The sequence below is a fragment of the Dioscorea cayenensis genome, chromosome 15 (assembly GCF_009730915.1).
Source record: "Dioscorea cayenensis subsp. rotundata cultivar TDr96_F1 chromosome 15, TDr96_F1_v2_PseudoChromosome.rev07_lg8_w22 25.fasta, whole genome shotgun sequence".
NCBI classification, from domain to species: Eukaryota; Viridiplantae; Streptophyta; class Magnoliopsida; order Dioscoreales; family Dioscoreaceae; genus Dioscorea; species Dioscorea cayenensis.
In genome coordinates this window covers 581,838-653,240 of record NC_052485.1, presented here as the reverse complement: position 1 = coordinate 653,240, position 71,403 = coordinate 581,838, and the positions used below count along the sequence as shown (strand labels likewise).

The 71,403-nt window shown below is 37.5% G+C and overlaps 5 protein-coding genes, 1 long non-coding RNA gene and 3 pseudogenes across 10 annotated transcripts in view; 4 read left to right on the top strand and 5 right to left on the bottom strand.

Annotated features, from left to right (window-relative positions):
• The window catches only part of LOC120277175 (tRNA (guanine(37)-N1)-methyltransferase 1-like), a 9,060-nt gene extending 5,843 nt beyond the window's left edge, over positions 1-3,217 (top strand). Inside the window, 7 exon segments of the mRNA XM_039283924.1 lie at positions 1-54; positions 547-617; positions 889-1,031; positions 1,422-1,472; positions 1,474-1,534; positions 2,181-2,293; positions 3,080-3,217. The exon segment at positions 1-54 is cut by the window's left edge and continues 113 nt beyond it. Coding sequence (XP_039139858.1) covers positions 1-54; positions 547-617; positions 889-1,031; positions 1,422-1,472; positions 1,474-1,534; positions 2,181-2,293; positions 3,080-3,217 — 631 coding nt within the window.
• LOC120278177 lies at positions 1,511-2,935 on the top strand. Of its 2 annotated transcripts, none has more exons than XR_005541567.1 (4): positions 1,511-1,534; positions 1,968-2,293; positions 2,588-2,719; positions 2,794-2,935. It is a non-coding gene; the product is annotated as an uncharacterized LOC120278177 (long non-coding RNA). The 2 variants fall into 2 exon arrangements; XR_005541568.1 differs by having other exon boundaries at positions 2,784-2,935.
• Positions 3,218-3,794: 577 nt separating the features above from the next.
• LOC120277917 lies at positions 3,795-5,466 on the top strand. Of its 3 annotated transcripts, none has more exons than XM_039284786.1 (3): positions 3,795-4,846; positions 4,955-5,020; positions 5,118-5,466. In XM_039284786.1, exons 1-3 carry the CDS (start codon positions 4,157-4,159, stop codon positions 5,262-5,264), a joined length of 903 nt encoding a protein of 300 aa, XP_039140720.1. In that variant the 5' UTR covers positions 3,795-4,156; the 3' UTR covers positions 5,265-5,466. The 3 variants fall into 3 exon arrangements, with proteins under 3 accessions (XP_039140720.1, XP_039140719.1, XP_039140718.1); XM_039284785.1 differs by having other exon boundaries at positions 4,952-5,020; positions 5,118-5,465; XM_039284784.1 differs by having other exon boundaries at positions 3,796-4,846; positions 4,943-5,020; positions 5,118-5,465.
• A 7,351-nt stretch (positions 5,467-12,817) lies between these two features.
• LOC120278059 lies at positions 12,818-14,103 on the top strand. 2 transcript variants are annotated; one of them, XM_039284960.1, is made up of 4 exons: positions 12,819-12,909; positions 12,994-13,037; positions 13,106-13,177; positions 13,615-14,103. In XM_039284960.1, exons 1-4 carry the CDS (start codon positions 12,828-12,830, stop codon positions 13,825-13,827), a joined length of 411 nt encoding a protein of 136 aa, XP_039140894.1. In that variant the 5' UTR covers positions 12,819-12,827; the 3' UTR covers positions 13,828-14,103. The 2 variants fall into 2 exon arrangements, with proteins under 2 accessions (XP_039140893.1, XP_039140894.1); XM_039284959.1 differs by having other exon boundaries at positions 12,818-12,909; positions 12,994-13,177.
• Positions 14,104-14,392: 289 nt separating this feature from the next.
• On the bottom strand, positions 14,393-16,051 carry LOC120276837 (E3 ubiquitin-protein ligase CSU1-like). Its single transcript, XM_039283554.1, is given in 4 exon segments — positions 14,393-14,830; positions 14,833-15,003; positions 15,005-15,095; positions 15,686-16,051. Coding segments are annotated over 4 exon segments (918 nt in total). The 5' UTR covers positions 15,925-16,051; the 3' UTR covers positions 14,393-14,413.
• A 2,442-nt stretch (positions 16,052-18,493) lies between these two features.
• Positions 18,494-21,649, bottom strand: LOC120277451 (annotated as a pseudogene).
• Positions 21,650-31,882: 10,233 nt separating this feature from the next.
• LOC120277174 (G-type lectin S-receptor-like serine/threonine-protein kinase At2g19130) lies at positions 31,883-34,228 on the bottom strand. Its single transcript, XM_039283923.1, has 2 exons — positions 33,089-34,228; positions 31,883-32,770 (listed from the first exon to the last, which is right to left on the bottom strand). The coding sequence occupies exons 1-2, from the start codon at positions 34,226-34,228 to the stop codon at positions 31,883-31,885; spliced, it is 2,028 nt and encodes a 675-aa protein (XP_039139857.1).
• Positions 34,229-38,460: 4,232 nt separating this feature from the next.
• On the bottom strand, positions 38,461-43,742 carry LOC120277173 (annotated as a pseudogene).
• A 13,174-nt stretch (positions 43,743-56,916) lies between these two features.
• Positions 56,917-59,308, bottom strand: LOC120277170 (annotated as a pseudogene).
• Between the last annotated feature and the right edge of the window lie 12,095 nt (positions 59,309-71,403).

Sequence of the window (71,403 nt, the reverse complement as noted above, 5' to 3'; positions counted from 1 at the left end):
TGTTACAACAGTTATTGAGAATGGGTATCGTTTTCAAGTTGATTTAGCTACTGTGTAAGTTTTCTACATTTTAAATTTGGTGAGGCTTGGAAAATTTACAGATCCATGATTTATTCATGGACTAATATAAGCTGATTTCCTGATGTTCATGTTGTTCTTATCTACTAATGGATATAAAGTCATGAATTTTTGGTTGTTAGATGTTAGGAGGCATTTTCTTCAATGTGGTTTGAAAGGTCTTGGAAGAGTGTCATTTTGTAATTTCTAAAGCTTGAAGAGCTCTTTGCTCGCTGGATGACTTCCAGTAAAATACCTAAATTGTCAAAGTAGTGCTTTATACTGTGAATATTTAGTAGATTCTCTTTCACTGAGACATTTTGTCTGATATGCTGTCTGAAAATGTATTCAATCTTGCAAGCTGGTGTTTTGGTCACTTATATCCCTTTCACTCACTTAGTAGATCCTATGGTCTCTAAGAGATGATCCATTTGACATATGCAGCTGAATAAACTCGTTTCTCTCTCTCTCTCTTTTCCCCCCTTTCAGTTACTGGAACTCTAGGTTGGGATCTGAGAGAATAAGGCTTGTTGATTGCTTCATGGGCTCTGACATAGTTTGTGAGTACCATCGATCTCCTGGTTGATTATAGTTTGTCTTCAGCAAGAGAAAGATTACCTTAGGTCATGAAACTACTTGCTGCTTTTTAATTCACTGGCAATAATTTTTTTTTCCTCAATGAATTCATGAAGGTTGAGCATTATTTTAAGGCAACATGACATTAATCTGGAACCTTTGTTTTTTAACAAAAAATTCCTTAAGTTTCCCAAGAAAGATAGTCAGCTAATACTTAGGGCTCTTACAAACTAAATAGAATTATGTAATGAACAGGTGATGTATTTTCTGGTGTTGGTCCTATAGCTATTTCTGCAGCAAAGAAAGTGAAGCATGTCTATGCCAATGATCTAAACCCTATTGCAGTAGACTATCTTGAAAGAAATGTGGTTCTCAACAAGCTTGACAGAAAAGTTCAGGTATGAAGGATTTTGTTAAATGTATAAATTGTACGTGGCTCATGGGTTTTCCCCCTTTTTAAGTTCAAGGATCATATCTGTCTGTTTAAGTTTACCTAATCATTCATGTGCAGCAGTGGTATGCTTAATTTAACATAATAGGGTCAATTAATGCCTATGTACCCATGCAACACACTTGTTTGGCCTTCCTGATCCTTAAGCTGTTTTTGGTCCTTAATTCTTATCTCAATGGTTTATATAGTTTGGGATGATATTCTACTCGATTAGTGTAAATTTTTATAAGATCAAAATTTTAGAAACTATGGCTGGATGTGTTATAGATTTCCATTTTGTCGTGGAACATTTCCTTGAGGGATGACCTGTTAATACATCTGTGTTCTGCGTTTGTAGGTTTTCAACATGGATGGCAGGAGGTTTATTAGCACTGTTTTTGCCGGACAAAATCGCTCATCCTATCACACAAGTCGTCATGAATTTTGCGAATGATGCTGTGGAGTTTCTTGGTTTTGTTTGGGACTGCTTATGAACTCTAAATATTTATTTATTATATATAATTTGACCTGACCTCTTGGTTTTAAATTTCTCTTTTATATTGCTAAAGAAATTTTTAGGCTTTAGAACATACCAGGTTATCTTTGACAATCGTTATCCAGCAGCTTTTACATTTTGAATATTTCTCATCTGGATAAATATAGCTGTTTACTGTTGATGATATATAGTATTTTTCTCAAGTCTTATTAATTTTCACATTTCAACATCTGAGAATTATGCACCATGTGCATTGAAAACTATACTTTTTGTCATTTTATATGTTTTATCTTGAGTTTATTTTTGTTGTCACATGGTAACCTTGCTATTTGATTATTTATTCTGTTGTTTTATTGATGCATAAAATGCTCACAATGGCTTCTAATTTTTGTTCTTCTGTTTCTGAAGGCATTTCTTTTGCCTTGGGGGAAAAAAATCATATCTGGTTTTCTGTGTTAATGCGGATGACACCTATTGATTGACATATTCTTGCACCAGAAAAAGGGTTGTAATTATCAAAAGATGCCTGATCTATTGTGTTCCTTTTAAATAACATATGGTTTGCGAGGTATAAAGTTGATGCATTTGTGAATTCTAAATTATTAATGCTTTTGGTTTCAGATGTTTTCCAAGGTATCTTGGGAAGTAAACTCAAGAAGGATAATTGCCATCTACCAAAGATTCATATCTATGGCTTTTCCAAAGCAGAAAATCCAGAGTTTGACTTCCATGAGGTTAGGATCTAAATTTTCATTGATTAATCACCAGAACAGGTGACTTGCGTATTGTTAGAACCAAGGCTTTTTGAAAGCATGAAGAAGTAGAATCAAGGCGTTATGCTTAGACGCATAAACAAGCCCACCTTGTACTTGCTAGGCAAACTACTTGTTAGTCTTCTGCATATTTAGTATGTTGCTTTGATTCCCTTTTTCCAGTATTTAGTTTGAGTGTTCTATCTTTAGCCAAGAGTATTGTAGTGTATGTTTGACATGGATTTTTAAAAGAACTCACCCATGTTGCACTTGCAGAGGATCAACAAGGTCTTGTGTGACAAGGTGATAGAGATTGATATGCACAGAGTCCGACTTGTTGCGCCTGGAAAATGGATGCTGTGCGGATCATTTATTTTGCCACCAAGTATTGCTTTTGCGGATTAACTGGTGAGCCTTTGCCATTCTTTTGCGAATATATCAATTAAGTCATCATTTTGACATGCCATAACAGTACTCTCCAGGTCCTTTTCAATCTATAATTTTGCATGGATATGTGGATTCATCATGATCTTAATTGGCTACATTGGCAATCTTATGCTATGTTGGTGACAACTAGATTTCATACATTATTAAAGCCAATGCCACATCCCGCATGGAAGGCTTCATAAAAGCATTTTTCATTTTGGTTGTAACTTTTACCCCCTTGGCACCTACCCGGCCTGTACTAGAATTCTTTCCACTCTCTCTGTTAAAGTTTTTGTTCTTGTTTGTAAAATTAGCATGCTTCTATCCTTTTATGATGTAAAGGTTATGCACTGTGTGCCTGACCTCACCCAGGAACCTGTGAGCTTGTCAAAGCCTTATATGTTAATAATTGTTACTATCTTGGGGTTGCTATTGCTATTCATCCTCAAACTCTGCAATGTTGGCACGCCTGCAAAGTAGAAATAAACTCACCAACTCCCTCTCTAGCATTATGCGCGTGTATCTGCTTTCTTTACAGCTAAGCTTTCTCTACCTGGAAAATCCCCAGCCCTCCATTTTGCCTGGGCTTAATATAATGCAAGAAAAAGCCTCATATTCACAATTCCTTTTCTGGAATCCTCAGCAGTGGAGGCAGTTTCAATGGGATCAGTTCTTCTGTCCCCTTCTTTTGTGCTTTCCTTCTTGTCCTTTTTCATTACCTTCCTTCATTATCCCTTTCCAGTTTGCCGTTACACTGGGCCTTTGAAGGAAGGGGAACATGCTTCAGAATACCAACCAGAGTGCTTTTATTATTATTATTGCAGGATTTTTTTTTTTTCTTTATGAATATAAAATATATATAATATATTACAAGTGAATTAATGCTCTCAGGTTTCCATGTACATCACACATCACATCAGCTAGTCTATTTCAAAAGTCCATCATATAAATTTCTTTACTGACTGATTTAAAAAAATTGCCTACAACTACAATGATTGATAAATTGCACGTCGACCTAGGCTCACACCATGTGCACCATTCCTTGAAATAGAATCCAACTCTAGACTAGACCCAAAATCCTCAACAACGAGTCCCACCTAATCATTTCATCTCCTTCTCACCCGTTACATCGAACATGATATATTGATCCCCTTCCAATCTATCAATTCTCATGTGATCCTCCTACTCGCAATCTCAGCCGTCCGATCGATCTAGCCTCAGATATTACCGACGGTTGTGGCCCCTCATGCAAGGTGCCACACGACGATTCAGACCGTACGTACAACCTTTTCCTCTTAATCATCGACACGTGTCAACACTCTTATGTGGGGACCACCACTGTGCCTCAGCATCTCCAATGCAGTTATATAAACGAAGACCACTCTTCCCTCCTCGGCAAGCTCTCCCTCTCAGAGCTCCATGTCCACCGCCTTCCTTTACTTGTTCACTTCTCCTTCTTCCTCGCAGGATCGATCTCACATAGCTCAAGACCATGGCGATCCGGATCGTGATCATTTCCCGGCGTCGATATCAAAGCCGACGGCGAGAAAGGCTGGCGGCAAGCCGCCCGCCCCCAAGCGCCCCCCTCAACGTGGCCTTGGCATAGCCCAGCTCGAGCGCCTCCGCGTCCAAGAAAGCCGGATGAAGCTCAATGATGACGAGTTCCAACTTCCGACCTATACTGCTTCTCCTAAAGTCTACGTCGACGGCGATCGGTGGAATGATCTAAAGGCTCCTAGACATGGCCTTGGCGTCGCCCCGTTCAACTACTCCCGTCTCCAAGAGAGCTTCAACCAGATCACGGATCGCGAGTTCCTGCTTCAGAGCTACGCCGTTCCATCATACACCAACGTCGGCGGCGGCGGAGGGTGGCATGATCTACCACCTGGATCGCTGTCACACGGCTACCAGCGATGGCGTACACTAAGACATGCGATGACTCCATACGTGCCAGCACCAGGTATCCGATCGGAGTTCCTCGACTATTACGCTGTGGATCGTAGCCTGATGACTGGCGGGCACACAAGGTTCTGCGCCGTCTGCCCTCCGATGGTAGAGCCCCCTTCAAACCAAATGCCTCACCTCGGCAACTGCGAGTTCCTCGCCCTCGTAAGCCCCATCCCGAAACTCCCCAGATCCATAGATTCACATTCCTATATATTCCCCTTCTCTCGTCATTTCCTCTCATTTTTCTATTGTGATTAGCATTCTCAGAAGAAGCGGCGTCTCTCCGGTGATCAAGAGTTCGACACTCCCAATGCCGGCCACGTCGCCGCTCGAGAGGTGATACTGGATTACTTAGACCACTAAACTCTCCATTATTCATTGAAGTGAGTTATTGAACTCCATCGTTTAATTTGTTTTGTAAAATTTATTTTAGGAAAGCGTAGCACCGTACTACATGTTCTTCCCGCCCATCGACCAATCAGCTGGAGATTCGGAGATCGCTGATCAGACGGTTGATGTTGCATCGCCATCCACATCCTCTCCAAATCTTGTGGACTTATCACTCAAACTCGGCCATTAATGAGAAGTATAAATCTGAAAACTAGTACATGCATGGTTCCTTTCATTTTAGCCTTAATTTCTTCTTTTTAATTTCCGGCGAAACAGAATCAAAGATTGTGTTGTTGTTGCTGCTGCTGCTGCTGTTGTTACTTGTTTCTTGCTTTAGTCTCTATGCTTTAATTTGTTTAGACTCCAACACCATCAATTTGCTTTAGATTTGAAGATATTTATGTGAATTTTAATATTTTATTCTTTGGACGAACCAAGGGAAGGGATTAGATTATAGATAATGAAAACACCTAGGATTAGGATTAGGATTAGTCTCAGTTGATTAATTAGACTGGTGATTATGTTAATCCCATGATCAGTTCAGTTTCTCACTCTAGTCAAATCCCAAGGCATGATTGGCCGTTAACGTTTAGCTAAATGATGCACATGGAGTGTCACTAGTTGTACTTAAAGGAGGAAAGTAACTGAATGGGGCCGCAAGCAGGAAAAAGGATTGTGAGAACAAGCCCTTTATGGTAGTGAACGATTGTGAGGATCATGCATCTATTGGTATTTATTGTGGATTTCCAAAATCTTTGATATTCCTGTGCTTTAGTTCAACTGGGAGCTTGGTCTGGATTCTTTGTGCTTGCCTTAATAAAATGCTCCATCGTACAAAGAAAGTTGATGGCACTACTTATTAACAGCAAAGGATAAAGTGACTGGGAACCGAAAGAGATCAATTGGAAGTGTCAAACAGGTAGATTGTTAGGTGGCAAAATATAGTAGCTTTCACATAATGTACGTTCTATGGAGAGAGATGGAATGCATTGATGAAATTGGTTACTTATCAAATCAAAATCAAAAGCTCCTGGTTCATAGAAAAAGGAGTTCTTGTGTAGGGTTTAATTTCCATTATGTTGCTTGTTTTTTATTAGTTCATTTTTCCATTAAAAGATTATATAGTTTAGTGTTGTAGGTATGTTGTTATTATTAATTACATACACCTACCAAAAAGAAATAATGTCAACATGACAATGGTTAACTAAGTGTTTACGGTAATCAAATGCATGCATTTGGTTCAAGTGGTTAGAGAGACATATTAATATGGGCCTCTCGGATGGTGCCTTTAGTGATAAGGGTTTAAATTTTTATTAGCGAAATTAACTCATAAGTGATATTACAACCTTCACTTATGTGTGCTAATGAAGTCGCTCTTGACAAGTGTGATACAGATATTACAGTAAATTTTAAAAATAAATAAATTAAAATTTTTAAGGAAAAAAATATAAAAAATGAAAGTGAATGTCAGGCTAAATGTTATCTCATGGTAAGCTGTACCCTAATCCTCCCTGTCACTCAAAATCAATCCCATCGAATAAATTATAATTCTTCCAAAGCAATATGATTAACCTTCAGAACTCTATTATTTTTGTTATTATTTTAATACAAGATCATGTTTAACACAAAGACTTGGATTTGACTTAAGTCTATGCTCTGAGACAAGTTTCTTCTCAGAGAATAAAGAAAGACCATTTCTATCAAGGGACCCATTTAGATATCAGGGGCCGGGTATTCCAATGTCTTCTAATAATGAGGCATTAAATATGGCAGCATGACACATTCTGGCTTTTTTATATTAATGTATGAAACAAGGAGATAAACATAAAACATACCCCTCTTGGCATAGCATTGACGTTGATTAAGACTAAGCATTGTGTTTTTTCTTTAGAAAAACTCACTGATCAATGACAAACTTATATATATATATATATATATTAAAACTGAAAATTATCCACAAGCTAAAGACACCTAGCTTGACGCATTGTAAATCTAATTAAATTAATAATAATACAGACAAGAAGCCTGCTGAAAAGTTTGCTTAGATAATCAATAATATAATTATCATCTATTCACTAATTAACTATATTATACGATGATGTTTTCTTGATCAAATGAGAAAAAGGACTTCTTATTCCTCTCCAAGCTTCCGAAGAACTTGCAAGGTGGGTTCTCTAACAAATTAAAATTATGTTTCCCTTTTCACCATCCACCCAAACAAACACACCACCTATTTATATGGGGCATCAACCTTGCTTTCAGTTGGCAAACTTAACATTATTATATTATATTTCACATGAACCACCTATCCAAAATTTTGATAATCCCAGCTGCCAGTGGCCCCCTTTATATATATATATATATATATATATATACTAAAACAGAAGCAGAAGAACAACCAGAGTTCATACTTCACTGTCAATAAATTCCTTGTTTCACTAATCAACAATTATCTCAAGAAAAATGATTTAAAGCATATTGTTCACTCTTTGGAAAGTGAGTTACCAGCCAAAAGCAGGCCCTTTTTTTTTTCCAATGAAAAGCAGACCAGATGACTCGTTGTGAACGTGATGTTGTAAATGTCACTTCCTCCAACAACTGATTAAATTCATCCTCTGAAGCCAAATGGTTCTTATTATATATATTTTTTAAAAATATATAAATCATAAATGTATGGTTAAAAAAGAAACAAAGAACAAAATCACAACAATAATAGAAGAGAACTATACTTTCCTTCATATTTGTCGTCAATAACCGAATCTCACATACCAAAAATCGATTATTTCACATAATTTAATAGAGATTAGTTATTTTTCAAAATTACCCCTAATTTATATCTTCACATTTCTTTCTCATATTAAATTATATAAAAATCAAAATTAAAATATTAGTAGTAATTTTTTGAAATAATAAACGCTTTTTAACGCTTTAAAAATAACATATACACTGAATTTATCGATCGATAAAGCGAATCAAGAGAGAGATCATTAAAAGCTGGAATGTCTCAAAAACAAATTATAAAAATATAGAATAGTGAAGAGAAGGCGGCAGTGGATTAAAGGGGTTTTACCATCGTGAAATGTAGAGCTGAAAGATTATAAATTCAGTCTAACATGAATGGCAAATAAGTAAATTTTTTTTAAAATAAAATAAAATAAAATAAAATTAGAAAACCTTATCATATAATTAATCGGACGGTCAGGATCAATAAGATCTTTTTTGTTCCACGTGTATGATGTGGGAGATTGCCAGCTATAAGCCACCTCACATGTGTGCCACGTGGGCCCACTGTTTTCTAATATTGTTCAAAAGGAATGCAAGAAAACCGTTCCCAAACAGGAAAAAAAAATATATATAAAAAAAAAAGAAAACGGCCCAAATTAAATATGAATAATGTAATAAAATATATTAAAATTTAAATAAAAAATCTCAGAAATTTTACTTTAAAAATCTCAATAAACCCATCGGACCCCTGCCCTTTTCTTTTCCCCTCGTGCTTTTCGCTGTGTGTGTGTGTGTCTCTCTCTCTTCGAAACAACGAGCATTTTCAGTGGATTCAGGGACGAAAAAGGGCCCGCTTTGGCTCTTTTCAGGTTTATCTCTTCACCTTATCCGGTTCTATCGATTTCTTTTTGCAAGAACTCGGCGCAATGCTTTCTTCAATCATCGAAACTATGTCATGGTTGTTCCTGCTTCTGATTCTGCTCTGATTTTCGGTATAATTTTCAATAAATTCATTGAAAATTCATTGTGTTTCTTATCCATCGTTTATCGGTGTGTTGTTCTGTGCTTTGGTCCGGTCTCTTGAAATGCTCCTTATCAATGCCCTTTTTTGTTATTGTTTTCTCGATGTTGCAATAATGAGGGAAGTTCGTGGTTGTTTTCATTGATTGCTCTGCGTGCTCTGGGATTTCAATATGTGGCAGTGTTTTGACTTTTTGAAGTTCATGTCGATTAAAGAGAGTTGTAAACTAGGTATCAGAGAATTATGATACGATTGGCAGTATGAAGTCATGGTATTTGTGTTTCTCAAAAGAGCACAGGTTTTATGGACGCATTAAACTTGGAGAAGTTAAAGTCTTGTGCTGTTAATGGTGGTGTGTTTGAATTTTTAAGTTAGAAATGTTTCAGTTGAGTTTGGGTGGGGTTGGTATCTGTCCTCAAAGAAAGTGATATGTAGAACACGATACAAGAAGAATGAGATGGTTTATGGTTGAAAAAATTCAATTCTTGTTGTGTGGGCCTATTTGTCACACTGTTCTTGTGTTAATAATATGATTGCTGTTTTCCTTTCTATTGATTTCAATTATATGAATGGAACTACTTGGAACTTCAGTACCATTTGAATGGAAATGAAACTTTTTTTTTTTTTTTGAATTGTTTAGTAGTCAATAAGAAGGTTTCCATTCAAGAGGGATTTGGTTTCTCCTAGGCTGTTATTTTACCTATTAAACAGGAAAGCATACCATTTTTCTTCTTTTTGTTTGTCATTGTTTGGTTCAGTGAATGAAATAGTTTTATGTTTCTTTATTTTCTTCTATCTGCAACACTAATCACTAGATAAAAAAAGATGGTGTACCTTTGTTTACTATCTTAGTTGTGCACAGAAAACTTCCCATTTGATGCAATTTATTTTTCTGATTTTTTTCTTGTGATTAGTCCATGGGGCATTTCTTAAAAAGGGATAGTATACATGAAGTCGAAGAAATTATGTGTTTTTAGTAGAAATTCAGATAAAAGAAAATTGATATCTTACTTCAATTCAGATGTTTGTGAAACCGTTGGATAGGAAAGGAGCTTTTCATATGTTTAGCAATCTAAGCAGTTTATGACTTCCCTCGGACACGACTTATGTAGAATTAACTGTAACTTTTATGTCTCGTAGTGCTGTAGGAAAAATTTGTTCTTGTAACGTATATGAATGCTAGACTAGTAAATTTCTTTTTTTGGAAAATTTCGTGCTTGAAAGGAAATATTCCTTATCATGGTTTAGTTGACTTAATTGTCGCCATATGACCGTTAATTGTCGCTTTTTGTTGTTCTTGAGCTGGATGTTCTGTCTTTGCATTGTTTCCAATTTGTTTTATCCTACAGTAACTTTTAAAACTTCATGCCTTTTTGTCTTCCTTTTTCAGGATTTGATGTTCTGTCTCACCTGCTTTGGGAATCATCTGCCCAATGAAATTCCTACGATTGGTTTTTCCCAGCTCATTCTTCGGAAAGAATCAGTTGAAGAAATTATTGAAAGCAATGTGTCCGTGGATAAACAGAATGAAGAAAAATAAATCTTCTGAAAGCAATGTCTGTATACCTAAACAGGATGAACCAACGCAGTCTTTGGGAGACAATGTCTCATTGTGCGAGCAGAATGAATTGGATCAATCTTTGGATAGCAATTTATCCATGCCTAAACTGGATGAAATGGAGCAGTCTTTGGGAAACAATGTCTCTGTGGCTGAACGGAATGAAATGGGGCAGCTTTTGGGAAACAATGCCTCCGAGGCTGAACTGAATGAAATGGTGCAGTCTTTGGAAAGTGATGCCTCCATCCTTAAACAGAATGAACTGAAATTGTTCGTGAAAGCATGCCTAAAGACCCTGGTGCTGCTGTAACATCCAAAAGCATGGAAGCTATGACAGATGAAACTTTTGTAGAGAATCCAACATTCCTTGGGTCCATCCAGAATTCTTCCAGTGATTTGGATGAGTCATTTAAAATTTCATCTGGTTTCAATGAAACAACTGGTCCAATAGTAAATACCACACCAGCTGGGACAGGGAGAAAAACAAAGAAAAAGAAGAAAAAGAACCAGAAGTCACGGAAAAAGCAAAAAGATACTCCCCCTGGGACTGTTAATGTACCTGATTGTACTGTGATGGCAGATTATCAAACACCCAGAGATGGAATGCAGAATCCAAGTTATGATCTACTTGCACCCAAATATGATACAGGATGCTCAGCAGTTATTCCTAAGTCTGAAGGGTCATCGATACAGTTTTCAAAAATTGGTGATCATGGATTTGTTCATAATGACCCAAAAGAGAGTTCAGATGTAGTTGTTATGAAGGATAAATGCCTAGCTTGTAAGACAGTTGATGATACTGGCAATCCCAAGTTGAGTGGGAAGCGCAAAAGTGCTATAAAAACCATTCCAACTTCTGCAGCTGATACAGCATCCACAGGCTGCAAAAACTACATTAGTATGTTCTGGGAAGCAATAAAGTCTGAAACTAAATCCTTGGATGAATTATCTTACTACCATAAAGTTGACAGTGAAGAAGTTAATAGAGATGTCAATATTGAGAATGCACTGCGTGATGTAAATGTTGGTTGTGGGGGAACGATCCATGCTTTGATTGATCCTTTAAGACCAAGCTTTACAAATAGCCAGAAGCAATCAAGAAAGGATAATGCTCGTTACATATGGCAAGAGTCAAAGGAAAACGGTGGAGGAAGACTGGCGGATGACAGGAGTTATAACTATCAACAACCATCCATGAATGCCAATTCACCAGGTATGAGTAAACTGCGAACCCTGCAGTGTATTGAAGGATACCAAATTGAGCAAATTATGGATAAATCTCAGATTATTGGTCATGAATTGCAAAGAGTGGAACATATACTGCAACTGGAATCACAAGGAAGTGTTTCTCAGCAAAGCTCTCTTGGGCAATGTAAAGCAACATCAAGGACATATGATACTGGAAATGCAAAGTGTGTCACTGTTCATAAAGGGGATCATGCTCTGAGTACCAATAAGCATATCCCTGAATTAGGTCATGCAAATGATAGACATGTTAGCTGTTTTGATGAAACAGAAAGTTATTATGCATCTAACAATCTAGCAGCAGGAAATTCCAAATGTATCGGTGCAGAAACTGCATCTGGCAATCTAGCAGCAGAAACTTTCAGATTTATCGGTGCAGAAATGGCTGTTCAGACCCTGAACACTGCATATATGCTGCAATTGGCATCCAACAGTTTCCCGTTTGTGACTGGCAGACAAATTGCTGAGTTTGAGAGGCTGCTTTTTTCTGTTTCGCCCGTTATTATTAATTCTTTTGTTTTGCAGCATGGTTGGGAGTCTATTGGATATGAACCAACATCAATTCCCTGTTGCAAACTGAAAAATCTCAAAATTAAGTTACAAGACATATGGAGTTGGTATGAAGATTCTTCTTGTTATGGATTGAGACTAAAGGCTGAAGTTCCATCAAAAAGATTAGAAGGATGGGAATGGTTTCATAGCCCATTTTTTTGCCCTTTTTCTCTCTGCAGTGCAATTATTTGCCTCTTCCCGCCAATCTTTACTGGGTAGCAGCCAAGTAAACGTCAGCTGTGAAATGCCAGGAGGAAGTCGAACAGCACAAAGTGCATTTTTAACTATTTCATGTCCTGAACCAACAGAAGATGTGCCTCTTTCAGATGTTTTTGATTTAATGGTCAAGTACATGAAACCAGTTGATATGGATTTTTCAAGTGGAAAGAACTGCTCCATCGCAAATTCTCCACTTGACACTTTTGATGCTCCAGAACTGATATTTGAATATTTTGAACATGAACGACCACATGAAAGGAAGTCACTCTATGAGAAGTGAGGGCCTCAATTTCGTTGCTATTTATTCTTACCATTGATTTACTGACCCTGAAACAGAAAGAGAAGTTACCTTGGTTTTTCATTTTTAATAATTATTGATTTTTGTACGTTGGTTGCTTGCTGTTGGACTTCAGAATAAAAGGAGCTATCTAAGTATGACACTTATAATCCTCAAGTATATGGTGATCCATCCAAGTTGGTACATATGGATCTGCAAGATCTCCACCCAACATCTTGGTGAGGAATTAATTCAATATCAAGGACTCACTGTTCCTTGTACTAGCAGCATTGACTATTCAGTTGAATTTAATTTTTTTTCAGGTTTGCGGTTGCTTGGTATCCTATATATACAATTCCTGATAAAGGTACTAATCTTCGTGCTGCATTCTTGACATATCACTCTTTTGGTCATCTAGTTCTGAGACACATACAGTCAGATGCTTTGGGGGGCAATGCCTTTTGTGCTGTCGCCCCAGCACTTGGAATGCAGACCTACAATGCAAAGGTATAAATCCATGGACTAAATGTTGTATCGTTGTTGTTGAGTCCAGTATGCATTGGAATCAGAATAGCACTTAATGTGGGCAATAATAATAATTCCTGCAAATGCAATTAGCTATTTAAATTACAGACACCCAAGTATGCAACACAGACAGGCTACATGACTATTAGTAGATAGCTCTTATTATTTTTATTAATAAAATTTTTGAGGTGGTTTTGATCAAATGGACAATGCTAAAATAATAATAATTCTGCAATTTTAGGCAATTAAAATTATTATTTGTTTTCATGTGTATCTTGATAATAGTAAGTTCTCTGCCATCATTATCTTTATGATGAGAAATTATTACACAACTATGTATTTAACAACGATACCGTTTTATGTTATTTACTTATACAGATGAAAGTTAATTCTTACATTCAATTTCTTCACATCTACAGGAGGAGGGCTGGTTAGATGTGACCACTCCACCAGAATCACTACTAGAAGTTGGGATTAACCTTGATAGTACCAGAATTGTGGAAGAAAGAGTAAGGGCTCTCCAGGAAACTGCTGTACTCTATTCCACTGGGAATGTTCGCAAAAACCAGAAAACAGTCTCTAACAGGCTCAGGCACCGAGATTTTGAGTTTTTTTCTTCCCGGAGTCTGTGATGTCCTGTTAATTCATCTTTCACTTTCTACCATTCCCATCTCCTCATTGCTCAGTGTTGAACTTCCTTTTTGTTAGTTTAAACAACAGAGAACATCAAGATAAAAGTTAGAGATATAGGTGACGAACAGCATGACAGTAAATGAAAGTCAGGCGGGCCTTGTAAACAATTAGACATTGGTGGCCTCATGTAAAAAAACATATGTAAACATGTTTGTAGAATTGTAGCTGTAATTGTAGCTTGGCTGATATCAGTCAACTCTATTGTTAACTTTTCTCCTTGAATATAATTTCCATCATATGACACCTGATGTTTATGTATGTTGAAAGATACTTCTGAAGCTAGCATTAGTTTGTTATATTAACGATGTTCAATGTCAAAAAAATAGGGAAAAGCCAGCAAATATGCTTCAATAAGATAGATGAGAATCTTTATACATGAAATGGAAAGGATCCAAAGTAACATCTTCCAGGAAACAAACTCGATACAACAAAAGCACAAAATATTAAGGACCTCAAACCACCGTATGGAGTAAACAATCAACTCAGACATCCTTCCTATAATTCTTGCTCATGCATTTTAAAAATTCAAGTCTTTGTCGCTGGCCTCACCAGTCCAAGTCCTGAACCACTTCCCAGATGTTTAAAGTCAGATGCCTGTAAGTGATCCCCATGACCAGCAAACCCAGTCCCTCCTTTCTCCAAAGTGACAAGGTGCCTCTCTTTGCACTCCTTGTTGCACACCAAGCATACCTTATCCACAGCTAGAAACCTATCCGAGCACTTCTTGCAGAAAACATGACCACATGTGCTAATCGCCACGAGGGTTGTCGTGTTTGTGATAGTAACTTTGCAACTGGGGCAGATAAAATTGTTCTCCAGAGACTTGGATTTTTTCGTTTGTCCATTGCTTTCATCTGTTAAGTAGATTGGGAAGAGGCTTTTCAATGTGAGCTTCTCTTTGCCTTCTGGGCATATTGTGCTGGTAGATGGAGCATCGATTTTTTCACAGGAGCTTCAGGTGTAGCAGAGGGTAGCCAGAAGGCTTTCATGTTGCGGAGAGCTTCCTCTTCATAGGACGTTACCCTCACACTGTTTGCTCCATGGAAACCATTCTTATCACTAATGTGGCTCTTGCCATTGTATTGTGGGACAGCCCCATGATTCTGCTGATCAAAAAGCCTCAAGTTCACGGGCTTTCTTCAGCATCAATTTCTCCTCCTCCTCCTCTTTCTCTTGTTTCTGTTGGGCAGCATGTGCAGCTAGTTTCCTGGTTGTATTACAGTAAAGATTCAAGCGAAACAGAACATCAAGAAAATATGAAAAGGAGCATTGATCAGTTTAAGCATAGGGATCAAATCTTTTACAAAGTAATGATCAAGATGTTCAAAGCAAACATAAGCAACTAAAAATCAAACAAGATATTTACAAGGTTATCCATCTGACCAGAAACAAGATATTGCAATTTAAGGCACCAAGTAAAAACCTAACAGCATGGAATACAGTTATTTCCTTTTCAAGGTTAACCAAAACCTATTTCAAACCATAGACTTTGGAGAAAAAAAAAATCCTTGAAAGAAAGAGAAAACTAGGGAACTACCTGCAAACAGAAAACAATCTAAATTATTATAAGTTAATAAAGAGTTCTATCTTCCAATTCTCAATTTTTTTTTTTAATTTCAATTCTCTAACAAAAGTCCAATCACAAGTAGTGTTAACACAAAATAGCAAATTTTGCCAGCTAAATTATAGAAATCAACACAATACTCAAATTTTTAGCTTGCACATAACATTAATTAACAAAAAAAGGGAAAAAAATTGGAGTGGGAAATAAGGAGAACAATCAAAGAGAAGAACAACCTCTTGATGTCCTTCTTTTGAGCGAGAAGGCACTCGAGGATGCACTCCTTGCAGAAGACGTGACCTTTAGGGCAGCAAAGGGGATCAATGAAGGGCTTGAGGCAGAGGCAACAAGCATCGAAGGGCTTGATGGAGTCCTTGCCGAGGCGCTCCTTCTGCGTGCCATACCCGAGCTTCCGCTTTTCATCGTACGTGAAGAAAGCGAGATCATTGTTATTCTTCGAGTGCCTCTGCGGCATCCTTCCACACCGGAACCCTAGAAATCAAAGATCTGGATCTCGATTGCGAAACCCTAACCCTAATTTCCTCGTTCCGTCGTCTCAAAATAAGAGACGCATGTACTGGATTCAGACGCTGGGACCCGAATCAATTTATAACAAGCGCGTCGAGTCTAGTGTGCGTGTATATATATATTGATATATTGTGTTATTTATTTTTTAAATAACAAAATTTGATCAGACTCAAAATAAAATATTATTTTGAATTTCAATTTAATCAAAGTATATTATAGAAATGGCATATTATGCATATTATGGTTAGAAGTGTTGTAGCTTTCTTCCCTGTTTTAATTGAAGTGGTTTATCCTCCTTTTCAGAAAAAAACACATTATGTTTTATTTTATTTTTGTTTAAAAGCACATGAAAACATATAGAAAAACATAGAAGTACATTGCTTATTAGAAGTGGAGATTGATAAGGTGGTGTCATCAATCCCAGTGGCATAACTGATGATGAGATCAGAGATTAGTTGGACTGGTGTTGGTTGTCGAATCCCAAAATCACTCATGTGAGACTCTTAGGAATTGAAGGCTTTCTTTTCACTGTGGACATTCTAGTCCTGTCCATCTTAAGGATTGCAGAAAAGCTAGAGTAGAAACATATGATTAATTTGAATATAGATGGTTGTAGTCCTTGCTAGTCAAAGCTATTGTCTGGTTTTGCTTAGAAGAAATGCATGCATATTCAACTCTAAAACATTAGCATTATCTTCCTTAATTTTGAAAGTAATATGTTTCTTTTCCGGTGTTTGCAGCTTTTGCAATTAAAAGGTAGATGTTGGAGGGTTCAATTGCTATAGTAAAGAGGAGTATTCACTTGACAAGACTTTCTATGCATGATGAGTGGTATACCTCGACGATAGTTCCCTCGTGATGATCGGCTAGTGCATAATCTTGTCCCAATCTGTGGTACATTAGGAGGAGATCCTCTCAACTCATAGGAGTCTTTATTTATTTATTTTGATGTATCCATCATTAGTGGACTTTGGAATTTTGCTACGTTTTTCTTTATTATGTATGTACTTATTTTTATTTTGTACTTTGTACTTTGTACTTTATATTTATTTTTAGTTTTTAATGCGATTTATGGTTTATTCACTTTATAATAATAAAAATATTAATCAAATTTGACAAAAACAATTTAGAATTTTCATAAAAAAAGAAAATTTAGAATTAAAAAAATATGATTATTCCGTTTCAACAAAAATGTTCAAAAACAATAGTTTAAGTCAAGATGTTTGAGGTACAATATTCAGGAGTAGTTCGTTTCTTTCTTATCCCGAGTTGGCTCTGCGTCTACAGATGGTCGACTTGCAGACTGATTGCTTTCTTCCCTTTCCTTCACCTTATTTGCTTTCTATGTACTCTGTTCTCCTTATCCCGGGTGAGAATAGCAGTTTCCTGCTTTATTTCTTTGTTTGTTGTCTTATCTTTCGTACTTTGTTTCTCCTTGTTTGCTCATTTTTAATAAATTTATGGTTTATCCATTTTTTTCAAAAAAAAAATAAATATCAAAACTTATATATAGTCAAAGCCATCCGGTGGTTAGTTGCACTAACATGGATCTTGTGAGAGAGGGGGAAAGCGGAGTGAGTTCGAAAGTCATGTAGAAGTATTACTTCCAAAGGAGTTTAAGCTACTTGTGCGGTTCTCAATGACTGAAGGTGAGAAAGCTCTTTGCATTTACTCCACATACATTCTTTGACTAATTAACTAGGAACTTGTCCTCTTTGAAAATATGTATATATATTCAGCCTAAGTCAATATAATATCTTATTTTATGCCAAAATACAACCATTTTCATGAGAGACGAGAGCAAAAGTATCAGAAAGTGAGATTAAAAGATTCTTATGACAACCTCTGAGGCCATCTTTCTCACTTTCCCATAACCGAAGTGGATGCTCTAGCAATCTTTGAGCGTCATAATCCAGGCCTCAATCTTTCACAAGGGAATGCAGCTCCCTAGTTGGATAATGGAATTAGCCAAAAGTTGGATCTGTTAAGACAGGGACTCACCACTCTAACTTCTCCATAACCGCAGTTACAGGAAAGGGTTGGTGGTAGTATATCAACTAGAGGGAAGCGTCTCCCACAGGCGATGTGGGACTATGGTCCTAAGCTACTGCGTCCCACACTTCCCAGGGCCCAGCTGGATGTGGGATCCCAAGATCTACCCAATAGGCTACGATCTACGTATTAAGACAGGGGACCCATCACCCTAACTCTCCATAACGCGATTCTGAGGGAAGGGTTGGTGGTAGTATATCAACTAGAGAGCGTCTCCCATGTGCGATGTGGGACTATGGTCCCTAAGCCCACTGCGTCCCCAGCAGGGATCTACCCCCGAGTTCCTTTTTCTCAACTTGTCCTCTGTAGCTTTTCTAGTTTTTTTCCCTCGGTACGCTGTAATTTTTTCTGATTAAAGTGGATAAAGCCACGATGCATTGAGAGATAAAGTACAAAAGAAGGCAAATTAACAATAAGTGCAACAAGTGAAAAGCCTCCCAGAGAAAGTTCTTTTTATTGCTTCCTTGAAAATAAGCATGAGCCTTATTTAAAATAAAATCATTTACATTTGATTACATAGCTCTTCATATGGCTGCCACTGCCAGGAACCAAATCACAGAAATCTAAACAACTCTCAATTACATCATAATACAACCAGGGATCTATCTGATTGAGCAGCGTGCAAATACTAAGAAGCTCTGCAAAAAAATCCTTATTCCTCACCAGTCAAAGACCTTGCTGATGATGTGCTTTTAGTTTGGGAACTATTTGAAGTAGCAGAATTCATTTGAGGAGTGTGACTTGATGACGAATCGGAGAAGAAAACAATGTTCTTATCATCCTCTGAAAGAACCTCAAGTGACCTTGGAATGACAGGCATGTTAACCTCTAGGATACCCTCCAGAATCTGTACCACCAGCCCCATTGTAGGCCTTAAAGCCTCATCATCCTGAATACACCAGAAAGCTACTTTGCATGCTCTGATGACCTCTTCCTCATTGGTCTCTCCTCCCAACCTGGGATCTAACAAACTGAGAACCTCCCTTCAATGAGTTTTTCTAGAAGCCACTCTGGGAAAGAAAACAGCAGCGCCTTCTTTTTCCACTTGCTCTGTGTTTCTCCTGCCTGATATAATTTCAAAAAGCATCATTCCATAGCTATAAACATCAGCTTTGGGAGTGATAGGCACGCCAGAAATCCACTCTGGCGCAAGATAACCTCTGGTTCCTCTCATAGTAGTCAAAACTCTGCTGAAGTCCCTGCCCATAAGCTTTGCTAGTCCAAAATCAGACACTTTTGGAACAAAGGAATCGTCCAGGAGAATGTTCTCTGGCTTAATATCACAGTGTATGATGCAATCTCTGCACTTTTCATGGAGATAAGCTAATCCCCTGGCAGTTCCTAGCGCAATTTGATACCTTGTGCTCCAACTCAAAACATCACTAGTGTTGTGCAACAAATGAGCATCAAGAGATCCATTTGGCATGTAATCATAGACAAGCAATCTTTCGGAATCCTCGGAGCAAAACCCACGAAGACGAACAAGATTAACATGCTGAATTGTCCCAATGGTGCTCACCTCTGTTCTAAACTGCTTCTCCCCTTGAGAAAGCCCTGCCAGTTTCTTGACAGCTATGGCAGTTGAATCTGGCAACACTCCTTTGAACACTGAACCAAATCCTCCAACGCCCAACTTTTCTGAGAAGTTCTTGGTGATACGTTGCAATTCAATGTACCTGAATGTCGTCAGTGTCCCCTCCACAAGCTTTGAAGCAGTAATAAGTTTACTTCTTTTTCTTCTCCAAATCAGAATCCAAAGCAAAGCCACACAAACCAAACAAGCTGCAACAGCACCAACAACCACCCCAAGAATTATTCCTTTAGTTCCTTTCTTGCTTTTACTACTTGGAAGCTCAGCAGCATTTAGACGGAGCTGAAGAGTTCCTGCATCTGACTCGCTATACTGATCTTGGAGATTAATCAACTCTCCGTACCATACTGTGCAATTAGTACTATAAGAATATGCAGTACAGGAACAGTTACTCAAACAAGCTAGCTCACATTCATCTTCACCTCCAACTTGCAAAGGTTGGCCATTAACAGGTAGCTTCACGCTTGACATCTGGAAAAACTTATCTGGTTCCACATTGGTTGAGCTATTATTGCTACTACACTGCAGTTGAATGTTCCTCTTGCACCCACCACTGTGATCACTCAAATTCCAATCCTCTTCTGAGTTTGGACTGAAACCCGTGAGGCAACTGCAATATTGATCCGTTTGCTCAGTGCAGCTACCAAAATCCCCGCACAGCCTGGTGACTTCGCACGGCGTTTTTGGCTTGGCCCAGAACTCAATCCATTCTTGACTGATGTCTATCCAATTCAGCATCTTGATCTGTCCAGAGACATCCATAATGAATCTACTGATCATGCTGCTACCATTGACATAATAAATGAAGTAGCTTTGCTGAGGATCATCTTCATAGTTGAAGTCATAGATGTAACTTTTCCTCATCTCTGGAACTCCGGAAAAAATCTTGCCATTCCAAGGCCCTGTATTATAGTAGGTCTCAGTCCCATTCCATTTGAGCAGATATTGGCGTCCCACAGGATCTAACTCAAGGGAGAAGATCCCAGGAGCTGGGTTCTCAGAGTTCTTCCATGAAATGAGCTTCTGGCTCACTCCAGTTGTTTTATTGAAGACAATCTTGCCTCCAGGAAGCCATGTGTCTGTTGGGTCTTCAATGCTTCGCCAGAAAACCTTGGAAGAGTTGTTCTCATCTCTCAAAACGAGGCTCCCATCATCTCCAAGAATAGCAACAGTGGAGTTGGAGGAGATGGTGACGTTTGTGGACCATATGAGGGACTTATCTTGGTTTAGGAGGATCAAGTTGCCATCTTGGGAGATCTGGAGCACTGACTTGCTATTGTCTGAGATTGGGATGGCTCTGTTTGCCACCCAGACAGGGTTGAGCTTTGAGACCCTGGAGTACCATATGCCTATGTAAAACTTGCTGGAAGAGTTGGATTTTGTGAAGAAGCCCAGTGTAAAGTTGCCAGCTTCTGAGGTGAGCTGCTGTTCTCCAGACAATGTTTGGTTGGTGCTAATAGAGTTTAATGCAGAGGAGATGCAGATGGTCAGGCATAACTGGAGAAAGAGAAGAAGATAATGAAACGTTGTATTTCTTAAAGCCATAATCTGAAGACAAGGAATCTTGGACGAGATATGGAATTGGGTTAGTGGATAAACAAGAGGTGATAATAGATTGGATTGGTGGAGGGGATGTAATTAATGTTACTGGATTCATAAATCAAATTCTCATGAATCAAAAAAGAAAGATAAACTTGATTTTGGATGCCGGAAGATATTTGAGAGTGCTCATTGATTGTCCACTGAGAATTTTCTTCAAAGACATTTCTAGCAAGACACTTGAATTTGTGTTTTGTGGAGACTATTGACTAGTTCAGCGGTCAATTTTGCCCAAGTCTTTCATCAACTTGGAAAATAAAATATCTTGAAGAGAAAGATGGGAACATGGAAATCCAACGTCCCACAATCAAGACGACCGGTGACTTGTTGGTTAATTATTGAATCCACAAGCTAATAGAGTGTAGTGACTTGTTGGTTAATTATTGAATCCACAAGCTAATAGAGTGTATTTCGGGTTATGTATTTGATACTTAAATTGTTATTATGGAGATGTGATTGATCATCAGGACCCATTCAAAGATATTATGGAATTCTATAATAGACACATTTTCATTTCATTATCTCATAAATTGTCACAATCTGTGACATTCACGTGATTATGAAATTTTACTGAAAAACAGGTATCCATTCAGATGGTTTCATGGTGGAGCTTTGGCATCCATCCATTCAGCTGATCATGATAGTCTCCAATTTTTTTAGTTTGCTTACATTTCCAATTGTTGTTTCTTCACCTTGACATGGAAAGTATGTATCTTTATACAAGTTTTCCATTAATCCCATGGATGAATGATGGCTTGTGGATATTTATTCATCAGGTTAATTGTTCTAGGTATGAAAAGATCAAACTAACGGAATTGATATTCATAGCCAAATGATGACTATAGTTAAGATGACCAACACTGGACCTCACTAAGCCCTATTTTGATCCACGCCTGAGTCACTTTAGATAACAAATTTCTTCACAAATTGCTTTTACGGTGCCATATATTATCCACCATAAATGTATCTTATACGCAAGTACCTTATATATATATATATATTGAATAAAGTGGATGAACCAGGAATTTATTAAAAAAATAGAACGGGAACAAACAACCGCATACAAACAAAAACAACAAAGAAACTAGAAAAAGAAACAACACAGGAAGAAATTAAATAAGAAGAAAAGTAGGAAACAGAGTAGACATCACCAGGGGTGATGCATCATTAGGAAAAAGTACAACAACAGACAACTAAAAAATAACTGAAGACCGAGATGACGAAGTCCACCAAAAAACGACAGAGGTCTTCTTAGTTGGGCGTAGGAGGATCACTCCTGAGGCTGCGAAAGCGTCATGATGCTGACAAGATCGGCCAATCTGGCACAGAAATCCTGGCAAGTAACTAAGACAGGTACAGATCTCTGGCTATAGAAATCCAGGCAAGTAACAAATGAGCAGTTTTACACATAATAAAGGAAGGAGAAAGAAACTTGTAATTGAAAATACGATTGTTTCTTTTCAGCCAAAGATTTAGAAAATGGCTCTGAGAAGAAGGTCCTAGAAAGTGCGCTAACACACTTCTAAAGATGGAATCCAAAAGGTCTAGACCTTTGAGAGGGAAATGGGTGGCAATTGGAAATTTAAGTTTTGCTTGTAAAAATTCTAGATGCCCCCAGAGAAATCACCGTGAATTAGAAGGACCTGAATTTCTATGACATAGCAAACAAGTACCTTATGTTGTAACCCTTTTTTAAATAAAATTGGTTTATTTATTTTTATTTAAATAGTATTTGTTTAAATATATATATCTATATATTATTTTCAATGAATGTGATTTACTTATTTTTTTAAAAATAATAAATAAATATATCAGGTAATGGATGTAGAGATGAATGTTTTTTTTTTCCTTTTATAGTTTTATATAAAATTTATCAAAATATAAAATATTATTTTACCTTGTCTTAATGGAAGATAAGCTGTTTATTACAAAGTCAGTAGTTTTTATTTTTTTTAAATGGATAAATCATAAATTATTAAACAAAAACAAAAAAAATACAAACAAAACTACGCAACCAAAGTGCTTATAACCTAATGATATTAGCTCAATTTCAAAAAACAGATGTGAAATATTTAAGAGATTTTGAGTTTCGATTTCGAGGTTAAGATTTATTTGGAATATTTGGTTAGAACGGAATAATCGCATTTTTCAATTAAACTGCTCACCTATTTACTTTGTGTGTTTTTAAGACTGCTAATATGCTTTTCTCTTGGTTTTCCGCAGCTTCAGAGTCTCATCGACAAGCTAACCTTGAAGCCTCCCAGAGAATCAAGTGCTCCCTCAGCTTCATGAGTGTAAGAATTGCAGATCACACCGACGATACAGAGTGCCACCTAAATCAAGAGTAGTATTTTCCTTCTCGCAGCTTGGGCATGCTTGTGTTACCAGACGGTAGTTTTATTTTGGTTTAATTGTCATACAGGTCCCTATAATTGTGTACTTTCTGCCCTTTTAGTCCTTGTAATACTTTTAGGTACATTTAAGTCCTGATATTTGATCGAGTTGAGACTTTCTAGTCCGCGGCATAGATGGCGTTAACTTTGCCGTTTCTTTTGCGCCGACGTGACTTTTTTAATTATGAAATTGGGGGACTAAAAAGTCCCAAATCAATCAAATATGAGGACTTAATTGGACCTAACTGCAAATGTGACTTTTTTTATTACGAAATAGGGGGACTAAAAAGTTCTAACTCGATCAAATACAAGGACTTAATTGTACCTAACATCAAATATTTAAAACCATGCCAGCTCAAAAGAAACGGCGAAGATAACGCCATCTACGCCTCATACTCGAAAGTCCCAACTCGATCAAATATGAGGACTTAAATGTATCTAAAAGTATTACAAGGACTAAAAAGGCAGAAAGTACACAATTACAGGGACTTATATGGCAATTATACCTTTTATTTTCGTTGTTCTATTCTTTGTGTTTCTCACCCTTGGTGAGGATTTTAGTCTGTTTGCTTCTTTCTTAGTGGCTGTTTTTCTTTTCTGCGTCTGTCTTGTTTTCTTCTTTTTTTTTTCAATAATGTTGTGGTTTATCCACTTTATTAAAAAAAATAGTGATATATGGTTCTCGATTACGTAACACAAGTGAAATGAAAAACATTTTTCAGAAGTAGCAGCACAAGTGAAACGAAAAATATTTATTAGAAATGGAAAGGAAAGGAGAGAAGAGACCAATGCAAAACAAAAACAATACTAGCTCATCAATATCACTTGCTTGTTGTAGTAATAGTTCTAGCTTTAAGTATTTATTTATTTTTTTATGAAAACGATAAGCATTGTCAAGAAATAAGTAGGTGAGAAGGTGCACCAATTACGGTGAGTTAACGACTTCTTAGGGTGAACCATATCTGACTTAAAAGACCCCCTGCCATGCAACCTGGAGAGGAGGGATACATTATCTCTTACATGAGACCATTCGAACTCAATAAACATTACCTAGGCCTGGGAACAGTTCCAGCTTTATTTTTTTTTTTGAGGTAAATGTGGATAAACCACAGATTTATTGAAAAGTAAAGGAAAGACAGTACAGAGAGAAAAGCCTTTCACCAGAAGTGAGGGGGCACAAAATACAATAGAAAAATACATAAAATGAGCATAATAATGAAAGAGGGGGAGAGGAAGTCTAGATAGGTTGAAGACACCATCCGGCATCTCAGGCTTGCCTAAACAAAAGAAGGAGCATCTACTCCTGAGCTATATCATGAGCAGTATCGCCAGCAGGATCAGAGTTTCTAGCGTTAAGGAAACTGAGAGAGTGCTTAATTTTCTGAGAAGCTTCATTGAGTGATTGTTGATGTCTATCAGTAACTGTTGAAAACCAAGAGAGAATCATATTAGCAATTTAAAAGATAATATTAATGTGTGGCAAAGCATTCAATTGGAAAATACGAGTGTTTCATTCAATTCAGATATTCCAAAGGACAGCACGGGAGACAAGATCCCAGAGGATTCAGTGTTGAGAGTCAATAGAGGGTAACCAGTTGGACCACAAAGAAGGGATTGATTGTGGGAAAGAGTTTGAATCTAAAACTTGAAGAAAGAATGCCCAGATTCGTTTAGTAAAATCACAGTCAAGGAAGATTTTCAGAGGCATTGTGGCAGAGCACACAGGTATCAGTGGAATTTTGAAAGTTGTAGCCTTTCTTGAAAAGGTTTGTGAGAGTGAGAATTTTGTCCTCTCCAGCTAACCAGCAAAAAAGTGTGACTTTATTGGGACAACGAATTTTCCAGAAATTTGAGTAAAGTGGATTGCGGAGTCCACCATCAATGAGAAATTTATAAAATGATTTGACAGTAAAATTGCCACTTTTTTTTAGTGCCCAAGTGAGGGTGTCATCCTGATTATGGGAGCACTCAGGGATAATATCAAGGAGAGCAGAAAGCGATTCAGTGGGGACATAGGAAAATAAAGTCTCTGGATTATTTAGAAGCTGATAGAAATGTCTGATGGTAATCCAAGGATCAGCACAATCAGAGAAGAGAGTAGGCCAAATATCTTTAAGTAATATCCCATTATGTCATCGTTCAAACCAGAGAAAAGTGTTAGCCTAGTTATTTATAGTTTTCGTGATGTAGGATCTAAAGGATAGCAGCATGGTAGTCACTCCCACCCAAAAGAAGGATTTATTTCTAGGTGGGGAATGAAACAAAATTCCATGTGGGTCTTTAACAGAGTAGTTAGCTTGGATGATTTTAGCCCAACTACAGTTTGGATTACGGGATAATTTCCACTACCACTTTCCAAGTAGAGCGTTGTTGAAAAGTTGAAGGTTGAGGATTTCCCAGCCTCCCATGTCACAAGGTCTTGTGATTCTGTTCCAGGCGATGAATCTAAATCCTTTGGAACTCAGGTTGGGACCTTTCCAGCTTTATTTTGTATATAACTTTTTTTTATTAATAATACGATTATTTATTTCTATAAAATATTTACTACTCATCCGCATCGATACCCAGGCCGCGAAGAATACCAGGAATTGGAGGTATGCTAACCTCGGTGAGTCCTTCAAGCATCCGAACAACCAACCCCATTGTTGGCCTTTGGCTTTCCAAACCTTGAATGCCTTTTTTAATAGATAGTTTAATGCTCGACAGGAAAGCCGTTCTACAATTAAGGAGACCTTTCCAAAAGAAGGATTTAATCATTGGAGTAGCATGAAAGTGAGAGATCGACCCTCCGTTCGGCGTATAATTGAAGGAAATGATTTCAAACCAGTAAGGATTATTTAATGTGGAGAATTTCTACCACCATTTGCTTAAGCGAGTCTGATTAAAGTTAGCAAGATTAGGAATGCTCCAACCACCTTGGTCTTTAGACTTGCAAATTTGATTTCATGCCACTAACATGCATTTGGGTTTGGAAAGGTCCCATCTGCTCCATAGGAAGTCACACCGGATCCTATCGATATGCTACCTTACTCATTTTGGGAGCTCAAAAATTTACATCTAGTATGTATAGGCAAATGACGCAGCACAGTATCTAATGTTTTTAGATTTTAAATTATCTTAGTATTTTGTAATAATCTTAGTTTTATTAGTTATTTAGTTTTATTTAATTATCTAGTATTATGTAATTATTTTAGTTTTATTTACTATTTTGTCCTTAATCTAGACCTCTATAAATACTTGCTTTAGGGTTTGTGAAAGGGGATCGATGAATTGAATTGAATTTTCTTGTTTATTGTAAGTTCTTGGATTAGAACTGGGTATCAAAGAGAGGATGTGAATTTGTGGCGATGGTGATGATCTTCGTGATGGTGATCAGGAGGCTATAGCCCCTCCAGGGGATGAAGCGTTGCAACGATTAGAGACGATTAGAGCTACGTTTGGAGCAACGGATGGATTTCAGATTCTGGCATTTTGGTGAGCACTTTGAAAAAATTGTAGATCTTCTGGATGCTCTACAAACTGATGCACACAGGAGATGGAATAACAATAGAAGGCTAGGGGTGGAGTTGGCTCATGGTGTTCCTATTAACAAATGTCACCCGGTCCCTATTCATAGACAATATGTCTATAATGTAGATTCATAGGAAGAAGACAATTTTGAACCAAATTAGTTAGAATGTCATCAACCATATGAAAGCCAGAGGGCGAGAAATAATTATGGGCGTGTTGAACGGGATGGTGGAGATTTCCGGTTAAGGGTGGATATCCCGTCTTTCAACGGAAGCTTGGCTATAGAAGAATTTTTGGATTGGATTGCAGAAATTTATAGATTCTTTAACTACATGGAGACCCCTCCAGAGAAATGGCTTAAATTGGTTGCATGCCGTTTGAATGGGGAAGCATCTGCATGGTGGAACAGATTCAATCCAGGAGAGAATGAAAAGGTAAAGGTCTTGTACGAACTTGGTACAAGATGAAATATTTATTGAAGAGAGAGTTTCTACCAGCAGATTTTGAGCAGATCCTATTTTAGCAGTACCAACATTGCCAATAGGGTAGTCGATCTGTCCATGAATACACTACGGAATTCATGAGACTGACTGAGAGAAACAACCTCCTTTAGTTCGAAGGGCAGCAGGTTGCGAGGTATTTGGAGGGGCTGAGGCCAGCACTCAGATACAGAATTGGTGTACAAGTTATCTGAACCTTATATGAGGAGAAGAATATAGCCCTAAAGTCATAGTTAATGCAACAAAAGCGAGGTTGGAGGAACCATGAAAATTACAAAGCCGTAGAGTCCATAGAAGAGTTTGAAGATCGTAGCAATAAGAATAACAACCAATATAGGCGAAACAAGGCAGTAGAGACGTAGAGAAAGAAGGGAAAGATAAAGACATAAGAAGAACATAAAATCCATATGCCAAACCTACTGTAGGAAAGTGTTTCAAATGTAATGAATCGAGACACAAGTCAAACGAAGCCCCTTTTGAAAGACTGTGAACATTGTAGAAAAAAATGAAGAGATTATTTGTGAGCTAGATGGTGATGGAGAAGAATATGAAGCAGAAGAGAGGCAAGTTTATCTTTTAAGGCATATAATGACAACTCCTAAAAGCTATCAGTTGATTAAAAATAAGATGTTTAATACTATTATTAATGATGGAAATTGTGAAAAGATAATTAGGGAAGCTATTAAAACTGAGGGAAAAAAATGAAAAAGTTGATTGGAAAAGTGTTGATGAAAGAAAGAAGACCAATGAGAAGGATTTCTCAGAGCATCTCGAAGAATCCAAGCTAAGGATGTGGTTATTCTCAAAGAGGAAGAGAAAGAAAGCTAATAAATGGAAAGATTTCAAGATCAAGAAATTCAAATTTTGAATGGTGATGGTTTGATGAAATATTTGATCACAAGCTTAATTGACCAGCTTAAAACTCGAGGTCGAGTTTTTCACGAGTGGAGGTGGATGACGCAGCATAGTATCTAATGTTTTTAGGATTTTAAATTATCTTAGTATTTTGTAATTATCTTAGTTTTATTAGTTATTTAGTTTTATTTAATTATCTAGTATTCCATAATTATTTTAGTTTTATTTACTATTTTGTCCTTAGTCTAGACTTCTATAAATATTTATTTTAGAGTTTGTGAAAGGGAATCGATGAATTGAATTGAATTTTCTTGTTTATTGTGAGTTCTTGGATTAGAACTGGGTGTCCGCTTCGTCAACAAAGCACAAAGAATTGGAGTTCTTTTATATTCTTTCCCTTCTCAATTTTTTATTTTTTTATTTTTTTTGTTTGGATAAATTGGAGTTCTTTTCTGAAGACTGAAGACGGGAGTATTTTTAGTATTACTTAATAATTTACACCAAATGTACAATCATGACTATATGTAAAACAAAAGTTTCATAAATCAACTTCTCATGAATCAAAACAGAAAGAAAAACTTGATTTTGGATGCCGGAAATTAACTGTTTGAAAGTGAATGATTGTCCACTGGGAATTTTCTTCAAAGACATTTCCATCAAGACACTTGTATTTGTGTTTTTGTGGAGACTATGACTAGTTCAGCAGTCAATTTCACCTTGTTCTTTCATTAACTTGGAAAATAAAATATCTTGAAGAGAAAGATGGGAACATGGAAATCCAATTTCCCAAAATCAAGATGACCGGTGGTTTGCTAGTTTTTGAATCCACAAGCCAATAGAGTGTATTTCGGATTATGCATTTGATACTTAAATTGTTATTTTGGAGACCTGATTGATCATCAGGACCCATTCAAAGTATTATGTAATGCTATAATAGACACATTTTCACTTGATTATCTCATAAATTGTCACAATATTCTTTTGAAAAGGTGGATAAACCACTTCAATTAAGATAATTTGTCACAATATTCTGTGACATTCTCGTGATCATGAAATTTTACTGAAAAACAGGTATCCATTCAGACCATTTCATGGTGGAGCTTTGGCATCCATCCATTCAGCGGATTATGATAGACTGCAATTTTATTAGTTTGCTTACATTTCCAATTGTTGTTTCTTGACCTTGACAAGGAAAGTATGTATCTTGATACAAGTTTTCCATTGATCCCATGGACGAATGATGGCTTTTGGATATTTATTCATATGGTTGATCATGTTTTTAATTTCAAAACCCTACCACCAATTGTGATTATAATCAAAATTTCTAGGCATGAAAAGATCAAACTAACAGAATTGATCTCCATTAGTCAAACGATGACTATTGTTACAATGACCAATACTGGACCTAGCTAAGTCCTATTTCATCTACGACTATGATACTTTGGAGAAAAGATTTCTTAGCAAATTGTTTCTGGGATGTCATATACATTATCCACCACAATTGGATCATATATATACTCAAGTATTGTATTTTGTAACTCTTGTTTTTTTTTTTTTTTTAAAATAAAGTTGGTTTATTCATTTTTATTTTAAAAAAATTGTTTAAGGAGAAAAATAAATATATCATGCTATGGATGCAAAGATGAAGTTTTTATTTTTTTTTCCTTTTATAGTTTTATATAAATTTTATCAAAATGTAAAATATAATTTGGCCATCCTCATGAGAGATGAGTTGATTATTGTAATAGTTTTTTTAAATATAAATAAACCATAATTTATTAAAACAAAAAGGAAATGAGAGCAAACAAGACTACTCAACCAAAGGGCTCCTAACCCAATAGTATTGGGGTTATGCTCTAGTCCAATACATTTTTCTTTCATGACTTTCCAATACAAATTTAGATGTTTGACACATGACATATATATGCTTTCAATGGCGGGGTTTATACTTTATTAACATCCTCTTTTCACATCACTATTTAACCATGATGTAATCCTCTTTCAATAATGAGATCAATATATGTCAAAATAATAATAACAATAATACTCTTTTTTTTTAATTTATCCGGGATTCTTATATTATTTTTTGTACTGTACATACACTGTACATCCGGGCTCCAATATTATTCGGTATTGTTTATATTTATAAAAAATGGCACTTGTCGCATATTATTAAAAAAATAAAAATAAAAATAAAGTTAATTTTTTATAATACAAAATTGGTCCAATTGAGGCAGAAGATAATAAAATTTATTTTTTAAAATTCTAAAAAAAAGATAAAAACATAAAATACCAATTTTTTTGAACTACAAATTAAAAAAGGAAGAATGATACATAGTCCATGAGCAAGAATAAAAGACCAAATTTTTACATAAAAGAATTTGTTTAATATTTAGATTGGATTTTAATGCGTGGAAAAATGATATTAATTAAGTTTAAATCCTGGCCATTGAAAGCATATATATAACATGCATTAGACATCTAAATTTATATTGGAAAGTAATGGAGAGAAGATGTATTGGGCTGAAGCTGAACTCAAAGTGTTGGCCCACTACAAAAAATGAGTATCACATATTTAAGAGGTCTCAATTTCGACACTCGGTGGGTGTAGTTGTGGTAGTCGATCCTCGATTGTGGATCCAGGTTTGATGTCCAAACTCCATACACTAAAGTGACAGTGCACAGGTTGGATGAGTACAATTTCAAACCTGTGAGCACGCCCTTAATGTATATATATAGCGTTTGTCGCTTTGACAAGCAAAATAAAACACTATGCTAACTTTGAAAAACAAAACATCCATATGAAAAATGAAACATCCATAAAAAATAGAAAAGATAAAAAACTAAAAGCATGTGCCGGGCTACTGTCAGTACATGACGTGTTCTTCACTAGCCCAGTTGTTGTTTATTTTCTTGCTTTTATCTTCTTATTTTCTTTTGTTTTGTGTACCTCACTTCTGGTGAGAGGACTTCTTCTATGTACATTGTTTGTTTTACTTTCAATAAAGCTATTTTTTATCCACATTTATATATATAAAAAAAACAAAAAAAAAACAAAGGAAATACTCACCAAAATTACACACTTTTTGTTTTTGTTTTTTTTTTGTTTTGAATAAATATGTATAAACCACGCTTATTGTGGCGATAGTTCTAGCTTTATTTTATTATTATTTTTTTAAAAGGTAGATAAACCATTTCCGTTAACACTAGTACAAACAAACTCCTACAAAACCAGAAGAGAAACAACAAAAGGAAAACCACTAGGATTCTAGCTTTATTTTGTATCTAATTTTTTTTTATTAATAACATGCTTTACTTATTTCTATAAAACATTTGCTAATTTATTTATTTATTTATTTTTTTGAATAAAGTGGATAAACCATAAATTTATTAGAAAAACATTTTCTAATTTATAACTAGGGCCCGAAAAATACTAGGAATTGGAGGAATGCTAACCTCCATAAGTCCTTCAAGCATCCGAACAACCAACCCCATTGTTGGCCTTTGGCTTTCCAAACCTTGAATGCACCAGCAAGCAACTCTACAAGCTATGATTAGTTCATCCATGTTGGCGTTTCCCTGCAATCTATCATCCAACAAGCATTGAACAGTATCTTCTGTCACCTTCACTGCTGCCACAGCAGGGAAATAATAGTTACCACTCTCCTCTAATTGCTCTGTGTTTCTCTTTCCTGATATTATTTCCAATAGCATCATACCGAAGCTATAAACATCAGCCCTTGGTGTGATTGCTAATCCTGTAATCCATTCCGGGGCCAGATACCCAATGGTTCCTCTCATGCTGGTTAACACATGACTGAACTCCCTGCCAAGCAACTTTGCAAGACCAAAATCAGCAATCTTTGGGTTAAACTCAACATCCAAAAGTATGTTCTCTGGTTTGATGTCACAATGGATGATACATTCTCTGCATTTTTCATGGAGATACTCTAATCCTCTGGCAATTCCAAGTGCAATTCGATAACGAGTGGACCAGTCTAAGACGCTATCATTTCCATGAAAGAGATGTGAATCCAGAGAACCATTAGGCATATAATAAAAAACAAGCAATCTTTCTTTCCCTTCAGCACAGAACCCCCGGAAACGAACTAGATTGACATGTTGAATGGTCCCAAGCGTGCTCACCTCCGCTCTGAATTGCTTCTCACCTTGACGAAGTCCTTCAAGTTTCTTGACAGCAATAGCAGTTGAATCTGGTAATGCACCTTTAGAAACAGAACCAAAGCTCCCGGCGCCCAGTTTGTCGGAGAAGTTCTTGGTCGCACGTTGCAAGTCACTGTACCTGAAGGCCACCAAAGGTCCCATCACTAACTTGAAAGCTCTTCTTCTCATTATCCTTATTGTTACCAGAGTACAAATGATCCCGAAACAAACCAAAGATGCAGCTACCACACCGGCAACAAGGCCGGAAACACTTCCGTTCTTATGATGATTTGGAAGCTCGGAAGCAGCTAGACGGAGGTAGAGAGTTCCTCCATCTGATCCCTCATATTGATCTTGGAGATTAAGCAAATCATCATACCATATAGTGCAACCAGTGCCATTATAAAAATAGGCAGTGCAAGAGCAGGTGTGCAAGCAAGCCTGCATACATTCATCATCATTCCCAACTTGCATAGTCCGGCCATCATTAGGCAACCTCACATTTGACATATGGGAAAACTTATCTCCCTCACCAGCGTAATCTGAGCTAGTGCCATTACAGGACTGCAATGGTGTGTCCCGGACACAACCGCCACTGTAGTCCCTCAAAGCCCAGTCTTTTGGGGATCTCTGGCTGAATCCCTTGACGCAACTGCAATGCTGCTGGCTCTGCTCGTTGCAGCTTCCGAAGGGGCCACAGAAGTTAGTAACTTCACACTGGGCTGGAGCGGCAAAGATTTGAGTCCATTGTTGGGCGGTCTCCACCCACAACACCGCCTTCATCTGGCCCGAGACATCCATCACATAAGCTACGTAAGGAGTGGTGGTGTTGTCGAGGAGGGAAAAGGTGAAGTAGCTCTCTTCAGAGGTATTAACAAAGGTAAGTTTGAACAGGTATTGTGATGTCATCTCTGGCAAGTTTATGAATATGCGACCATTCCATGGCCCTGAAGTCCAGTAGATCTTGCTCATGTTCCACTGGAGCACGTTCTGGGTATCTTCCAGATTCGAGTTGGAGAATAATCCTAGAGCTGGGTCCTCAGAGTTCTTCCATGAAATGATTCTCCGGCTTACTTTAGTTATTTTATTGAAATTGATCTTGATTCCAGGAAGCCACATATGAGTTGGGTTGTCAAAACTCTGCCAGAATATATTAGCAGAGTCGACAGCATCTCTCAGGACAAGGTTCCCGTTGTCTTGGAGGACAGCAACTGTGGAAGAATTGGAGGGGATGGTGGCGTTTGTTGACCATACGGGAGAATTAATGGATTGGTCTAGAAGAGCTAAGTTACCGTCTTTGGAGATATGAAGCAGCGACTTGGTGATGTCTGAGACTGGGGTGGCTCTGTTGGCCACCCAGACAGGGGTCAGCTCTGAGACTCTTTTGTACCATATTCCGATGTAGAATTTGCTAGAGGTCTTATTTTTTGTGAAGAAACCAAGCACAAAGTTACCACCTACGGAGAGAAGCTTCTGGTCACCAGAGAGGGATTGGTTGCTGGTGATGGAGTCTGATCCATGCGAGGAACAGATGGCCAAAGAGACGATAGATAACATGAAAGCAAGGAATGTACTTCTGGGAGTCATGTTTGGTGGTGAGGGTAAGTGATGTTGAAGAGTGCTGACAAACGTTACATATATATATATATATATATATATATAATATGCAAATAAGACATACATACTAGTAGTCGTTCATGTCTCCCAAAGCAAACTACGTATTGAGAGCCCTTGACGGGTTTCTATGACCAACACTTTGATGGCAGTTGGGCACCATTCTCCATGGATTAGTCTTTTTCCTTGAAGTAACAATCATTCCAGAAAATTTTTGACTTTTATTATTTTTATTTTTTATCTTTAAAAAAAACGAGAGCATACAGGCACAACTTTTGGTTCTCCGATTAGAGTGAGAATTAATACTTTATGATTCTAATGTCGCATTTTGAATGACTATACTTTGTGATTCCAATGTTGCATTTTGGATGACTATAGATAGGAGTGAAAGAGGAGAGGTGTTCGGATGAGCATAGATAGGGTGAGATAGGAGTGGGTGAGTAATGAGTGAGGATTAATAAGTGCAAAGTAAGCAATTCTCTAAAAAATGAAAAAAATTGCTCATTCATTGGGGTGAAATATTTAATTTGCCTCTTATATTTAATAATTAAAATAATAATTAAATAGATAATTTTAATAATAAATATCGGTTAAAGTAAAATAATAATAATCAGTTATTAAAATAATTCTTTAATTTAAATAATAATTAAAATAGATCATTTTAATAATAATTAATAACTAATGTTAAATAATAACTCCTTTCTAATGCAGGTGGTTTATCCACATTTTCAAAAAAAAAAGTTAAATAATAATAACTAATAATTAAAAATAAATAATTTAATTCAAATAATAATCAAATAGATAATTTTAACTGGGAATACCTTAAAAGTCCCTCTAAGTTTCACTTATTCATAGATCATTTAGCCAAATTTGGGTATTCCCAAGAAAATGTTCCTTTCTGTGATAGTTACTTTTCAGTTGTTCTGTTATAAAGGTATCAGACGTTAATCAAAATTCTCCTCAGATTTTTAAACGGAAACAAATAATATTAAACAGAAAGGTCAGATATTAAACATCAAAAACAAATATTAAACTAAAAGGTACTATATATTAAGTGAAAATTTATATAGTTATACGTAAACACGCAATGTTAAATGAAAACTATACATATGAAACGGGAAATATATGTTGTAAAATAGAATAAATTGACGGAGTGAGCTGCAATAATTGAAAAGTAAGCTAGCACAAAAAGAAAGGTATGTCTAGGAAATTTATATGTCAAAGGGATCTGTTTGGAAAAATTTTGAAATTTGCATGGATTTAGAATTCATTTCCCCTAATTTTAATAATAAATAATAATTAATGCGAAGATAATAATAATTAATGATTAATAATAATAATCTAATGCAAATAATAATTAAATAAACAAGTTTAATAATTAATAAGAATTAACGTGAAATATTTAGTATAATGAAATTAACAATAATCAATATATTTTTAAATGAAAAACATTATTATTATTTAATCTAACATTTTTTTTTATTTCCTTGCATTAAGGGTATAAAAAATCTTTTTCACAGTATTTTCTTCTTTATTTTTTTACATTCTCAATAAATTACCTTTTAATAAATTACCAACCAAACATATTTTTTATTTTTATGACTACTTCACTACCCCTCATTTTCATTTCTATTCAACTCCTCTTCGTTCCCAATACGAGAACCAAAGTGTGAACTGAAAGTATATATACAAGCCAACAAACAAAAGAAGAAAAGGACAAAATGACACAGATCGACAAAGGTGAGCCTCCCTGAGTCTTGGGTTGCCTCCATGAACTCTCATCCATTGGTACAAAAATTGAGTTGCAAACTCATTTTCACACTGAAGACCTTTTGTGTCACCATGTGCATGGGAAGATCCTTTTGAGCACACGATGTTGGGCTAACCCAATGTTGGATATTTATTTTTAACTATTCCAATAATATATTAAAAAAATGTAATTTTTTATATATTAACTAATTATTTTTATTAAATAAATATTTATTATAAATAATAGAAATGTTGTTCTTGTGTTGTTGTGTTTTTATTCGTTTGTTCACTTTTTTTTTTAAATAAAGTAGATAAACCACATATTTATTAAAGAAAAAGAAATAGTACAAGCATACTAGGAACTAAACAGAGAATTAAAACAAAAAGAAAAGGACAGAAACCACTACAGACTAGACAAGAAGCGGGAAGCAGTTACCAGCGGTGAAGCACACATCTAAAACAACCAACAAAGAAAAGCAAAAAACAAAAGAAAGAAAAGACAGCTGAGAAGGCAAAGTCCACCATCTTATCCGAGGTCTTCTCAAGCTGATGAGTGAAAATGATCACTCCTAGGCATTATGCGTGGTCGTTGCGTCGCTGAGATCTTCCGGTCTAGCGCTAAGGAAATAAAGGGAACTCCTAAGAGTCTGAGTGGAGTCTTCTGGAAAACAATGGGTTGGATCCCTAGTTGTAGAAATCCAAGAAAGTAACATATGAGTTACTTTGGCAATAACATAAAGAGAGGAATGTGCATGCAAATTAAAGATGCGTTTGTTTCTTTTAATTCATATATTCATTTGTTCACTTTATTATGTACTTTTTGTGCTTTATGCTGTTTTCTTAGTTTATCATGGCTTTAATTTTCAATAAATTAGTGTCTTATCTATTTTTTTAAATATAATATTATATATATAAATAATTATTAAGACCCCACTATCCGTGCATTGGAGACCCTTATACACCATATGTTGGGTGGGATTAGATCACACAAATTTTTTGCAATCATAACCATGGTCGGAGGCAATTGAAGAGGTATTATTAAAATCATATATAGTTCTTATAAATTGAGAGGCATAATACGTAACGCATGAGAGAAGCATGTCACAATGAAACAGTAAAATACAAGCCACACACTGAGCCACCCAAATACAATAGATTTATATATATATATATATATATATGTATATAGATGCCTGGAACTTGTTGAAGATCGGCTGGTCTGATATTGGAAAAAAGTGTAAAGTATCACTGTATAAATTAGGAAGAAGAGCAAGAGGTTTTCAGTAGGTTTTTGCTACTTAACATTTCATTGAGAAACTGGGAAGTGAAAACATAAAGAGAGTTCACCAACCACTCTTATACATAACACACACCTTTTCAAAAAGTAACAATAACTTAATATCTTGGGTAAAGTTCTAAGGCACAGACAATCTTTGAGTACACCAGAGAATTGATCTAGGACATCAGAAACATAATGTGAAGAGACACAACACTACAGGATAATTAAACTTCTTTGCTGGCTTGCTGGTGAAGATAAGATTCTCACACTCTCAAACTTATTCAAGAAAGGTTGTAATTTTCAAAATTCCATTGACACCTGTGTCCTCTGTCACAATGCTTCCGAGACTTCAACATCTTTTCATCGATTGCGAATTCTCCAAATGCATCTGGGCATTTTTTGCTCATTCCTTAGATTCAACTCCTCTCCCACAAACCATACCTCTCTTGTGGACCTCTTGGATTCTGTCCCTCGCACCTCAACTCCGACCCCTCTGGGACCTCATATCCCGTGCAATCTTATGGAATATTTGGTTCGAAAGGAACTCTCGAATCTTTCAACTGACTGCTTTACCACATTTAAACATTATTTTCAAAACTGCTAATATGCTTCTTTCCTTGTTTCTAACAGCTACTGATAGACATCAACAATCTCTCAATGAAGCTTCACAGAAAATCAAGCGCTCTCTTGACTTCCTCAGCGCTGAGCCTCAGATCCTACTGGCGAACCTGACATTGACGCACCACAGGAGTAGTCATCTCACCTACTCTTCTAGTCAGGCCTGAGATGCCAGACGGTGTCTTCCGCCTGTTTAGACTTTTATCTCCTCTTATTTTCCTGTCTTAGTTTTTATGTACTTGTTATCCCTCACTTTTGGTGAGAGTATTTTCATCTCTATACTGTTTTCTTCTTTTTTCAATAAATCAGTGGTTTATCCACTTTTTATCAAAAAAAATAAAAATAAAATAAAAATAAAATAAACTTCTTCATCTATTGGTCAGTAGATCATCTAGCTCATTGGCAGTAAACACCAGTCAACACACCAAGTGTGAGGTCAAAGTTCTTTTTCCCATTTGACCTCCGCTGACCAATTCTCCTTCTTTGCAGCTTCTTCAATCAACTTGCAACAGAACTAACTAAATCCGAGCTAGGAAGGCTCAACAAACTGATTCCCTCCTTAGCGTAAGATGCCTGAAGATAATAAGCTTTCACTATAAAAATCTCCAATAAGGCCTTTAAAGAAACTAGAAATTGGAGGCATATTAACCTTGAGGAGCCCCTCCAGCATTTGAACAACCATTCCCATTGTTGGCCTTTCACATTCTATGCCCTGAATACTCCAACAAGCAACTCTACAAGCTCTGTTTACTTCATCCATGTTGGCATTTCCCTGCAATCTACTATCCAACAAACAATGAACATTACCTTCTCTCACTTGAATTGCTGCCTTGAGAGGGAAATAATTGTCTCCACTTTCGTATTGCTTGCTGCTATTTCTCTTCCCTGATATTATTTCCAAAAGCATCATCCCAAAACTAAAAACATCAGCTTTGGGTGTGATTGCTAATCCTGAAATCCATTCTGGTGCCAGATACCCAATTGTTCCTCTCGTGCTGGTTAACACATTACTGAACTCCCTGTCAAGTAGCTTTGCAAGACCAAAATTAGCCACCTTTGGATTAAACTCAGCATCCAAAAGTATGTTCTTTGGTTTGATGTCACAGTGGATGATACACTCTCTGCATTTTTCATGGAGATAAGCTAATCCTCTGGGAATTCCAAGTGCAATTCTGTAACTAGTGGACCAGTCTAAAACCTCTGCATTGCTCCCAAATATATGAGAATCTAGAGAACCATTAGGTATATACTCAGAAACCAGTAGCCTTTTAGTACCTTCAACACAGAAGCCGCGTAAAGAAACAAGGTTAACATGCTGAATGGTTCCAAGTGTGCTCACCTCCGCTCTGAATTGCTTCTCACCTTGACGAAGTCCTTCTAGTCTCTTGACAGCAATAGCAGCTGAATCTGGTAACACCCCTTTAAAAACAGAACCAAAACTTCCACTGCCCAGTTTGACGGAGAAGTTCTTGGTCACAAGTTTCAAGTCACTGTACTGGAACACCACCAAATCTCCCATCACTAACTTGAAATCTCTTCTTCTCCTTCACCTTAATTTTACCAGAATCCAAATGATCCCCAGACAAACCAAAGATGCAGCTACCACACCAGCAACAAGCCCAGCAACATTTCCATTCTTATGATCACTTGGAAGTTCAGAAGCAGCTAGACGGAGGTGGAGAGTTCCTCCACCTGATCCTTCATATTGATCTTGGAGATTAAGCAAATCACCATACCATATTGCACAACTAGTACCATTATAAGAATAGGCAGTGCATGAGCAGTTATACAAGCAAGTCTACATACATTTATCATCATTCCCAACTTGCAAAGTCTGGCCATCATCAGGCAACCTCACATTTGACATTTGGAAAAATTTATCTCACTCGCCAATGTAACCTGAGCTCGTGTTGTCACAGGACTGCAATGGTGTGTCCCGGACACATCATTGCAGTCCTGTCACTCAAAGCCCAATCTTTTAGTGATCTCTGGCTGAAACCCTTGACGCAACCGCACTGGGGCAACTTTTGCTCATTGCAGCTACCGAAAGGGCCACATAATGCGGTGACGTCACACTGAGCTTCGGGCACGGCGAAGAATTGATTCCATTGTTGGGTGGACTCCTTCCACAGCACCGCCTTCAACTGTCCTGTGACATCCATCACAAAGTCCAAGATCACATGGGACCTAGAGTTGTTATTGAGGTTGAAGAAGCAGTAGAACTCTTCAGAGTTAGCATTACAGGTAAGGTCAACCATGGTGGTTGATAACACGGGGCTTGTCGGCGTGGCAACCTTCAACGCTCCTCCGTGCAGCACTTGTGCGCTCCCACAAGTCAGCCTACTCTCGTTGGTGTAAAAACTTACACCTGCCCAAGGAACATACACAAAAGGAAGGGACACAGAGATAAGAGAGAAAAGATAAACTCTCTATTGATGTAAGGAAGCTAATACAACCGAAGCCAAGATACAAAGCTTCCCCTCTCACTTCTACTAAGTGAGAGCTCTCTTCTCCTCTTCTTCTGCTAAGAATGAGAATGAGAATGAGAGAGTGAAGAATGGAAATGAGAATGAATGAAATGGAGATGGGAGGGGGAGTTTATATAGCCAAGCCTTGGAATCTCATCCAAGGATAATGAGACGAACGCCGTTCGAGATGTTCCCGTTCCAAGAGCTAGATGCCGAACCGAGTTCCTCTCCAAGGATAAGCAAACAAACAATGCTCCTATTTGCCGGGTCCTGACATCAATCCATGCTTCCCATTAACTATAGAGTGTCTCCCTCCTGTCAACAACGCCAGATAATCACTGTTCATCCGCACGGGATGTCTCGGTACCATAACCGGCCTATCGAGAGGCTGTCTCCGCCCGTATGCGTCTGTCCGTATGAGAATACGAAGGCTTGATGCTTTGGCTTCAGTCGAGCAGGTCGCTACTCCACTCTCGAACAAGATGATCGGATCATGTCCTAGTATATTTGACCATTCAGAGTGAAATCTGAAAATCGGTCTAAGGGAGTGGAATAACCACACTCCCGGCTTCTCTTGGCTATGTCACTCCCGCGCCAAGGGTGTGACGCCAAAAAGGCCCTATAACAGCTGATGACCTCACTGGTGCTTCCTTGCTGAATATACGGCCATTCCAGGGCCCTGAAGTCCAGTAGGGCTTGCTCATGTTCCAGAGGAGTACGGACTGGTTATCCTCCTGCAACCTGCTGGAAAATAATCCTGGAGCTGGGTCCTGAGAGTTCTTCCATGAAATCAATCTCTTGCTTACTTTAGTTACCTTATTGAAAGTGGACTTGCTTCCAGGAAGCCTAATATGAGTTGGGTTGTCGAAACTCTGCCAGAAGATGTTAGCAGAGTCATCAGCATCTCTCAGGACAAGGTTCCCGTTGTCTTGGAGGACAGCAACTGTGGAAGAATTTTAGGGGATGGTGGTGTTGGTTGTGGGCCCTAGCTTTTTGTCTCCATTCATTTCTAAGCCACATTTGAAGCTGAATTCCTGGACTTCTTTCCATACAAAGCCTTGTATTAAGCCTTTTTTTGTGGACTTTTTGTTGCCATCTTGTTGGTTGCATGTTGAGCCAAAGCCATTAGCAACTTACCCCTTATGCTCACGATTTTTCCAGAAGAGAGAGAGAGAGAGAGAGAGAGAGAGAGAGAGAGAGAGAGAGAGAGAGGAAATTCTGTGATTGGTAATCCGGTGAAGCTCCGGTGATGCTCCGGCGTGGAAACTTGATAGATTAGTGAGTATAAGATTTTCTGAAATTGTTAGGTTTATGCTAGCATGACTTTGGTATAATCATTCCTTTGTTATAGAATGGTTGGGTTTTGGACACATGAATGTTGGAAGAAGCTTGATTTCATTAAATCTAGAGTATGATGGGTTTATACTCTTGTTTCTTTGGTGTCTATTGCTGGAGGTTAGAGAGATGTGATGGAATATTGATGATAAAGAAATGAGGTTATGGCTGCCACCTTGATAGTGTAATTCCTCTTACTCATCTCACTAAGTAAGTCTTCCTTCTACTTGATTGTATTGCCCTTTAACATGTTGTTGCTCTTATTTTAGTGCCCTTTCATTTCTTGCATATATGTCAGAAAGTATTAAGTTTTCAGGTTGGTATTTTAAGTGATGACAATATCCTTATGATGGTTGGTTTCCCTGCTAGCTTGTTGGTACACATACTCAAAATTTGGTGGTGCAACCTTAAGTGTTTCTACACTCTTAAACTTATGTGTAAATCCCAGGTTCCAACCATTCATAGGTTTATAGTTAATGTTTATGTGTGGGCATGCTTAAGTTTTAAGCCTTAAATTTGAGAGTGTGTTAAAGGCATCCTCCTTATATTTGGCTTCTTTTGGTGTTGTAGTATGATACTTTGAACTTATATGTATATATATTTATATACTCTCACTGGTGTTATCATGTCCTATATTATTTTGGAATCATGATCTTTGGTTCTCATTAGTCATGTTTAATTTGAAGTTCTTTTTCATAGTAGTGAACCTTTAGAAACATGCATGCCTTATGTTACTACATCCCAGCAAAGGAGTGTATTTTTGAAACTCTTGGATTATGATGATTAATTGTGTTACACTTGATGAGAATTTCATGTATGTTGGAACTTCATTTAGGAGTCTTTATTGAGACTTTAGAATTGGTTTCATGTCCCTAGGATTTTGATGAGGTTTGAGTTGGAGTTCGGATGAGTTGGAGTGTTGAAGAGTAGCATGTAAGTAATCCCCCGAGAACCCATGTTTTCATTATTTGAAGAATTTCTGCAAAAACACAAATAATTGTCCTCCCTCGAAATTTCTGTATTTTTGATATCGTATTTCTGGGTTTTGAATTCCGGTAAATCATATTTGTAAATATTCTTTATTAGAATATTTCACTTTGTGTTTTGTTTAAATATTGTTTTGAAGACCTATGCTCATTTCTGGCGAATTATTATTTGTAGTTCTGAAATCTGGCATTCTTTTGATTTCAGTTATCTTGAATAGCGTTATTACTTGAGATCTATACCTATGTTGGATTATTTATTTTGTATTGATTTAACTATGTTTAAACGTTGAATTTTTATCAATATTTGAAATCAAGATTTATAAATTCTGTTATTTTTAAATAAATTTCTGGATTACTTACTAGGCTAGTGAGCTCATGGATTTATTTTAAATCCTTTTTAGATCACGAGTGTTAGACCGGTGTGTGGACCTTGAAGGACAGTCCGTAGATGTTGTCTTATTCTGTTGTAAAATTTGAATTCTTGTCATTATCCATCCTTGTGTCCTTGTATTTTGTATTTTAGACTTTTGTATCCTAGTATTGTGTATTTTGTAGAGTCTGAAATCTTGTAACTCAATTGAGTTATTATAAATTTTCCTGTCCTGCATCAGATTCTGAGTCCTTGCAGGCCTACGGGGCTCACACCTTGTGGGTCTGTGGCCGTTTGTCTGCGCACTGGGTCTAGCGAGCTGGGTTCGGGGTGTGACATTGGTGGACCATATGAGGGACTTGGATTGGTCCAGCAGAGCCAAGTTACGGTCTTTGGAGATATGAAGCAGAGACTTGGTGATGTCTGAGACTGGGGTGGCTCTATTGGCCACCCAGACAGGGGTCAGCTCTGAGACTTTTTTGTACCATATGCCGATGTAGAATTTGCTAGAAGATTCATCTTTAGTGAAGAAACCAAGCACAAAGTTTCCATCTACAGAGAAGAGCTTCTGGCCACCAGAGATGGATTGGTTGCTTGTGATGGAGTCTGATGCATGGGCGACACAGATGACTAGAGAAATGAGGAACAACTTGAAAACAGGGATTGCATTTGTTGAAGCCATGATTTCTGGTTTGCATCAAATTCAGGAAGAGACGAGGGTAGGAGGAGGGGAGAGCCTTTGTTTTTAATTAAAAAATCATTGAGGGTCAAAATTTTGGTCTAGTAGGTCTTACGGAGGGTTCATGTTCAATTCTCGTATAATTTCCGGCCCTATATTATTTCTTCCTGTTCACATGTTACATTTTTGTTTGTTTATGAATAAAAAAAGATAGGGATGTTTGTCACCTGTTTATCAAAGAATAAAAAAAAAATCGAATCCATGACATTTTCGTTAGCAAATAAACAAAATACAACTCTCTTGTGAGAGTGTGATATATATTTTAATACAATTTATTTGAGAAAAAAAATATATTTATTGGTCCTTACATTTTATTTTATTTTATTTTTATAAAGAGTGGATAAACCACTAATTTATTAAGAAAAGAGAAATAGTACAAGGAAGATAAAACCCTCACCAGAAGTAAGGGGGTACAAGTGCAAGAAAGTAAAGAGAAAGGAAAAGAAAGAAGATGAAGATCTAATCAGGCGGAAGACACTGTCTGGCGTCTCAGGTCTGACTAGAAGAGCAGGTGGGTCAACTATTCCTGGGATACGTTGCGATCCAGCTCACCCGCAGAGTTGGAGGCCCTTGGGCTGAAGAAATCAAGAGAGCGCTTGATTTTTTGAGAAGCTTCAGTAAGAGGTTGTTGATGTTTGTCTGCAGCTGTTGGGAACCAAGATAGAAGCATATTAGCAGTTTTAAAAATAATACTTAACTGAGGCAACGCAATTAGTTGAAAGATACGAGAATTCCTTTCAAGCCAAATATTCCACAAGATTGCACGGGAGATGAGGTCCCAGAGAGGTTGAGATTGAGGAGCGAGGGACGAGATCCAGGAAATCCATAAATGGGGAATGGTTTGTGGAAGAGAAGTTGAACCTAAGGAATGAGAGAAGAATGCCCAGATATGTTTAGAGAATTCGCAGTTAATGAAAAGGTATTGAAGCGTCTCTAAGGAATTGTGACAGAGGACACATGTATCAGTAGAGTATTGAAAATTGCAACCCTTCTTGAAAATGTTGGATAAAGTGAGGATTTTGTCCTCGCCAGCCAGCCAGCAGAAGAGAGTGATTTTGCTAGGGCAACGGATCTTCTAGAAAAGGGGGTACAAAGGGCTGCGGGTTCCACCATATATGAGAAATTTATAAAAAGATTTAACAGTGAAAGTGCCACATTTTTCCAGGGTCCAAGTGTAGAAATCACTTTGTGCATGAGAACAGTTAGGAATAATATCTAGGATAGGACATAACATGTCTGGCGTGACAGTGCGGAAAATTTACTCGGTGTTGGTAAGGAGTTGGGAAAAACGCCTAATGGTAATCCAAGGATCAGTACAATCATTGAAGAGGTCAGGCCAGCGATCTTTAAGTAGGATTCCATCATGCCAGCGGTCGAACCAAATAGAGGTGTTGTAGCCATTTTTGATCAATTTTGAGATACAAGAACGGAAGGAGAGGAGGTTAGGAGTCACAACTGCTCAGAAGAAAGATTTGTTCCTAGGTGGGATGTGAAATAAGATTCCGTTTGTATCTTTGAGAGTGTAGTTAGCATGAATGGTTTTGGCCCAACCACCAGTTGGTTTGCCAGATAATTTCCACCACCACTTACTCAGTAAAGCAATGTTGATGGTCTGGAGGTTAAGAATACCCCAACCACCCATGTCTCTAGGTCTAGTGATCCTATTCCAGGCAATTAATCTGATTCCCTTAGGGCCCAGGTCATGGCCTCTCCAAAGGAAATCTCTCCAGATTTTATCAATTTCCTTGATCACCCAAGCGGGAAGCTTGAAAACTGATATCCAGTAGACAGGCATGGAGGAGAGGACAGAGTTGACAAGAGTCAAGCGACCGCCAAGAGATAAATAATTAGCTTTCCAAGAAGTGAGCCAGGAACGAACTATACCAATGAGTTTCTCCCAGTCAAGTCTTCTGGGTCGACGACCAGAGAGAGGAACTCCTAAGTAAGTGATAGGGAGACTGCTACGGGAACAATTAAGGATTCTAGCAGAGGTGTGATGAGGTTGGAAGCCATAGTTAGTAGAATATAGGCAGCTCTTGGAAAAATTTATGGATAAGCCAGAAGACCCCTCATAGAGATACAATATTAGTTTGATTATTTGGAGGTCTTCATGTCCTCTAGTAGAGAAGATTAGGAGGTCATCTGCATATTGGAAGTGACAGATGCTGTCAGAAGAATTAAGGGGAACACCGATTAAGACTTTGGAGTTTAGAGCATGAAAGAACATAGCGCTCAAAACATCAGTGGCAAGGGCGAAGAGCATGGGAGAAAGAGGATCACCATGTCTCAAGCCCCTTTTGCAATGAATGTAACCCTGGGAAGTTCCATTGATAAGAAACTGTGCCTTAGCAGAATAGAGGATGGAGTTGACCCAGGAGAGCCATTTAGGGCCAAAGCCTCTTGCATCAAGAATTTCAAGCATAAATTTCCAGTCAAGAGAGTCAAAAGCTTTTGCAAAGTCCACTTTAAAAATGTGCCCCAGACGTTTTCTTTTTTGAAGGTTGAAAATGACTTCTTGGGCGCCAATAATGTTCTCAGCAATACATCTGCCCTTGATGAATCCAGATTGTGAGTCATCAACCAGCAGATTGATGACCGAACTTAAATGGTTGGCAAGAATTTTGGAGATGATTTTACAAGTGGAGTTGATAAGACTGATGAGACGAAAGTCTGATACGTTGCTGGGCGTGTTGTTTTTAGCAATAAAGGCAATGTGAATCCAGTTAATACGCTCAAGGTTAATGGTTCCCTCGTAAAAGTCCTCTCAAAGTTTGACAATTGAGGGTTGAAGGATGGTCCAGTGTTTTTGAAAGAAGAATATAGGGAAGCCTTCCGGACCAGGATATTTGTCAGGGTGAAAACCAGGGATGGCAAGTCTGATCTCTTTAGAAGAGAAAGGTAATTCAAGTTGGGATAGATCAATTCTTTCCTTTTAGCCGAAAAGGAAGTGCCAATCAAGGAGAAATCTGTTTGGCAAAGCAGTACCTAAAACATAGTGGTAGTGATCAGAGAAGATTCTGCCAATTCGTTCGTTACCAGTGATCCAATGGCTATCTTGAAGAATACGAGGAATTAGATTTTTATTTCTCTTACAATTAGCAACTTGGTGGAAAAATTTGGTGTTGGAGTCTCCTTCCTTAAGCTAGGTAATTCTGGAACATTGTTTCCAGTAAATTTCTTCCTGATTTAAAATGTTATATAATTCAGAACAAATTTAGGAAAGACGGCTTGACTCTTCCTCAGAAAGAGGTCTAGATTCAGCAATGATATCGATGGAGTGTAATTCAACAAGAAGATTACATTTAAGGATCTTAGGGGCATGAAAAGTGTTTTTGGACCAAGTACGGAGTTTGGATTTAAGTTGAGTCATTTTTTGGATATGACAAATGCTCCGCAGCCAACCGGGTTTAGTTCTAGCCACCAATCATGAATAAGGTTGGTGAGGTGAGGATTGGTGTACCAGAACTTCTCAAATTTGAACAGCCGGGGACGCTTAAAGGGATTTCCAAATTCGAGATAGATAGGAGAGTGATCTGAGCCGAGTCTAGGGAGATCAAATTGAGTAGTTCTGTAAAATAAGGAAGTCCAATCATGCGAGTAAAGAAATTCTTTAAGACAGACCCAGATGGGGTTAGCTTGTCCGTTGGTCTAAGTGAATTTTCTCCCATTGATAGGGGGATCAATAAGGTCAAGATCGCTAAATTGGTTCTGGGAAGAGGAGATATCTCTAGGATTAGAAATACCAATGTTTTTGTCTTCTAAGGAAAAGACAGTATTAAAATCACCACTGATAATCTAGGGAGTGGTAATGAGGTTTCTTAATGTTCGGAGTTCATTCCAGAAGTTGGATCTTAAGGATATGAAATTAGGCCCGTAGACGCTAGAACAGATCCAGGAAGAGTTGTCGGAGCGATTAGTGAAATTGATGGAGATGGAAAAGGATCCTTTATGAAGGAGATTACCGACAAGAAGCAAGCTATTTCAAGCGATAATAATTCCACCAGCAAAGCCTTGGGCTGGTAAGAAATCAAAAGAATCAATGCGGAGCCTCCGATTGTTCTCCAAAGAGAGCAATGGATGTTTTGGAGTTTGGATTCTTGGAAGCAGATAATGTCTGCTTTGGAGTTAGAGATAACTTCTAGCACCAAGTGGCATTTAGAGGGTCTACCGAGACCTCTGACATTCCAGCATAAAATAATCATAAAAACATGGAATGTCTAATTAGGTCTCGGAGGAGACCCTAGGGTTGTAGGACATTTGGAGTTCCTATTAGCTTCGATAGAAATGATTTTGTCTATGCATTTATTTTTGTGATTAGGGGATCCAAGGAAATTAATGCCACAAGAGTTACTGTATTTAAGAATTTGAGCATCTGACCAAGATGAAAAAACAGAATTAAAATTGGAGGGTGTACCTTCTCATGGATCTTCAGGCATTTTTTTCTTTGAAGATCGATGAGGAAGGGGAACGAACCCATCATCTTCATTGCATCGTCCTGATGGTTTCTTGGGTCTGTCGCTTCTTCTAAGCTGTTTGGGACCAGTATGGAGATGTTTTGGGATGTCTTCCAAGGACTCAGAGATTGCTAGTTCAGAGTCAATATGAGGGGAGACATGGTCTTCCTGAATGATGCAGTTGTCATCAGGGAGGAATTCAGTATCATCCATGTCCTGATCAAGAATGTTCTCATCTTTCCCCCAATCGAGAAGTTCTTCATCAGAGGGGATATCCACTGGAGAATTCTGTGGAGTGGGATCAAGATCATAGAATTTCTCAGAGTTGATGCTTGGCACCAGGGTCCATCCTCCATAAAAGAAGATCCATTTATAACCCTCTGGGATGCGTATAACTGGAGGATTATCTTGCAGGTGAGAAGGGGTATTTCCCTGTAGAGCAGGTTCAAGAGAGGAACCTTGTCCAAGATCTGAGTTAGGTTGTGAAATGTGAAAATCACTAGGCAGAGATGCCTTATCAGATGAGTAATTTTGTGATTTTGAATGTTGCTTAACTTGATTAATTAAGTCTGCATCTAAGGAGAGATCCGGAGTGTGCTTATCACGAGGCAAAGTGATCTTTAAAGAAGTGAGTGTGCTGTGATCAAGGTTAGATGGATCTCGAGGCATCTCATCAGATGGAACGGCGGGGATTTGATCACAGTGCTGATTACGATGAGATGGCCGATCGAGAGATTTATCATCTCGGGGTTTGTCTAAAGAATCAGGAACACATTCACATGGTTTGCAAGAATCACGGGAGATCTGATCTCGAGGCAGAGGGGATGAGAGTAAGGTTCTAAAATGGATGGATGGGAGCTCATCACGAGACAGATGGACAGCCGTTAGAGGTTTCTCTATCACGTCTCCACTTCATGGTAACAGTGCAATCTGTCCCCCAGTGCTCTCGCAAGATGCCGATGGGATCTCAGGGGTTTCGGCGAGCAGCCGGTCACCGGAAGAAAGAGAAAAACCTCCCTGAGATCCATTATCGGTGCTCCCAGATGAAAGGCCAAGGCTGGAGCAATGCTCGACGGCCTTGCCAGAAGGGATATCGACGGGAGGTTGCACTAAAGGTGCTTTGCCCTTATCAGATTTGGGCACGAAAATGAGGTTGTTGGAGGGCTGAGCTGGTCGAAGATGAGCCAGAAGGTGAGTCATCGGACCTTGCAGAAGGTGAGTCTTCAAATTTTATGATGAAACTCCTAACACCGACATCCACCGTGATCTCCAACGGGAAGGAGATCAAGGATTTAAGTCTCACAAGAGTTCTGAGGTGCTCCAAGGTAACGTGCTCTTTTTTCTGGACATAAATTAAGTCACCAATCAGTTTGAGAATGTCGATAATGGAATCCCAGTTCCAGCAGTGAAGGGGGAGGTTCATGATCCTGATCCAGTTGTAGTTGCCGGCGGCCAACGCGTGGGAGCCGAACTCGGCGGTCCAGTGAGACATGGAAATACAACAAGGTCAATGGGAAGTAATTAGGGTTAATGAGCTTCTCTTCACGGCCGTTGCTGCTTCTCTGGCTGAACATAAAGTGAGAACAAAGTCGTTGTTGAAGGGAGTGATGTGCTCGCAGAGGTCGGTGTTCAAGCACTGAGGGAGAGAGTCATGAAGAGAGCGGACGCTAGCATTGCCTGATATTACCCTGATAATCACCATCTTCTTCAGTTCTTCCTTTGACTTTAGAATTGCTTCAGTGATAGGTAATGAAACCCGGAGAGAGGTCATGTTGGATCTTGCAGGGATATGAAGGAGAGGTTTGAGCTCAGTGGAGAGTCCCCGAGGATTGGGATTAGAAGAGGAGGTTTCTCGAGAGTAAATTTTGGAGCGGATCCTAGCCTTCATGGGATCAGGACGATGAAATGGAGAACGGAGCGGGCAGCGGATGGCGAGATGGCCGGCACCGGAGCAACGTTTGTAGGTGAGCTGGTGTCGACATTCATTAGCCCTGTGACCAGTTCTCAAGCATTTAGAGCAGAGCTCTACAGAGTCTGGCGAACGTCTTCTCTTCAGGGGAGCGGGATGGGTGGTGGCTAGAGGTTCCAACGGCGGGGATCGAGCAACATCAGCGTAGGTGGTGCCCTCTCTCACCAGAGAGTTCTTGGGATGTTGAGGGTTATGCGAAGCTTGATTGCACTGAGAGGAGAGGTTTCTGTGGGGAGGAAAAGGGTGTGAGTTCTATGGGTGAGTGTTCCTGCGGGGTTCGCAGGAGAATCCCCCGTGAGATCCACCGCGGGGAGGCCGAGCGTTGCGCTGTTATGCATGAGAGCCAGGGTAGTTCTCACGAGAACTGCAGAGAAATCTCATGGTCAGGAACAATTTATGTAAAAACAATAAAGATTTATAAATAATTTTAAATAATTCTTTTCCTATTTGTTTCTATTAATCTATCATATATATTTTTTTATCACATGATGATATAGTATTATATTTAATAATTAAACAACTATAATTAATTTTATTTAAAAAATGTGGATAAATCAATTAGAATTAAAGAGAATTACACACAAGACACCTACCACTAGATGTGGTAAAGTATAATAAAAGAGGTACAACAAAAAGGTAGAAGCCCCCAAAAAGAGCAAACAACTCAGAACCTAGCCAGTGCCTGGATCATGCGTTTCTTCAAAAGTCCGAGTCACACCGAAATCCTTCACACAATGGCTAAGAAACTCCAAACTTCTTCTAATGGTGCTGATATCTTCATCCATCTTCGCTCTATGTCCCTTTACGATAGAAGAGCACCAAGATACAAGCATACGATTATTTTTCACAATGAGACAATGAGCATGCATAACATTGGCATTGAAAATACAATCATTCCTAGCAAACCAGATATTCCAAATAATTGCTTTCCCCACTAAGTCCCCAAAAGCCCTTATCTCATTATGCAAACATGTTCTCCATCGGCCCCAAAGATCCTCTAGAGAAGATGGTGAAGGAGGTAACTTAAGTATTCTGATGAAGTACTCCCACACTTGTTTGGCAAAAGAGTAGTAAATGAACAGGTGATCCACCGACTCAAACCCGACATGACACATTGCACAAGTATTAGTAGGTAACATGTTGTATCTCCTTCTAGCTAGGTTTCCCAATGACAGGATTTTGTTTTCCATGCAAGCTAGTTGAAAAGGTTGATTTTCTTAGGGCACCCATCACGCCAAAAGAAATGCGATATCGGGCATCTGAGCCCCCCATCGATTAAGAGATTGTAAAAGGACTTCACCAAGAATGTCCCATTCCCGGTAAGTCTCCACCACTTCTTATCCGCCAACAGACTTTCAGATCTCAGCACACTTACATGCACCTGTCTAATAATTTCATTACTGGTGAAGGGAAGCTCATCCAATAAGTGGATAAGCTCGTGAACCGTGCCATTGGGGCATATGCTGGTTCTGAACTCTTCCAGCCACAAATTCATTGTTGCAATGCCATTAAGCCAGCAATCTTTCCAAAAAAGTGTTTCCTTTTCAGCAACAACTTCATGTGAAAAATAACTCCTGAGAGCCGACAAGCAGGTCAAAACCCCTTTCCAAAAGAAGGAAATCCTACCTGCCTGATTAGGCCACAACTTTGAACAAGATGCACCGTAGTTGAATTGTATTCTCTTAGCACCGCCCTAAGAAGAATCCATCATGTATTTCGACCACCACTTCCCTAATAATGCATGATTGAAATTAGCTAGATCAAAGATACCCTAATCTCCTTGGTCCCTAGGTCGACAAAGATTATTCTAGTGAACCAGACGACAGCTTGGGTAGTCAATATCAGGCACAGACCAAAGAAAGTCCCTTCTGATGTGGTCGATGTCTTTGATTACCCAGCAAGAAAAATGAAATATGGACATCCAAAATGTTGGGATTGCCGACATCATAGTTATGTTGCCTTTTCTAAGACACGAGTCTTCGTCTCACCTTGAGAATAATCCTTTCCCATACTTGCTTGCGCGATCTTCTATCAGAAACTGAGATACCCAGGTAAGTGACTGGTAGTAAACCGATATTACACTGCAAAGTCTTTACTGCCGCCTAATCAGGGAGCTCGGCCACTCTACTTGAGTAAAGACAGGTTTTTGAGAAATTCATTTCTAGCCCAAACATACCTTCAAACAATTAGAGAATCTGTTTAATAATCCTTAGGTCCTCAAGCCTCCTAGAAGTTAAAACCAGCAGATCATCCGCATAGTACAGATTGCATTTACTCCCAAACTCTCCCAAAGGTACCCCAATTAAAATTTTGGCATTGAGAGCATGAGCAAACGTCGAGCTTAGGACATCAGTCATTAAAATGAAAGGTAATGGTGACAGGGGTCACCTTGCCTCAGTCCTCTTTGATACCTGATGTATCCTATTAGAGATCCGTACATAGGCAAACGATTTGGTGAGGACATTCAGCGGTTTTATGGGATGAGCGAAAACAACGTCTCCAAGTCGCTTCATTGGGGAATCGTGGACGTTTAACGCCAGACAATAGTGATTTGAATTTTTTGCATTTGTACCCCTCTAAAATTTCATTTTGTAATACTATTGCTTATTAGCCTCTTAAGCTTTTTAGCATCATCAAATATTGTTATTAAACTAATAGAATCTCTTCGAAAATATAGGACATACAAAAAGGCTAGATTTGGTGTAAGATTGAGTAGTATTTTTGGGCTTTAATCAGGTAAGTAACACTACATATAAATCTGTATATATGTATATGCAAAATTTTGGGTTATCGAAAATTATTTAATTATTTTAGTTTTGTTTTAAAACTATTTGTATACTATTTGAATGTTTTGGGTTTTAAATTCAATGCCAATTTCTGTTCATTGTATTCAGAAATTATAAATTTTTATTCATGTTTTTATTTATTCAGTTATCTGATTAATTATATTCAAAATTATTTATTTGATTAATTATTAGCTTATTAGCTATGTTGATTTAATTATTTATTCATTTATTTTTTTACAAATTAAATTATAGAAATATTTGTTAATTAAATGGGATCATGCGTAAGTTTGTTTGTTTGCATGAAAAATTACCCTGCAAATATTGTTCTACAAATCCTAAAGTACCTGAAATTATGTCTGAAAATTTGACATTATGTTTTGTTTTTTAATAACAAACATATTTTGATATAAATACGTTTAGGCCTTGTTTGGGTACTACTAAATTCCATAGGAATGTCCACCATTCCTATGGAATTTAGTTTTATGTAGGAAATCATAAGAATGGGTGTTTGGACATTTTTTTTCTCAGGTTAAAATTTCTATGGAATCATATGATTCCATAGGAATTTTACAATGAGCTGGGACCAAAATAATGATTTCCTTTGTTTTTCGGGTGGGAGCTGCGATTTGGCTGGGGCTGCGATTCGGACAAGGGAAAGGGGTAAGGACTGGCCGCCACGCCTCCGGTGACCGCGACCTCACCTCCGCCTACGTGACCGCGACCTTGCCTCGGCCTACGCCTCCCATTCCCTCCGCCTCTTTCTTATCCCCCATTTGGATCCCAACGAGGACTCACTGCGGCTATTGGAGAAGGAGTTCGTCCGTCATTCAGTTTCTTCATCGCCACCAGATTCATTGTGAAGAAGAAAGGGTTGAAGAAGGCTGCCTCTGGAGTTTGTACAGCTATTTGCATTTTGTTTGGTTGGGATTTTTGTGTGTTATGGTGATGTGATTTAGATGAGATTCCTGTTGATAATGATAGTGGTTGAATCATTGATTCATTGCTTTGAGTTTTGTGGAGAGAAGATGGGATCCGGTGAAAAGAAAGAGAACAACGATGATTTATCTCTTGTTTTGATTGTATTAATTAAGGTTGGGTTTTGTGTTGGAGGAACTCCATTATTTTGCTGGTTTTTTACTTCAACGCCTACTTTAGTACTGTGATCCGTAAAAGTTCCAAACTGCTTGAATTGGGTGAAAATTAACAGATAAGTTTCTATTTTTCTGCAAATTTTAGGCCTAAACTATTTGTCTTTGATATGATATTCTAAAAAGATACTCTTTATAAAATAATTTCATCTTGTGATTGCTTTAGCCTTTGAAATTCTCATAATGTGCTCAGTGCTTAGGCAGTCAGACTCATTTAGATGCTTGCAGATATCTTGTGAGTTTGTGATTTCATCTTATATCAAATTCTTTGAAATTTTTTTTGGTTTTTTTATAAGAGAAGATAAGATAAGATAAGATAAGATAATTACAAATATCTTTTAACGATCTGATAACAATTGTAAAAGCAATTGTCATTAAATTAACATGGATCTGAAATAGATAAATTGGAAATTAATGTATGGCTCCTGGGCTGATGGGTTGTCTTGAGGTTATTGCTGCTTTATTTTTATCCGATTTAAAACATTATCCTATGAAAAAATCCTACGAACATCTAAACACTGATTCCGTAGAAATTTTTCCTATAGTAAATTCCATAGAAATCATTTCTGAATCCTATAGAATAAAATTTCTGATTCAAAATTATTTATTTGATTAATTATTAGCTTATTAGCTATGTTGATTTAATTATTTATTCATTTATTTTTTTACAAATTAAATTATAGAAATATTTGTTAATTAAATGGGATCATGCGTAAGTTTGTTTGTTTGCATGAAAAATTACCCTGCAAATATTGTTCTACAAATCCTAAAGTACCTGAAATTATGTCTGAAAATTTGACATTATGTTTTGTTTTTTAATAACAAACTTATTTTGATATAAATACGTTTAGTCTCCATTTAACTAGGTACTAACCCTGTCATTGGGGATTAAACACTGACCATGTTGACATGAAACTTTGACTTTGTTAAAAAACTATAATTTCGCATAATTCTGTCGGTGAAGAATAACTGTCTCTGATATTCTAGCTCAGGTCACCAAGGGTAAACAAATGATCTCTGATATTTTGTTTTGACTATAGTGATTTGAAGACATATTTTTGTATGTTGTTAAATTGTATTTTGTTAAACCTCTTTGGTTTTATGAACTATATTTTGGATTAATATTTGTACATGTTTCTATTTTTTTGAATTCTTGAAATTACACATGATTCCAAAATTTTTAGTGGGTTACTTACTGGGTTGTAAGTTCATAATCTCGTTGTTATTTTTTTCAGATGAGAAGTGAATAGTTTGGTGGGCATTGAGAGCTTGTGATCTCCTTTAAATGGGTTGTCGTTATGTCTATATTAGTATGCGAATTTTGTTTTAGAAAACATCTTTGTATTCGTACATCTTATATTGAGTTTATATTTAAAAGTTATAATTTTGAGTTTATATTTCTATTTTGAGAGCAGCTCTGAAACCTTGCATGTTTATTGGGTTTCACCTCGTGGGTATACGGCTGTTTGTCGACGTATTGGGTCTGCCTAGCCGAGTTTGGGAAATACACTAGGTCTGCCTAGCCGAGTTTGGGGTGTGACATCATCATCCCTAGTGAAGCCCTCCTAGTCTCCTTTTGTTTTCTGCTTTTCTCTGTTCTCTTTTATTTTGTACTCGTTTAGTTTTTAATAAATTCATGGTTTATTCATTTTTATAAAAAAAAAACCATTTTCTACAATAAATCAACATATACCTCCTCTTGGGTATAAGTTCCTTAAAAAGTGAGATTACACCCATAAATAAATAATTATAATTAATCAACAAGTATTTCTATAACTATAAATTAAACAATAAAAAACAACCAGTATTGGGTTCCAAAAACAACAAGAGTGCAATGGGGAAAGCAAGAGTTTGTGTGAAGAGAAACAATGATAAGAAATAACTATGAGTGGCTTTGTGGGCATGTGCATGTTAGTCACATGTTGACTTATGTTATATAGATATATTAGCATATATTATTATGTTAGTATATAAGGATATATTAGCATATAATATATGCTAATAAGATTATCTCTCATTGAGTTGGGGATGAGATATATATAAGTCAGGATTTTTCTTATTGTTTTTCTTCTTGAGACGAGCTTGAGAGTTGTTCAGCCATCGGAGATATTCTTCATAGTGGATTTCAATTCCCGACCCCTCGTGGAGACGTAGGGCAAGAGTGCCGAACTCCACGTAATTCATCGTGTCGTGGTTTGTGTGTGTTTTTCTTTCTTTCTCTATTATAGCCTTATCTTTGCATGTGTTTTGGAGACTAATCTTGACAGGTTATTGGGACATCTACGGGTGTGTTAGTGCTTCCGAAAGGGGTCTTAAGTGAAGCCTTAAGTCCCCCCAACAGTTTGAATCCTTCCTCAGGTAGTATTGTTCACTCAGAATCAGTACTATTCTTGTATTGTTTATGAGTCTGGGTGTGGGTCTCATGTGAGAGAAACAATGGTTTCACCTCTCAATGATTGTAAGATAGAGGGATTTTCTTAGGAGATATGTATGTCACTATAATTGGTACATCTATGTACTTGTATATTTTTTTTTTGACAATATCTTAAATAGGGACCGATTGTCGCCTATTTGTAAATATATATATAATATAGTTCCAACAAAAATTATAGAAATTTTAAGCTATATAAATAAAAGAAAGCTGAAAACTGACAGGCTGAGATGGATAAACATAACTCACCCTGTTCTTATTCCACACACACACACACACACACACACACACACACACACACACACGGTGCCTTTTGGAATTCAGCTTGACTAACAACTCGCTGGAATTTCCAAAGTGTAGCTGTGGTCCTCAGGATAGCTAACGAGGTCTTGAAGGAAAGCAGAGATTGGAGGTACAGTAACCTCAACAAGTCCCTCCAGCATTTGAACAACCATTCCCATTGTCGGTCTTTGATTCTCCATGTCTTGAATACACCAGCAAGCAACTCTGCAACTTGTATCTACCTCTTCCATGTTGGCATTCCCCTTCAACCTTTCATCCAACAAGCAATGAGCCATATCTTCATTCACTTTCATTGCTGCCTCAACAGGGAAATAATGACTTCCATTCTCCGACCGCTTTGCGTTTCTTTTTCCTGATATTATTTCCAAAAGCATCATACCAAAGCTATAAACATCAGCTTTTGGTGTGATTGCTAATCCTAAAATCCATTCTGGGGCCAGATACCCAATGGTTCCTCTCATGCTGGTCAACACATGACTGAACTCCCTGCCAAGCAGCTTTGCAAGACCAAAATCAGCCACTTTTGGGTTGAACTCAGCATCCAAAAGTATGTTTTCTGGTTTGATGTCACAATGGATGATACACTCTCTGCACTTTTCATGGAGATACTCTAATCCTCTGGCAATTCCAAGTGCAATTCGATAACGAGCGGACCAGTCTAAGACGTTATCATTGCTATGAAAGAGATGAGAATCCAGAGAACCATTAGGCATATAATCAAAAACCAGCAACCTTTTAGTACCTTCAACACAGAAACCGCGCAAAGGAACAAGATTAACATGCTGAATGGTTCCAAGGGTGCTCACCTCCGCTCTGAACTGCTTCTCACCTTGACGAAGCCCTTCTAGTTTCTTGACAGCTATAGCAGTTGAATCTAATAACACCCCTTTAAAAAAACAGAACCGAAACTCCCACTGCCTAGTTTGTGTGAGAAGTTCTTGGTCACACGTTGCAAGTCACTGTACCTGAAGACCACCAAAGCTCCGTTCACTAACCTGAACGCTCTTCTTCTTCTTCTCCTTATTGTTACAGATAGAATGAAGACAACCACCGCAACAACAACAACAACTGCAGCTACGACACCAGCAACAAGCCCAGAAACACTTCCAATCTTATGATGACTTGGAAGCTCAGAAGCAGCAAGACGAATGAAGAGAGTTCCTCCATCTAATCCTTCATATTGTTCTTGGAGATTAAGCAAATCACCATACCATACAGTGCAACCAGCGCCATAAGCGTAGGCAGTGCAAGAGCAGTTATTCAAGCAAGCTAGCATGCATTCATGATCACTACTAACTTGCAAAGCCTGACCGAGATCAGGTAACCTGACACTGGACATCTGGAAAAACTTGTCCTGCTCACTGAAGGAAGCTGAGTTATTGTTGGCACCACAGTGCAACCTTTTGTTCCTGACACACCCTCCACTGTAATCACCCAAACCCCAGTCTTTTGGTGATTTCTGGTTGAAACCCTTCACGCAACTGCACTTCTGCAACGTCTGCTCGTTGCAGCTTCCGAAAGGGCCACAGAATGCAGTGACTTTCGCACTGGGCTTCTGGTTCAGACCAGAATTGTATCCATTTTTTTGGTTGACCTCCTCCCCAGATCAGCATCTTAATCTGCCCTTTTTACATCCATTATAAGCCTAGATATGGTGCTGTTATCCTTGAGAGTGTAGGAGAAGTAGTTCTCTTCGGAGTTATTAACATAGGTGTAGTCACACATGTAACCCGACGTCATTTCTGGTACTTTGGTAAATGCACGGCCATCCCAGAGGCCTGTGGTCCAATAGGATTTGGACATGTTCCACTGGATTTGGTATTGGCCATCCTTCTTGATCTCCAGGGAGAATAACCCAGGAGCTGGATCCTCAGAGTTCTTCCAAGAAATGAGTCTCTGGCTCACTCCGGTTATTTTATTCAGAGCTATCTTGCCACCAGAAAGCCAAGTATGAGTTGGGTTTTCAATGCTCTGCCAGAAGATGTTGGAAGAGTTGTCAGCGTCTCTCAAGACAAGGTTGCCGTTGTCTAAGAGGACAGCAACTGTAGAAGAATTGGAGGAGATGGTGGCGTTGGTTGACCATACGAGAGAATTAATGGATTGGTCAAGCAGAGCCAAGTTACCGTCTGGGGAGATATGAAGCAGAGACTTGGTGGTATCTGAGACTGGGGTGGCTCTGTTGGCCACCCAGACAGGGGTCAGCTCTGAGACTTTTTTGTACCATATTCCGATGTAGAATTTGGCAGAGGATTCATCTTTAGTGAAGAAACCAAGCACAAAGTTACCACCTACGGAGATGAGCTTCTGCTTACCAGAGATGGATTGGTTGGTGGTGATGGAGTCTGATGCATGGGAGGCACAGATGGATGGAGAGATGAGAAAGAACATGAGAACAATGAATGCACATGCGGGACCCATGGTTTGGAGTTTTTAAGAGAGAAAAGGGATGCGAAGTGGAGAAGGAGAGAGCATGTCATATAAGGATTTTTCTCAAGCTTCCCTAATCTAATTTGCAAAAGACTAATTAGGAATTTAGATATGACTTTTTTTCCTTTGATACTGCAATCAAAACAAAAAGAAAAATGAAATAGAAAAAAATACACTAACGGTGGAAAGAGGACGCAACCAAACAAAAGAGAAGGTATTGGGTCAAGCAACATTACCACCACGAGGAAGTTTGAAATGGGAATTAGGTCTCCGATTTGAATCGGAGGGCAGTCTAATGAACTTGTAAAGTTGAAACTTCCTTTTGTCATCAAAATTGATTCCCTATGTTTTACTTCTTTTCTATTTCTAGTTTTTTTATAAATTACACTTTTATTCAAGCAACATGATCAAGTACAAGGAAAAAAAAAACAAAGAACTAAATGAAAGATAAAAGAGCTGGCCCTGAACCAAAACAAACTAGAAAGACACCACCAGCAGTGATACACTTTCAAAAATAATCAAAAGGGAACAAACAAAAAAGTGAAAAACAAAAAGTGGATAAACTACACTTTTCTCTTTCTAGTTACAAGAAATTTTTTATTTTAAAGTGAATAAACCAAAATTGCATTAAAACACAAATAACGTACAGACTAGAGAGAGCAATACGGGGACAAATCAACATGGAAGAAAAACAAGAACAACCACAGGAAGTGGTTCGCAAAACCATTGACTCAAAGACCACAAACCAAACCAAGAGCAAAACAGAAAAACTCAAACACTTCCACAGGGAGTGGAGATACCCACTGAAAAACACGCACAAAACAAAAACGACATACGACCCCGGAGATAGCAGACTCCCCAGGTACTACAAGAGAGCTAGCGCAAACGGACTAGCCGGAGGACACGTCATGGTCATCATTAGGGTTGCACATGAAGTGCTGAGAAGTCCCTGAGAACTTAATGCACCACCTAATGGTTGAAGATGTCTCCTCCAACTTTGGTCTTTTGGAAACTGGTGCTACATCAACCCAAGAGAGAACATATGACAAATTTTCAGAAATAAAGAGAATGAAGAAACATAAACACAATTTAAAATGCAGTTATTTCTTTCAATCCAAATTTGCCAAATGATAGCTCCTAGAGAAAAGAGAGCAAGAAAAACGGAGTCAGGGACCCAAATCATTGACCCAATCAATCCAGAGATTAGTCCTAGACATCGAAGCTCTGGAGAAACCAATGACTTGCATAAAGCAATGCCAAATGGAAGAGGCAATGTTGCATCCAAAAATCAAATGGTCCACTGTCTCAATGTCGAAATGGCAGAGGGAGCAAGTTGTTGTAGGAAGCAAGTTACACCCTTTAGTTACAAGAATTCAAACAAAAAGTATGTATTAATTTTGACGATAATTAAATGGAATGGCAGTGCAGTGAATATATATGAAGATTTAGTTGATTGAAATAATCTGTGCGGACAGGGAGGTTGCCCTTTGTTCCTCCCATTTTGTGTTGTCGTTTTGTGTTTGGTGTGACTTTGTGTTTTATAACCACAACTAGTGGTTGTATCTTTTTTTTTTCTCTTCCCTTCGCTACGTGTTGTAGAACGGGGCTTTTGTGGTGATTTTTGAATCGCTCTTACAGAGGAACCAAACCTTCTTGAGGGTAGTTGGAGGGCAAAGGTGATTGAAATTTTAATTGTTTGGTCTCATATTGGGATAGCGAAGGGACATTTGAGAAACAATTGGTCAATAATTCTTCCACTGTGTTATAAAAGCATGCATGTAGCCTTAAATATTCTAATGCATTCTACTTATATAAAATTGTCAAAAGTTAGGATTTCATTATCCTAGGTGAGTCAGATGAAAATAACAATTTTGCACGAGTAAAGTCATCATAAAAATATTTGACTAAATTTATCAATTCCATCGAGTATTTAAATAAAAAAATAAAAATCTATGTTGTTAATTACTTCAACGTCTTTTACATGGGTTGACCTCTTTATACCCAAAAGTGGAGAATAATGTTTTTAATTTAAGTTAATTTAAATTGAACAGTGTCCGTATTTTAGAATTAAAAATTAATATATATCAATCTCGTGGGTGTTGTATGCTTTCTTGTTTAAATTGGAATGGTTTATTCATTTTTTTTTTAAATATCTTGGGATTAAATTGGGCTCTTTTGAAAAAGGTGGATAAACCACTTCAATTAAACCAAAGCGAGTACAACCTCCTCCAACAGAAGAAGAGGACTAAACATCAACCACTAGAAGTGATACATATAACACAAAAAACAAAAAACAACAACAGAAACATAAGAACCACGGGAAAAAGAAGGAGAAAGGAGGCCTCCCTCGCAACCCCCGCAACTCAACAACCCTACTAATAGACCCGGATCGCCTACAAAACCGGGCGTCTCCTCGGCGAAAGGATCCTCAGAACCCTCCTCAGAACAGGGTCCTAAAAACTCCAGACTTTGACAAACACTCCCCATGGTCTCATCAAGCTTTCACCAAATAAATCCGGAAAAATCCTGAGAGAAGGTTGCACCGTCCACCTCCACGCGACCCAGAGATCGCTCACCAAGGAAGATGGCTCAGCAGCTTTAAACAAATTAACGAAATAGTCCCAAATTCTTCTAGAGTAAGAGCGATGAAGGAAGAGATGATCCACTCGCTTCAATCGTTGAGTGACATAAGACACAAGTAGCAGTAGGCAATTTATTACACTTTCTCCGCACCAAATTCTCCAAGGTGAGGGCCTTATTCTTCCACACGAGGCAGTTAAGAAGGGTAATCTTTTGAGGGCAGGTCTTGCCCCAAAAGAACCTAGCAGTAGGACATTTGACCCCACCGTCACCTAGAAAATTATAGAAGGATTTTACCGAGAAAAAGACCATTACTCGTCAGCATCCAGCTTTTCTTATCACACCTATCCCCCCTAAGCTTCTGCAAATGAACCTTAACCTGTGAGGCACAAGGATTAGCAGAAAACGGCAAACCCTCAAGAAGGAAAGACAACTCCCGAGCTGTATCTTTAGGTAGATTATTACGACGAAATTCCTCCGACCACAAATATCGGGAGCAATGCCATTAAGCCAACGATCCTTCCAAAAAAGCGTTGTCTCACCCGAGTTGATGCAGATGCTCGATGCACCCTCTAAACGCTGGTAGATAATCAAGAACCCCTTTCCAAATAATTAAAACAAATAAATTGGACTCATTTAATATAAACTACTTTAAAACAAATAATTAAAATAATTAAGTTTAATGCTGAGACCAGTTCGTTGGGTCTAAGCAGGTAAATCAGAGAGATGACCGAGGTTGAATGTGAAGGTCGTACCCATCTGGTCGTTTTTGTCATGTATTTGAAAGCCTTGCCTTTAAACTTCCTAGAAATTTCTAACAAAGTTTAAAATAAAACATTTTCAAAGTATGTGGTACGCAATGGAAGGACCAAAATCATTCAAGCCAATTACTCCATATTTTCTCCAGCCGGACTCTTTTATCATTCACCACCAAGAAATAAATCATTCTTTTGGGCTGGAACAACCTCTATTTTACCTGCTTTTCGCTCATATATTAATAAAATTATCAGAAATGGCTCACAAACCTTTCTTTGGCTTGACCGCTGGCACTCTGGGACCCTACTGAAAGATCTTTGGCAGAACCTTTTTTCACAATGCACATCTCCTTGGATAACTATTAGGCAATTTTCCCAACATCTAAATAATCCGGAGATTTTGTTCTCCTCAGACTCTCCTGATATGTTATCATTACTCATGGAAATAATCCCTGACTGTTCCCTTAATCAGGACGACATTACCCTTTGGGCCCCAGACAAAAATGGTATCTTCACAGTTAAATCTTTCTACAAATACCTTATTGACGGTGGATTGAGAAGCCCGCATTACCCACTTTTCTGGAAGATTCGTTGCCCTAGCAAAATTTTCTTTTTTGCTGGCTTGCTGGGGAGGACAAAATTCTTACCCTTGCAAATCTGTTCAAAAAAGGGTGTATCACTCTTAATATATCAGATACCTATATCCTCTGTCACAATGCTACCGAAAAGCTCTGAATCATCTTTTTTTCTTAACTACTGAATTTTTCTAAACGCATTTGGGCTTTCTTCTCTCATGCATTAGACTTTAACTCTCTCCCTCAATCGATCTCCTCACTCTAGACCTCCCCGGTTGCTTTCTCTTACCCCTCGAGCACCATATTCTATGGGATCTCATCTCCGCTCTATTACGTGGAATGCCGGACGAGAAAAAGAAATGCTCGTATATTTCAAATGAAAGCTTTACCGCATTTCAACATTATTTTTAAGTCAGCTAATATGATTCTTTCTTGGTTTCCTACAGCAGCTGATAGGCACCAGCAACCTCTCAAAGAAGCAACCCAGAAAATCAAGCGCTCACTCAACTTCCTCGGTGCTAGAGAATCCACCTCAACTGGCGATCATGACATCGGCACTGCTATGGAGTAGGTGATCCTGCTGTTTGTCTTAGTAGGCCTGAGATGTCAGACGACATCTTCAGTCTTCTAAGCTCCCTTACTTTGTCTGTCTTTTTAGTGTATTCGTCTTCTTTGTACCTCCTCACCTCTGGTGAGAGATGACTCTTTCTCTGTTCCTATGTTTCTATTTATACTGTTGTTTTTTTAATAAATCTGTGGTTTATCCACATTTAATCAAAAAAAAAAAAAATGGGAGGACCAACTCTACGTGTCCTTGTCTACTTATTTTTTTATTTTAATAAAATTAAACTTAAGTAAATTTAATAAATTAAAAATATCATTAATTAAATCTTTTAAATTTAATTGTCCCTTTGCTCAACAATGGTTTATTCATTTTTTTATTGCAGCTAGCATTAGGACACACTACTTTAGTTTGTGTGCATTTTTTTTAATGTTCTAGACGCACTAGTTACTCTTGCGGAGACATGATCAGCATGGGCCGCTAGTAGTGTGTCCACTTTGTAAAACCTTCTTATTCATTCAATCTAGTGAAACATTTGGATCAAATGAAATACCGCATTTTTTCATGCATAGTATCATCATATCCATCGGTTATATATAAACTTAATCATATTTTATTGTTTAGATAAATGCATCCCCAGATTTCCGTAAGTCACAATTGAGTCATTTCCAAAATTAAAAACAACCTCAACTTTGTGTGACCTTGGTCCATGCTCCTAGAAGAGCGAATAGCTCACAGAGTGACCCTCTCAACTCAACCACCTGACAATGGTTGTTTATGTTTTTCTGTTCTATTTTGTGCTAGTTCTTTCCCTTCCATCTCTAGTGGGTGTCTGGTGTTTTTTTTTTGGGGTAATTTTCTTGATTGAGCGCTAACCTTTGATCATACCTGTGGATGCATGACTCCACGTCATCTTCACTTGTGGAGGCTACCACATCAGCAAGTGGGGGAGAAAGGGAAGAAGATGATTAGAACAGAGGGTGAAGAGGCTGATGTGGCTGCTAATTAACATGGAGGAGAAGTGACATATGGAGAAATTACTGATGTGGCAGTCTCCACGGGTGAAGATAACGTAGAGTCCGGCGTCCACGTCATTGAGTTTACGTCGAAAAACACCAACCGCCTCACCGGTGTAACCAAATTAAATGTTAGGGCCCACTTTGATATCTTTTGAATATTGGTGCTCAAATTGAAATATGACCAAAGGTTAGTGCTCAACCAAGAAAATTATCTTTTTTTTATAGAGTGGATAAACCATATTTATTAAATAAGCAAACAGAAACATACCAAAGAGTCTACAAAATATCACCAACAGCGACACAGCCACTAGGGGTTAAAACCACCAAAAGAAAAGAAGCAGAGTCCACTGGTCAGTCCACTAGTCCTTGATGTCCTATTTTATTTCCATTTTGGTTTTTTTTTGTGTTAAGTTTTTTTTTTCATGTTAGTTCCTTTAAATCATGTACTGTGTTCTTAATTAGAAGTGTCTTATCTACATTTATAAAAAAAATATTAAATTTAAATAGATGTAAAATAAATGAATTTTAAATAATTCATCTCACGTCAGATTCCCATCAAACAATGTAAGTGTCACTTTCCAGAATGGTCAAAAGTAGCATTTTGAATGCTCTTCGAGAGTTTCTGGTTTGCTTTCCTTAGTCAGCCGAGAGTGAAATTGTGGGACACATCATGTAATCTTTAGTCTTCTTATTATTAGCATTTGGAAACCGAAGAATATAATTGTGGCACGCCTCATTTTCTCCAGTTTTTTTTATGAAATAAATGTGGATAAACCACAATTTTATTGAATAAAAAGATAACATGAAACAAAAGATAGATCTTTTCACCAAAAGTGAGAAAGAGAACTAAAAACAGTAAAAAAAATAAAACTGCCTAGAAATATTTTTAATAAAACATTTTAATCACCAATCTTACCAGAAAATAAAACAAGGAAGAAAACTAAGAATAACAAAGAAATAAAACTGCCTAAAAAAATTATACCACCCAACTTACTAGAAAAAATGATTTTGAGTACCGAAATAAAAACTCAAAAGATCATAAGAATGAGATTTAGAAACACAATATAATTTCAGTTCATCAGGGTGGGTACACGTGCATTTCTGGTTAGAACTTATTTACGTGGCAACCGGAAAAATGATTTGGCAGGAGGTTTGGCACGTCAGCTGCTCACGTGGAGGAGGGACGTGGCATTTTTTAATCCACATCAGCCCACTTATTCTACATCCCTCCTCCATGTGAGTAACTAACGTGCCAAACCCCCTGCCAAATCATTTTTTCGGTTGCCACGTAAATAAGTTCTAACCAGAAATGCACGTGTACCCACCCGGTGAACTGAAATTATATTGTGGTACCCAAAAAAAATAAATTGAAAAGCGGTACCGACTCTGAAATATGGCCATAGTTGGGTATCCTTTCAAGATGTTTACCCCGCCCATCTCTAATCCAATTGATCTGCCCCCAACCTCGATTCTAGCGAAAGCACCAAATAGTGTGCTTGTAAAATAGCTACTTATATGTGCTTGTAATCAGATGAATAAATCTCTTTACGGTTCAGCTCATGAATGATTAAACTATTTTTAATAATGTAGATCAATTATAGATTTATTAAAAACGTATAAACACATAAAAAAACAAATAAAAAAACAGAAAAAAATAAACCCATCAAAAAAACATAGAAAGAAAAAAAGAAAAAGCACCTAAATTACTTTATATAATTATTTTTTTTAAAGAAATGGACAGATCACTAATATAATGCAAAAGGGATATTTTATATAATTATTAAATAAAAATATATCTATGTATTTTTATTTTAAAATTTTAAAATAAATATAGACAAGCTACACATCCAACCCTAAACATTTTAATTTGATAGAAGAAAAAACAAAATATCAATCTTACTATTATATGATAGTTCTGGGTCCCTATAATTGAGAACTTTCTGCTTTTTAGTCGTTCGATATTTTTTTAGGTAAAAATTAAATCCTCATATTTAGTCGAATTGGGTTATTCTAATCCAGCGATGTGTTTGGCCAAGTGTTCATTGAAGACTTAATTATACTTAAAAAAATATTCATTTGCTGAATTAATTTTATCTCGACCAGTATATGAGGATTTAATATGTCTAAAAAAAATATCAAAATGACTAAAAAATCAGAAAGTACATAATTACATGGACATGTACGGCAATGAAACCTAGTTTTAAATGTTTTTAAATCGTTCAAAAGTCTCCTCATGAGGCGTTTCATTGAACATGATTATATAGCACGTGCCTGCTAAGTATAATTTTTTTTTAATTCTAAAAATATAATTTACTAGCTAATAGTCCTTGATGTGGTCAAAGCACATACCATGTCTTTTTTTTTTAAATATACTATATAATTTAAAATATGTTCATCTAAACTTTGCAAATGACTTCTCTTATTTAATGGTGAATATTATTAATCCTTGCTCAGCCGCCGGAAATGTTCTTACCTGCGAAGTGGTATGAGTTTTTGGAATACCATAGCGTTATTAAAAAAATAAAAAGGACCGAACAAATACTGAAAAGAAAGCAGACAGTATAAAACAACGAAGACAGACTAAGACCTCACCAGGGATGAGGTTTACAAAACCCAAAAGGAGCAAGAACAAAAAAAAATGAAGAAAGAAAGCTAGGCCGGAGAAGACTACCGTTTGGAGACAGGCATGCCCAATCTACAGAAGGGAGTGGATTATTCTTGGGTTAGGTTGATCTTTGGATCGCCGGTGTGATTTGCGCTCAAGAAGTTGAGGGACCGCTTAATCCTCTGAGAAGTTTCAAGCTTGGTTTGCTGCTATGAGTCTGGAGCTGCAGATAGCCAGAAGAGAAGCATATTAGCATTCTTGAATATAATGGAATAAAAGGGTGAGTAATTAAATTGAAAAATTCGATTATTTCACTCCAACCAAGTATTCCAGATAGTTTCTCTAGAAATGAGATCTGAGATGATTCGAAGTTTAGCATTTAAAGAAGGTATCCAGGAGGATCAAATACTGGAAATTGAAGGAGGAAAAAAGTAAGCTTCGAAAAATTGTCTAAAGAATAACCAAATTTTCTCCGTGTATCTGCAATCAAGGAAAATATGTTCCACAATTTCAGAGTTTTTGTGACAAAGAATGCATGTATCTGTGGCGATTATATTATAGCCTTTTTTGAATATGTTGGATAATGTCAGAATTTTGTCCTCCTAGCCAAACAAGTAGAATAATGTGATTTTACTTGGGCATCTAATTTTCCAGAACTAGAAATAAAGTAGACTTCGAACGCCTCCATCTATTAAGAATTTGTAAAAAGATTTAACAGAGAAGATTCCATTTTTTTCTAGAGGCCAAATATGTGTATCCTCTTAGTTGATTGAACAGTCTAGAATTGAGTTCAGGATTAAGGAAATATCGTTTATTGAAACTGTGAGAAAGAGATTCTCTGGGGAATGTAATTGAGTGAATTGTCTTAAAGTTATTCAGGGATCTGTACAATCAATGAATAGCTTAGACTAAATATCTTTAAGGGTCTCCCTTCAAACCATCTTTAAGTGGTATGAGTTGCGTATTAAACTTAAAATCAAACTATAAAATTAATGAAGATTTGAGACAATAGCTTGGGTGATACAGGCGGCATTAATTATTATCCAATTATATTATTATATTCATATAAACACAAAAAACCAATTTCCATATTGTAAGTGGCACGTGGGAGAAGTAGCCACATTTGAAGATGATTACTATTATGTAAAATCCACGCATTTGATTGGAAGTTTCTAGCGTAATAAGACTATCATGAGCTTGGACCCCGGGAAAGTCAATGCTATTGCCATCCAGAATTGTTTTGAAATCTAGATATACTTATTTAATTATTCATCCAACAGTCAGAGAATCTTGGGATGTTTTTAGCCCTTGAAACAATTATTTTTATTTATTTATTATTATTTTTTTAGTAAAGTGATAAAACCACTTATTCCTTGAAATATTTGGGTGACTAAAAAAATAATTGTTAAAAAAATAGGGAACGTACAGAACATAGGAAAAGAACAAACATGGGAGGGAGAGAACAAAAAGTGAACTAAAAATAATTATATTTTTTTTTTAATAAAGTGGATAAATCACAAGTTTATTAAAAAAAAAGCAGATAGTAACAAAGTTCAAAGGGACAGACGACAAAAAAAGAAACAAAGCAGTGGACTGCTATCCTCACTAGGGGTGAGGAGAGCAGTACAAAGAAAGCAAAAAGCGAGAGGAGGCGGAGAACAATCAGAAGCCCGGGCGAAGTCGGCCACCGGAGACACATGCCGGTTCGGAGGAGGAAAGAGATGAACTACTCCTGAATCGGATCGGGCGCCAGATCCTCGGTTCGGTCAGTGGATCTGGAACTGAGGAAGTTTAGGGAACACTTGATCTTCTGAGTTCCCTCTGAGGCGTCCTGTTGGTGGGAATCACGTGTCGCGAGAAATCCAGAGAGAATCATATTAGCGGTTTATAAATTGTAGCGAGTAGGTGAACTTGTTTGGTTGAATATGCGATTATTGCGTTCAGCCCGGATATTCAGGAAGATGGCTCTGGAACAGAGGTCCCATAAATTTCTGAGAGTAGGATTAATGGAGAGTATCCAATTGGTCTAGATGTTTGATACAGAAGAAGGTAGAGTGTCAGCATCAAATAAACATTTGAAGAAGGACCAAATTCTATCAGAGAAAATGCAGTTTAAGAAAATGTGGTCCACTGACTCGGTGTTATTATGGCAAAGAATACATGTGTCAGTGGCAAGAAGGTTGCAGCCTTTTTTGAATAAGTTCTCGAGAGTTAGAATTTTGTTATCCCATGCTAGCCAATGGAATAAGGTGATTTTGCTAGGAGACTTAGTTTTCCAGAAATTGGAATAAAGTTGATTGCGAAGTCCTCCATCAATTAAGAAGTTGTAAAAGGATTTGACAGTGAAAGTTCCATTTTTTTCTAATGACCAGGAATAGGAATCATCATGATCATTAGAACAATCCGGTAAGGAATTCAGTAAGCTGGCAAAATCAAATGCAGTGGTGGATCTGAAAGGATTACCCTGAGAATTGAGAATATGAATAAATTGCTTTAAGGTAATCCAAGGGTAAGGCCAGTCCAGAAAGAGAGATTCCCAATGGTTTTTGGGGGATTGGCCCTCCAGCCATCTATCATGCCAAAATAAGGTTTTTCACCATTACCAATTGATTTAATTAAGCAGGAACGAAATGAATGAAGTGTGGAATTAATTCCTGCCCAAAAGAATGATTTATTTCTTGGAGGTTGTGAAAAGAGGAAGCTTTGGGAATCACAGTATATATAATTATCTTTGATGATCTTGGACCAACAGGAATCCGTTGAAGTTAAGAATTATAATAGCACCGAAAGAATGATAAAAGTTATTGATGCTGACTTTTACAACTTCAAACTTTTATTTTGAATGATTTATTTCTGATTTATTTTTGATAATCAACAAAATTTTTGACAGTGATGCTCCAGACTAGATTATAATAGCACCGAAAGACAAAAAGTTAGAGACTGGGGGTCTTTTTCCGTGGTTGTGAGGAAAAACATTTATTTTCGAGATCATCTGTAGGTGAGGATAGTGATCCGAACACCCAAGTACCAGCTCTAACAACCGCCTTATTCTTTGTAATTTTTTTTCTCTCCATTGGACGAAGAAGATTCTTTCTTAGCCAAAGAGGACTATGGTCTTGTTTGGATTAACTTCTAGGAGGCCCAAAAGTGTTTTTTTATAAGTTAAGCGGTTTTGGGCTAAAAAAGTTTTTATTTTTTTACAAAAGCAGAAGTTGTAAAAAAAAGCTAAAAAAAAAGCTTTTTCCAGAAGCTAGTTATTACCAGTTTATGAAAAAAAAATATTTTTAGCTTATTTTTACAGTTTTTGCTTCTATAGAAAAACTAATCCAAATACAAAATACAAAAAAGTGCTTAAGTTACTCTGGGGAAGCACTTTTTTTCAGAAGCACTTCTACTAAACTGAAAAAAACACTTTTTTGAAAAGTCAATCCAAACAGGGCCTGTGTAGCTCGCGTATCTTTGTTCCTTTTTGTTCATATTTCCACTCTCAATATACCTGTATGTTTTTTTACACATAGATGACAAGCGCTTCCCATTTAAAGGTAAGTTAGGGACATGCACATGTGGGGAGCAGAGCTCAACGCTGACCCACGTTCCCTCACCTTGCATGGACATGAAAAGTTTGATCTCGGGTCCTCCCCGAAACGAACGCCCTATGCAAGGGAGCCGATACCAATTGACCCAAAAGCCGTTGGTTGTTGTGTTATTTTTTTTATTTGATGCTTGTATCCTCTGAATTTGTTATTGTGTTTTTCTAATAAATTGTGGGTTTTCAATTTTTTTTTAATTATTTGATTATTTGAAGTTTGGAAATAATTGTATTATTTATATTATTAGTGTCAACTAGTTTTTTAAATTACTGTAGCTGTAAACATGCGGCCCTGATAAATTTGCCGGTCCGGTGATGGTGAAACATATCATCATGTTGTAAGCAATAATTCCTAGACTTCATTGAAGAGTGGATGTTCACACTAGACAAAAAGAACTCCC

Coding starts and splice junctions, on each gene's coding strand:
- LOC120277917 (XM_039284784.1), top strand. CDS start 4,157: ATGTCCACCGCCTTCCTTTACTTGTTCACTTCTCCTTCTTCCTCGCAG. Junction 4,847..4,942: donor ACTGCGAGTTCCTCGCCCTC/GTAAGCCCCATC, acceptor TATTGTGATTAG/CATTCTCAGAAGAAGCGGCG. Junction 5,021..5,117: donor GCCACGTCGCCGCTCGAGAG/GTGATACTGGAT, acceptor AATTTATTTTAG/GAAAGCGTAGCACCGTACTA.
- LOC120278059 (XM_039284959.1), top strand. CDS start 12,878: ATGGATCTGCAAGATCTCCACCCAACATCTTG. Junction 12,910..12,993: donor GATCTCCACCCAACATCTTG/GTGAGGAATTAA, acceptor ATTTTTTTTCAG/GTTTGCGGTTGCTTGGTATC. Junction 13,178..13,614: donor TGCAGACCTACAATGCAAAG/GTATAAATCCAT, acceptor TCACATCTACAG/GAGGAGGGCTGGTTAGATGT.
- LOC120277174 (XM_039283923.1), bottom strand. CDS start 34,228: ATGACTCCCAGAAGTACATTCCTTGCTTTCATGTTATCTATCGTCTCT. Junction 32,771..33,088: donor TTGGGAATGATGATGAATGT/ATGCAGGCTTGC, acceptor AGGTACAGTGAC/TTGCAACGTGCGACCAAGAA.